General features: G+C 55.0%; 2 protein-coding genes and 1 long non-coding RNA gene across 3 annotated transcripts in view; 2 read left to right on the forward strand and 1 right to left on the reverse strand.

Annotated features, from left to right (window-relative positions):
• Positions 1 to 11473: 11473 nt before the first annotated feature.
• On the reverse strand, positions 11474 to 16903 carry LOC137762726 (uncharacterized). The gene is made up of 3 exons (XR_011073610.1): positions 16756 to 16903; positions 13061 to 13135; positions 11474 to 11579 (listed from the first exon to the last, which is right to left on the reverse strand). It is a non-coding gene; the product is annotated as an uncharacterized lncRNA (long non-coding RNA).
• LMNA (lamin A/C) lies at positions 15127 to 34280 on the forward strand. Its single transcript, XM_068541010.1, has 12 exons — positions 15127 to 15922; positions 27286 to 27442; positions 28775 to 28900; positions 29161 to 29331; positions 29534 to 29659; positions 30193 to 30413; positions 30507 to 30729; positions 31160 to 31267; positions 31376 to 31495; positions 31926 to 32015; positions 32808 to 33077; positions 33353 to 34280. The coding sequence occupies exons 1-12, from the start codon at positions 15567 to 15569 to the stop codon at positions 33377 to 33379; spliced, it is 1995 nt and encodes a 664-aa protein (XP_068397111.1). The 5' UTR covers positions 15127 to 15566; the 3' UTR covers positions 33380 to 34280.
• Positions 34281 to 47326: 13046 nt separating this feature from the next.
• SEMA4A (semaphorin 4A) overlaps positions 47327 to 53307 on the forward strand; it is a 17347-nt gene continuing 11366 nt past the window's right edge. Inside the window, exons 1-8 of the mRNA XM_068538248.1 lie at positions 47327 to 47468; positions 49095 to 49255; positions 50833 to 50895; positions 51156 to 51254; positions 51486 to 51591; positions 52412 to 52528; positions 52906 to 53030; positions 53194 to 53307. The exon at positions 53194 to 53307 is cut by the window's right edge and continues 59 nt beyond it. Of these exons, the coding sequence (XP_068394349.1) occupies positions 47327 to 47468; positions 49095 to 49255; positions 50833 to 50895; positions 51156 to 51254; positions 51486 to 51591; positions 52412 to 52528; positions 52906 to 53030; positions 53194 to 53307 (927 nt within the window). The remainder of the gene's footprint in view (positions 47469 to 49094; positions 49256 to 50832; positions 50896 to 51155; positions 51255 to 51485; positions 51592 to 52411; positions 52529 to 52905; positions 53031 to 53193) is intronic.

Raw genomic sequence — 53307 nt, forward strand, 5'->3', positions numbered from 1 at the left:
CCAGGCCTGTTGGTTGGCCCAAGCCCTGACATCAGACCTGTGCAGAGGGATTACCTACCCTGCTCTCCCGGTGTTTCTGGGTCCCACCTTCCCACACTGATGGGCTCCCTTAGAGCAGGGGCTGAGTCCAGTCTCAGTTTTTATCTTGCTGGACCTCTGACCTCTGACCCTGCTGGCCCCTCCTTCCTTCTCTATACCCTTTATTTCCTCCCCGGCTTTTCTCCTCCCTCCCTGGGTGCTCCTTTTTGGTCTCCTTTGCCCGTCTCTCCTCCTGTTTCCACAGGGCCAGTGATTTCCAGGCCTGTAGTTTCCTCCACCTGGAACACACTTTCTTCTCCCTTTCTGCCCAGCTATTCAAGCGGGAGCCCGTAGTGTCCTCCGCACCTGGGCTACAGGTGGGCAGGTGGCCTATTACCGGTGAGCTCTATGCAAATTACTTAATGTCTCTGAATTTGTTTTCCCCATCTATAAAATGAAGATAAGCAATTACTTCATGGGATTGTTATGTGATTAGTGGCAAGAGGCATGTAAAGTACTGACATAGCGTCTAGTACACAGAAAGTGCTTAATAAATGTTGGTGATTATTTTTCAGGACTTAGCTTGGTCACCCCTTACTCGGGGAACCGCAGCCTGGGTTAGGCGCCTGGTTCTCTGCCCCCGCCAACCCTCGCATCCCTAGCTGCGCCTTTTGAGGCACTCATGACAGTTTAATTGCTTGTTCTGCTAGGACAAGAGCTATTTGGGGCACACAGATGGTAAATATCTGTGAATGAATGAATGAACGAATGATGTGGATGACTGTCTCCCCTGGCAGGACACAGAGCCAGGGCCTTCTGCCACTCAGGACTAGCCTGGACACGCCCACCCTTAAGGAGGAGGTGGGGCTGGTACCCCCGGGCCAGCAGGTGGCGCCAGCGCCCGTCAGTCTCTGTCCGTGGCCACCTCCCTTGCCCTCGCTGCTTTTACAACCCCACGCTAACGGAGTTTGAAATGGGCAGGAAAGGTGAGGTCCTGAAGCCCGCGGGGGCAGCCGGGGCTGAAGTTCACTCATACCTCATGGGCAGACGTTTTTCCAGGAGGTGCCCAGACTAACTTGGCAGGGAAGGGAGTGGAGGCCGCTGGGGAAGAGGGCCCTGCTGAGGGACTGTGGGCACAGATCCTGAAGTGGGGACAAGGTTGATGGTATCCTGGGAACATGAAATGAGAAGCGGTTCAATCAGTGAATCAAAAGCTGAGATCTAGGAACCAGACACAGTGTGGGGGACAATGTGGTGAAATCAATCAGTGAGAGAGGAAGAGGAGGTCCGGTTTCTATGACAATGGTAGTGTTTGTGGCAAGCTGGGGACTCCTGGGACCCCAGGGCCTGTGAACAGTGATTCTCCGCAGGAACGGGAAAGCTGCAGAGGGACTGGATGCTGGGGACCGGATGCCCTGTGGTTCCTTCTTGGTGCTCAGCACACGTTCTCCCAACTACAGCTCCCGAACCTGTGGTCTTTCAGGTGCTGCGAGGAGAGCTGAGCCCTGACAAGAGGCAGGCCCTGTGCTCCTCACCGTACATGCACATTTCACTTATTGCTCACAACGGCCCTCTGGAATTAGTGTTACCCCATTTTACAGAAGAGGAAATTGTCAGGCTGGCCAAGGGTGACACAAGTAGGACATGAGTGGTAGAGCCAGGATTGGAACCCAGGCTAGTCTGACTCTAACCATCCTGTGAAGACCCAGAGAGCAGAAAAAGAAGAACAGGGGCATGGAAGTTAGAGTGTGGCCAAGACCCAGGAGGAGACAGGAAGGGGCCCCTCCATCTCCCCCAGCCTCCCTGCCTGCTCTGCCCTGTGTGAATCCAACCCTGACAGGGAGGGAGCTTGGCAAAATGTACAGCCTGAGGTGGGCCAGAAACTGTGCATCCAGCCTGCCTCTCACTGTCCTCCAAGCCCAAGGAAGCAGGCCATAATTCTGGCCATGCAATTTCCCCTACGAATTTTCCTGTATCCTGGTCCTTGGGGCAGTAGTGTATGTGTGTGTGTGTGTGTGTGTGAGAGAGAGAGAGATCATCATGTTTGACCCCCTACTCTCCACTCCCAGCCCCTGCTAGAGCCTGGGAATTCCCAGCATCCTCCAGTCATTGTCAGGACAGTTTCATTCTTGTTTAGCCGTGGGGCCCCCACAATTTCAGTATGAAAGGGGGTATCCCTGTCTCATCCCCTAATGACATGCAAGAAGGAACTGTAGCTCTTCACCATCTCTTCCTCTGCAGCAGAAGGGATGGAGGTTGGAAGTGCCTTGGAAATCTTCCAGTCCAGTCCACTTGTTTTGCAGATGAGGAAACCGAGACCCATAGAAAGGAAGCAATTTCTCCAAGGTCACAGAGCGAATTAATGGAAGAGAGAACTAGATCCTCTGTCTTCTAAGTTCTGTGATCCCAGAAATAACCTTCTTGAATTTGGCACTGGGTTCTTGGATCGGAGTCAGGCAGAGGAACAGAGGGAGGACAGCAGATTAAATGGGAAAACCTAACATAGTATATAGCCCGTGGAAAGAAGGTACACAACTCATGCCCCACCTGTCTACCATGTTATAACAGGAATGATAGTGGGGGGATCATCAGAAAGACATCACATATGTATGTCAGGGGGAAGAGGATCTTTGGTCAAAGTGGACTGCGTGATCTTTGGCAAATCACTTACCCTCTCTGAGCCCCAGTGATAATGTGGAGTACCCTACCTCCAGGGTTTTAGGGATGATGGATGGGATGGTGGGCAAGTTCTTATGAATTATGGGGTGACATGAATGTTCTTGGTTGTCAGGGAAGGCAAGTCATGTATAGTGGGACTGGAGACAGAGTTGCCCCGGAGTGCAGAGGTAGGTGATAAGCTGAGGTGCCTGACCCTTGATCCTTAGGAGAGCAAGGAAGCCACGTGAACTTTTCACATGCTAACTACAAGCAGCAATTCTCTTCCCTGGGGGCAGGGGGAGGTGGGCAGCAGGTTCCTGCAGACCCTGGGGGTGCCCAGAGGCTGTGGGAAGCTGAGGACTAATTAGCTCTCGCTCCCTAATTGGACTTAATTGCCTGCTTGTGATCAGCAATTAGGAGGCTCCATCAGTTAGCACAGGGAGGGTGATGGCTCAGCTGGGGCTGGTCAGGGCTCCCCTTCAGGAGGGGAGGGTGGCAGGCAGGTGGAAGTGTGGTCCCATGGGGAAGTTGCCTCACTGCCCAGGCCCTTACCACCCAGCCCCTTCTGCCCCTGTGAGGGAGGGGCCGGGAGCTTTCAGGCCTCCCACCTGGACTGTGGCTTCTCTGACCTTGGTTTACCCACTCTCACCGGCTTTCTGACTTGTGTCTAGAGGAGATAGCATCTGGCTGGGCCTGGCTCCGCCACTGGCTCCTTTGCAACTTTGGGGTTGAGAGTGTGCTCTTCCAAGCCAGGTCTCTGGGGTTTGAATCCCAGCTCCACCACTGATTGGTTGTGTGACCCTGGACCCACTGTGCTGTGTTTTCTCACCCGTAAAATGGAGCTGATAATAACAGTCCTTCCCATGCAGGGTCATGGTGAGGATCGGGTGAATAATGCACCTGCTCTATTTAGAACAGTGCCTGGCATCGTCAGCACTCAGTGTTAGCCGTTATTATAATCCCTACTCCAAACCTCAGCTTCTCCATCTGTTAAATGACAGACTGAAGTAGTGTTTACTGAAAAATGCCAGGGTCCCACCCTAGATGAAGTATTGAATCAAAATACCCAAACTTTGGGTGCTGGCAGTTTTGAAAGCCCCCTCCCCCAAGCGATTTTGATGCCCAGTGAGGGTTGAGACCACAGGGTTCCCCCCAGCCATGACCCCTGAAAACCCTCGAATAAATCCCACCCCACCCTCACCCCCGTTGTGGACAGCGGCTCCCTGTCCTGTGCCACACAGGACCCCCTGCATGGCCCTGGAGGTTCTGCCATTTGGTTGAGAGCCACCTCTGTGGCCAGAAGCTGGTCTCTCCCCACTCACTTGGACCAAGTCCCCTTCTATAAAATGAGAATAATGACCTTGCCCAGCTCAACTCCCAGGGCTGTCCAGAGGTAATGTTTCAAGAGTGATAGGACCTGCTGTAAATGTAGGCAATTATATTGTTCCTTCCCTCAGTAGACATTTATTGACGGCCTAGTATATAACCCATCTCCTTTACACACTGTGATGACAGAGTTATAAGCTCCTGGAGAGATTGGTCCTGAACCATCAGGCAAGTCAGGTTCTTGGGCCCGTCTCTTTTTTTAGCTCCTGCTGGGTATCAAATGAGCCAATGAATGGAAAGAACCTAGAACAGGCCCTGTCACATAGCAACCGCTCTGTAAACAGTAGCCGTTGTTACTACTGGTATTGGGACTATGCCCTGGGCTGGGTGTGGAGAGAGGCCTGGTTGCAGAGCGAGCACACGTAGAGCTCCGATACAGGGAGGCAGTGAGGGGCACGTGGGAGGAAGGCAGGGCTAGAATTATGTGCTGAAGAGCGGGGTGTGTGGACAAAGTAGAGGGAGGAGTTGAGCTTCGGGAGTGCTGGTTCAGGAGGGGGATCTGTTGAGACGCTCAGCTCACATGAACAGAGAAACTTCTCTGTCCCAGGCACTATGCTGGGTGCTGGGAATACAGGGGAGGCCCAGACCCACCCAGCCTCTACCCTCAAGGAGTTCCCCTAATGTGGGAAGACAGAGGCGAACACAGACAGTGTCAATTTCGTGTGACAGGAGATGTTGAGGGCTTAGCGGGGCACCTAACCCAGACTTAGTGGCACTTTTTAGCTGAGCCGGGAGGGTGAGGAGGAGTTGGTCAGAGGGCAAAGCATGTGCCAAGTCCAGGAAGGTTAGCTTAGAAGAAACGAGAGAGATCCGGATTGCTGGAATCTAGAGGGCAAGCAGTGAGGCTGGAGATAACAAGCAGAGCCTGGGCCACGGAGGGCTTTACAGGCCAGCTCAAGGAATTTGGACTTTATCCCAAATACAGTTTGGGAAGTGCTGTTAGTTTGAAGTCTTGTGGAAACATGCTGAGGTTTACATTTTGGAAAGATGGCTGCGGTTTAGGGAGGAGAAAGGATCAGAGCTGAGGCAAAGGTGGAAGCAGGAAGACTGGCCGGGAGGCTCCTGCAGTTACTCAGGCGAGGGCTGTTGGTAATCAGAAACACGGAGCTGGGGAGTTCCCTTGCGGTCCAGTGGTTAGGACTCCATGCTGTCACTGCCGAGGGCCTGGGTTCGATCCCCGGTCGGGGAGCTAAATCCCACAGGCTGTGTGTTGTGGCCAAAAAACAAAACAAAACAAAACAAAAAGAACCACGGAGCTGGAGGCAGAATGGAGAGAGATTCTGGGTCCACAGAATGTGGGGGGTCACTGGCCAGGGGAGACAGAGGGGGTGAGGCTGAGGAAGGAGGAACAGAGTGGGGCTGGGGTGGTGTTGGGGAGACATGAAGAACTCCATCTGGGACATCCAAGGAGGGGTGGCAAGTGTGGAAGCTCGGGAATCACCCCTGACCTGGGAATCCTTGGAGGCCTCTTCCAAGAACTCTCTGGACTGGAAGGGCCCCTCACCTATGGCCCAGTGCCAGGCTCCCCTTTCGCTGGCCTCTCCTGGACAGGCTGGGACTTCCTGGCCCAGAGACACCGTGTTGGGGCAGGCCTGCCTGGATCCTCTCCAGCCCAAAGGGAGAGAGGTGCCCACGTGCCAGCTCCAGGACACACGTTTTGGGGAAAGAGCAGTGGAGGCAGTGAGTTCAGGGAGCTCCACTTCCTATCCCACCTCCCTGGGCCTCTGGCCTCTGCTGTGGCCCTGGGAACAGATTCCGAGGAGGAGGCCAGAAGGCAAGCTCTCTGGGCTTGGGCTACACAGGGCAGCAGGGTGCAGCGGCCACACTGCAGTTTCGGCAGTGGTTGTGTGAATGAATTCTCCTTCCTCCATTCACTTGAGCATCTAAGTGTTTGGAAGCTGAATTCTCCCTGGCCCGAGGTGTTCCCAGTGGATGGATCACGGCGCCCAGGCCCCCGCTCATCTCCATTTCTAGACCCCCTCCTGCGGCGCCTCTCTGCCTTCTTCAGCATGCTCTTTGCCCTCCCTCATTAAGCGTGGTTTCTGTAGAATGTGATTTGAATTAACTCTTGGGAGAAAAATCACAGAAACCAGGAAAGGGGGGCCACGGGGAGGGGGCAGTGAGTCATGTTTCCGTGTGTATTTTTCAAACTTTCCAATGGGAGTTTGGAAAGCAACACTCTTTCGGTTGCCGGCTTGGACCTGGCTCTCCAAGGGTCCCTCGGTCTGTTTCTATAGGGCTGTGCCCTGGCCCACCCTTCAGGTCGGCTTTGTTTCCTGGGATCTCAACCCCTTCTCCCGCTGGGCCAGCTCATGCTGTGGACGGGCTCGGGGAAGTCCCTCCTGGTGTGGAGCTTCAGTCTCGCCTCCGTGGTCGTTTCACAGTGATGGCCCTCCATCTACGTCCATTTCAGGGTGGACCCATGGGGCCTGCAGCCACTCTGGCCAACCCTTCAGCCCTCAAGACCCTCCATCAGCACCAGGGAGCCTGGGCTCCAAGAACCTCTTCTCTGCTGTGGCAGCTTCCTCTTTGTGTCCTTCCCTCCCATTTCTGCACCCCGATTTCCAAAGGGCCTGTGGCCGAGGGTGAGAACCCACTGACCCCCAGGGAGAAGCCCTGCAGAGCAAAGACCTCACCCTGAGGAGGTGGGTAAAGAAGAGAACCCCTCTTGTGTGCTGGGCCCTGGGCACATCTTCTGCCTTGGGAAGAGGTGTCAGGATGTCCGTTTTGCATATGGAAACCGAGGCTCAGCCAGGGAAATGAATGGGAACCTTAAGGGTGGTGGGGAGGTCACCTCAATCCCTTCTTGCAGGCCCGGAGCCCTTTTACCCTCCCCCACAGCTCCCATCTGCTGCTTCAGGGGTCCTGGCCTAGCTGTCCCTCTCCCCTGCCCCTCCCAGCTTCTGACTAATACTTCCTGGCGGCAGTTGTATGTCCTGCCCCCACTGTGCCCATGCCAGCGACAGCCCACATCACATGGGCCACATCTGGCTCCATTTGAACACACCCTCCCCTCCTTTGTCCCTCCCCCTCCTCTGCCCAGGCGCCAGATCAGGAAGGACCCCTGAGAACCTCTCTTCTCTGGATCCAGCAGCCCTCCTTGCCTGCCCTTTCACAGCCTCTAAGGGAGTCACTCCTTCCCCTCCTTTCAGCCTCCTCATCCTCTCTTCCAGCCTCCACCCCCTGGACATCTTGACTCCATCCTTCAGCATCCCCTCCCTCACTGTATCCTGACTGCTTGGACCACCTCCCTCTCCAGCCCCCACTGAACAGCAGATTGGGAAGGGGAATTTTGCAAGGTTTGAGCCCCCAGAGCTGTCCTAGGGGAAGGGGAAGGCCGGGCAGCCCAGGGATTAAGTTGCCTCTAGCCCAGCCCTCTGTCCTGTTACCAGCGTGGGGCTGGGGCGGGGGGGACATTGGTAGAGGTGACTCCAAGATATGTGTGCATGGAGGGATGTAGCCGAGCCTGCGTGGAGTGGGTGGAGGGCTGAGGGGAACGGTATGGCTCACCCTCTCTAAGTTGTCTTTTGTGAGGAATGGGAGGAGCCTGGAAGGCCCTCTAGCTACTGGCTTCCCTCCTCCTTCCTCCCTGCTTAGCAACTGTTGCTGGGTAAATATTTGCCCCACCAGGATCTGGGGCTGGAGAGCTGGCGTCAGCCTGGGCAGCTGCCCCTCTCCTCAGTTCCTGGGCCTCCCCTCTGCCCAGCTCTCCACTCCTCCTGGGCCCCCTGACCTGGACTCCAGATGTGATCTCTCCCACACTTACCTCAAAGCTCAGTTATTCCTCCCTCACGGTAGACTTCTTCCCCAGCCTTCTTCCTCTGCCCACTCTTATCTCTCCCCCATCCCCACTTACCCTCTGTGCTCAGGTCTCTCTGGTCCATCCTCCACCGCTGGTCCACTAAAGTGAGGCCCCACCTCTGAGCCAGACAAGTCCCTTGCCTCTACCCCACCACACCCCACTTGCAGTCCAGCCTGGCTATCGCATCTGGTACATCGCTGGTGTTCACTGAGCCCCAGGACCTAACCTCCTCTGCTCTAACAAAAAATATGCCCCCACCCCTAAACCTTGTCTGAGCTCCCCAAAGCTCCAGGCAGAGGGAGGAGAGGGGATGTGGGATGTTTTGATGGACACCCCGTCCGTCCTCCATTCCCAGGCCAGGCAGCTCCGCTTCAGGAAGCCAGCACCATTTTCATCTCATCTGGGGGTGGCATGGAGGGAATCCTGGCCAAGAGGAAACAGATGCCCTCTTGGCCCCTCCCTGGGCAGCCTGAGAGCACACCAGCCTCAGCCCATGCATCCTGTCCCTCCCAGCCAGTCCCCTGCTGCCCACCCCTGCTCCCGTGGTTTCCCCTTCACCTATCACTGTGATGAAGAGCCCCTCAGGGGTCGATGGCCAAAGTGAAGTGGGCTCTCAGGGTGCTCTGTGAGCTTTGGATTTACTGAACAAAGAGGGCAAATGGGGTGCTACTCTGGGGCAGACCTGTGGGCGGCTTAGGGATAGTGGGATGGGGGAATCTGGGAAGTTGGACCAAGGCAGGTCTAGAAATGAGGGGGGTTGGTCTGCATGATGTCCTAACTCCTCCCAGCTCTGAAGTTCTGGCTTCTAGGCAATGAATGATGAAGCACTGGCCCAAGGCAGTCCCTCCCCATCCCATGGGCCTCCCTCCAGGAGCTCCTGATCTTGGCAGAGATGCCGCCCATCCACCTGCCCCACCTGGCAGTCCCAGCCACTTCTCCAGAAAGTGCTCTTTGCTCCATCCACCCATCAGGAAATCTCCTGCAGATTAACCACCATTCTCCTTTTGAGAGTTCACTTTCCCAGTTGACCCCACTGGCGTGAGTGCTGGGGGTGGGGTGGGTAGTCTTCAAAGCGGGCCCTGAGCAGCTTAGGAGAGGCAGGGGCTGGAGCCTCAGGGGGATTTATGGTGAAGGTAACAAAGGTGAAGCTCAGGGACCCTCAGTTGCACGGGCCTTTCCAGGACCCTCAGAGGAGTCTGCCCATGTTTGCACGTGGTCATATTTCTGTGTAAAATCTGTAAAAGATATTCTCATATTTTAGAAATAAAGCCTCCCCACAAAAATTGGATGAACACTTAGGGAGACCGATTGTCCGGTTTGCCAGGAATTGTCCCGGTTTGAGCACCGCAAGTCCCTTGTCCCTTGTCTTAGGAAACTCCTCAGTGCTCTGCAAACAGGACAGGTGGCCACTCCAGTTTCAGGCCCCACATTTGGTAACGTTTGGTCCTCACGTGGATGAGGGGAGGGGGACAGGGGATCCTCTTCTACCTCACTTTCTGCAAGTGTACGGGTGTGTAGGGCTTGGGGACCCTTTTCTCCAGCCCCAGTCCTGGAGTTGTGGAGCTTCTGTTTGTTTCCTTGGCAACAGGGAGAGGAAACCTCCATTTAGGAGAGCCGGGAGGCCCCAGCAACCCCAGCAACCACACACACACAGACACACAGACTCACAGGCAGCCGCCCACACGCAGGCGCCTGCGTCAGCACTAGCCGTCAGCACTGCCCGCCTACGGCCCGGGGCGGGGGCTGGAGGGAGGAACAACCTAGTCGGAGCCCGAGTCACACTACAGCCCCAACTGATCTGCCGCTCCACATGGCTCCACCCATGTCTCCGGTGCCCCGCCCCTTCCCACTCCTACCTCCCCTCCCCCGCCCTCACCAGGTGGGGAGGGGCCATAGCTGGGGGATGGAGAGGAGAGAGGAAGATGTCACTGCCGAATTCCTCTTTGCGCCCTAGTCTGGTGTGTACTGTGGCAGTATTGTGTATTGTGGTGTGTATTGTGACAGTTCTGGAAACCTGAGGCTCACAGGTGGGGCGGCTCTCGTGGTCCAGTAGGGAGGGGGATGGGGTTTGGAATGTTGGGCAGGACCTCCCCGGCAGACTCTCCGGATTTTGCTGTTGGATTGGTCTCCTCGGGGCCTGGGCTGAAGAGAGGTGGGATGTAGTCAACCTGGAGGCAGACACCTGGGGTTTGGGGGCTGCTTCTGACACTTGTCGGCTGTGTGGCCTTGAGCAAATCAGTTAACCTGCCCAAGCCTCAATCTCCTCATCTGTATGATGGGGGTAATGGTGTTTGCTTTTTGCATCTCTAAGAGGTTGGCAAGGGTTACGGTAGTAATCTTAATTGTGAAAGGATCACACCTGGGAGACGTGCCCAGCCAGGTATGAGGTGTAAAGTGTTAGTTCTCTGTCCATTATCCAGCAGCCCCTTCTGGCCAGGCTGGAGCCCTGAAGGAAAAGAACCGCGCTCTGGCTTAGCAGCCAGCACCCCTACGTCACAGTGACGTTAATGCCGGTCTCTTGAGGTGGATTAGCCCCTCAAATAGGTCCAGGGTGCTGTCCTGTCTCCTGTGGTAGCATGCGATGGGGTCAGAGTGCTATTTCGGGGGTTCTGAGTGACCTTGGGCAAATCTTTCCTCCTCTGGCCTTAGAAGCCACCTTTAAAGAGAAGGGCTTATTCCCCAGAGCCCTGGGGGCCTCTTGGGAGAGGCGCAAGGGATCACCAGGCAGGGGTCCCCAAATCTCCCTATTAGAGAGGCTCTGCCTCTGTCATTTAGTATCTTGGGCTTTTTGGGTGAGATTTCATTCGAATGAGGGGTTCTCTGTCTTTCCAAACGGCTGTCAAACACACGCTCCTTCTAAGGGCCTTCCTGGCTGAACTAAGCTAAGCTAATTGCCCTGAGCCTGCATCATCCATCTAGCTGAGTCTGGGTAGGAAGAAGGCAGTCTAGTCAGCTGGGCTACCTTAGGTCATAGTCAACCTCTCGGAGTTTTGGGGTTTTGGTATATATTGATAAAATGCAGATAATAATACCTCCCTCATAAGGCTAAGGTGAAGATTAAGTGGGATCACCCACACACAGCCCCTAGCCCAGTGCCTGGTACATGGCAGCCACTTAAAGAACAGGCAAGTCCCTCCACTCTCAAGGTTATAATAATCACCTGTGCACAAGTGACTCAGCAGTTCAACAGGTGTTTAGTACTAGACCCTGTGATCAAAGAATGAATAAGACAGGGACCCTCCCTCAAGAACTCACTATAAAGGGATCCTCAAACCATGGCCTTGACTCTCCAAATTAGCCCCCACTCCCTAGACCCTCCTCCAAAGAGTTACCTCTTCCCACCCCTATGGGGGAGTATAACTGTCTCCCCAGTGGCCTAGGACCCATTCGAATCCTCCTCTCTCTCACTCCTACCTGTCCAGGATTATAACCGGGTGGGTAAGTGCTTGGCTTTCAGAGTCAGGTCCACCTGTATTACAATCCCAGTTCTGCTACTTACCATATGAACTTAGATAAGTGGTTCTCAACTGGAGGTGATTTTCCCCCACAGGGGACATCGGCACTGTCTGAAGACTTTTTAAAAAAAAAATTTATTTATTTATTTGGCTGTGCTGGGTCTTAGTTGCGGCACGCGGGATCTTCGTTGCTGCGTGGAGGATCTTTAGTTGCGGCATGCAGGACCTAGTTCCTTGATTAGGGATCGAACCTGGGCCACCTGCATTGGAAGTGTGGAGTCTTAACCACTGTACCTCCAGGGAAGTCCCCTTCTCTCCTTCTTGACCCCAGGCTTATCAAGCAGCAAGAATCCTCTCTCGCAGGCCCCATCCCTGAACCAGGCGGCTGCCTCCCATCTCCCCCTTCTCTGGTCCTGGTCCTGCCTTTCCTCCCACACTTTCCTGCCTCACCTCTAGTGTCTCCCTGCTCAGCTCAGCTGTGCACCCTCCTCAGCTCTTCCCCGCTTCAGCACCTCTACACAGACTTCCTCCCTGCACCAGTCTACCCCTACTCCTCCCACACGTCCCGACAAAGTGCCATAAGATAGTGAAGTCCTGGACCTGGCTGCCTCGTCCAAGTTCTGAGCTCGGCCTGTTACTGTTTAGTTTTGGGAAAGTCAGCCTCAGCTGTGAAACAGGGAAATAATCTGCAGCCCATAAGTTGGTTTTGTGGAACGAAATTGAGAATGTATGTGAAAACATGCAACTATAAAGTGCGTCAAAGTGTAAGTTACCCAGTTTGTTGAGCATTATCCCACTTTATATTTTATTTTCATAGCACTTAACCACCTTATAACAAACTATAATTTTGTCTTTTATTTATGGACCATCTCCCTCCACTAGGATGTCAGCCTCATGAGGGTAGGGATTTTTGTCTGTTTTATTCACTGCTGTCTCCCAGTGTCTAGCTCACTGCCTGGCACACAGTAGGTGTTCAATAAATGTTTGTTGGATGAGTGAATTCACTATCTATGGATAAGGCACTTCTGTAAAGCCCGAAATCTACCTCCTCCAAGAAGCCTCCCTTTAAATGCATGTTACTTAATCATTGCAGCATCCCCATGCTGCAATGGGGAAACTGAGGCTGAAAGAAAAGAAATAACTTGCCCAAAGTCAGTCACCTGAAAAAGTGGCAGGACCAGATGCATTTGTTCATTTAAGAAACACTGAACACCTCCTGTATGCCAGGCTCTGGGCCAAATATTAGGGACACAGATGGCCAGGATTTGGTCCCTCCTGTCCCTCACAGCACTTTTGGGAGGCAGGGTCAGAGGAAGGCCCAGGATGCTATGGGAACAGAGGGGGTTCCCCCTCCAAGGTCATTGGTCTTCAAGACAAGTGCCCCTCCACTGCCCAAACCACCCCTTGGACTCAACTATATTCTGATATCACTTATTAATGTTCCAGCTCCCAGCTTCTGGGATCCATTTGGAATTCATTATCCAGTTAAGGGTTCTATGCTGCTCTTTAACCACTTGTGCTTGGTTTTTGCCTTGCCCTCTGTTTTCCCTACCAGTGGGCAACTCCCTTGAGAGCAAACATAGTAGCTCAGCCCCCATGTCTTTGATAGCCACACTACCCATATTACAGATGAGGGAACCGAGGCCCAGAGAATTCAGTAGCAGACCTGTCATCACATAGCAAGTGAGAGATAAGATTGGAACCTGGTCTCCACCCAGTCACAACTCCCCCCAATCCTCACCCCCAGCAGGCTCCGCTCCTCTGGACCTGGCCTTCCCTGCTTTCTCCTGCTTCTTCTGGGACTGGTGATCTACACCTGGCAGCAAGAGAGCAGATGATGACATTTGGGATTCAGAGTTAGGATTGAATATTCAAGATAAAGTCCCTTTGAAGTTCACGTTTAGGATTGAGGCCATTGTGGTGGTGGTAAGGTGGGGGGACCCTTTGGAAAGGTCCTAGAGTGAAATTTAGGGTGAGTTCCCCCCCTTCTTTCTCCTGCCTCTTTTCTCCAAAGATGGGGAGGTCTGGGCTAGGAAGGGTTAAGTGTGGTTTTGCTTCCCCAGCCAGGAGGGGAAGCCAGGCCAGGCAGGGACTGGGGGCGGGGGTGAGGGGGGGCGGGGGGACGCTCAGTGGAGTGGGGGCTAAGGCAGTGGGAACAGCCGGTGTCCCGCATGTTTCATTGGCACACCCACCGCGCCTCTGCTTTTGGTTTGGAGAGCACAAGAGGGAGAAACAGAACAAGGCTTTTTGTTTTGTCTGGGAAGCTGAAGGTGAGTGCCATGCCCTGGGGGAGACGGCTGCAAGGAGGGGAAGCCATATCCTGAGTCCCTCAACTGGGTGCATCCTGGATACTCACCACACTGCCAGTCACCCCCCTAGAGATGGGAACCTAAGCATCCCCTTCCCGGTTCCTCTCCTTGAATACTCAAGAGGCCCTGCCTTAATCCCACTCCAGCCCCTTGTCCCTCTGAAGCCAGCTCCAGAACCCAGAACAGAGGACCTGTCCAGCTCTGCTTCTCTTGCGTATCCTGATATCCTGGAGCTGTAGGAGTCAGCAACATAATTTAATTTCCCCAGTTGCTCATCAGAGAATAAGCTGTGGAGGCCACAGGGGCAGGGCAGGAAAGCACATGGGTTCTGGAGCCTCAGCCACTGCCACCTCTTAGGATGAGATGGTTGGTGGGGCCAGGGCCAGGATAAGGGGAGGGGAGTAGAAGGCTGATTAAAGGGGTCTTTGGTGAGTCCTGAGGATGGAAGCTCCAGAGCCTGGGGTGGGGAAGCCTGGGGACTTGGGTGATCCTGTTTTGTGAGAAGGCCTGGCCCCTCCCCAGAGCCAGTGGCAAAGCAGACCTGGCCAGAGAGGAATGTAGAGATAAGTGCAGTGCTGGCCCTGCAGCCAGCAAGGTTGTGGGAGTCTTTGCTGTCCCTACCTCCCACCACCCCTTCTCTGGCTGAAACCGGGATAGAGACCCAACATTGGCTGTCCAGCCCCCAGCCCTGCTCCCCCTTTCAGGCCCCTCTGGGAACCACAAAAATCTCGGACCTGGTGTCCTGGCAATGTGATGAATGCATGCACAGCTCTGGTATCTGTTTTAAATTATCCATTAAAATAAGTACAGTCCTGGAAAAAAAAATAAGTACAGTCCTGGAGTTGGTGGGGTGGGGTGAGGAGTAGAAAGGGACTGAAGGGGGAGGAACCCAAGGCAGGCTCTTTTTCCAATTGCTTGAATCCAAAGGAAAGGGGCAGGAGATGGGCAGTGCCTGGGTCCAATTCTTGGCCTTCTCTGGGGCCTGTGGCTTGTTCCTTGGGTCTAAGACCCAATGGTTGGTTTTGAAGGCAGATTAAATTGGGGCAGAAGATAGGAAAAGAGCGACTCCAAACTCCTGGTCCCCACCCCAAGTTTGAGGGTGTAAAAGGAACTCAGGATCCAGAACTTTGCTGCAGCCCTCCCTCCAACCACCCCAGGGAACCCAGGCATTCTTCCCCACCCCACCCTGGCATCCTGAGATGCAGCTTTGAATGGACTGCCCACATGTGGGGGGGGGGGCGCAGGGTAGGGGTGACTCACTATCACTATGGGGAGGAAAGGGGGAGCCAGTGGTGGAAGAAGAGTGAGTCACCCTGATGGTCACCAGCCTTAGCCCTCCCCCTACTTTCCTGGATCTGCCTGCCTGGCACCCTCCCTTGCTTTACACCCACTTTCCCTCTCTCCCCCGCCCTTTGCCCACCCACCCTCACCCCTTGGCTCTGCCCTCTACCCCCGAAGGCCTGAGGCAGTGGGGGCAAGCTTGCAGCTTGGAGCGCTGAGCAGATAGGGACCTAGACGCGAGCTTCCGCTAAGCCTCGGGCACGCGGGGGTGCGCGAGAGAGGGTGGAGCCCTACTCCGCCACCACCGCCGGGTGGTCCTCTCCCCTCCTCACCCCTCCCGCCCCCCCCAACCCCCCGTGGGTATGCGACGGCCCCTTTAAGAGCAGTGGCCCCTCCTCCCATTCCCTAGACCTATTAGAGCCTTTGCCCGGGCGCCGGTGACTCAGAGTGATCGCGGGAGCGCCGCATCCCTACCGGCCAACCCAGATCCCGAGGTCGGACAGCGCCCGGCCCAGATCCCCACGCCTGCCAGGAGCCAGACGAGAGCCAGCCAGCCGGCCGGCGCGCTCCCACCCCGAGCAGTCTCTGTCCTTCGGCCCGAGCCCCTTGCCCTTCCGGGACCTCTGCCCCGCGGGCAGCGTTGCCACCCTGCCGGCCATGGAGACCCCGTCCCAGCGGCGCGCCACCCGCAGTGGGGCGCAGGCCGGCTCCACCCCGCTGTCGCCCACCCGCATCACCCGGCTGCAGGAGAAAGAGGACCTGCAGGAGCTCAATGACCGCTTGGCGGTCTACATCGACCGTGTGCGCTCGCTGGAGACGGAGAACGCAGGTCTGCGCCTTCGCATCACCGAGTCTGAGGAGGTGGTCAGCCGCGAAGTGTCCGGCATCAAGGCCGCCTACGAGGCAGAGCTCGGGGATGCCCGCAAGACCCTCGACTCGGTGGCCAAGGAGCGCGCCCGCCTGCAGCTGGAGCTGAGCAAAGTGCGCGAGGAGTTCAAGGAGCTCAAGGCACGGTGAGTGCGCCCAGGTGGCGGCGTGGGGCCGGGAGAGGCGCAGAGAGGGCGGGCGGACTGTCGCCCTTGCCTAGCTCCAGGCGGCTGATAACTTTGCGTTATAGTCTCCTCCCTCACCGGAACCGCCCCCAGCGGGTGACTGGCAGTGCCAAGGGAAATTGTCAAGACAGGACAGAGAAGGGAGGGGTCTCTGGGAGAGGGTAGGATATATAAGGTAACGGCGCGGGCAGCAGGGCCAAGTAGGAGCTGGTGGCAGGTCCACATTCTGTCAGGGTGGGATTTGCCAGTCATTTGGGGCCTGGGGGAGAATCTTGGGCAAAGCGGAACTGGCCCTGCCAGGTCTAAGAAATCTGGACACCCAGGACACTTTGGAGTGGGTGAAAGGGTCCTGTTAGAACTTTCTTGGCAGGCTTGGCACTGTGCCAACTTTGCCCAACCTGGCTGTGAACACATGACACCCACTAAGACAGAGTTCCCAAGCTGGCAGATGTCCAGTGGTGCTGGAGAGAGGTCACCAAAGCAGGGTGACCCCCTTTTTCCCCTGCAGGGGCATGGCGATGGCCCCCTCGGCACGACCCTTACCTGGGTTCTCTCTAAGAGTTGGGAAGCTCTCCTTCACTCCCTACCTGTCTGGGACCTTCCCTGGACTCTGACAGGCCCACCAAAGAGCTCCAGGAGAGCGGCTTCCCCACAGCTCTCACAGCCCTTGGCCTGCTTGGCCCAGGAATGCAAGGGAGGGAGGGAGACAGAGGGCAGAGGCTCCCAGCTCAGGAAGTTGTGCTATGCCCAGGTCTGCCTCCCCCCTTCCCCACCTCCCCCCATCTCACCCTCACCCTCTGCCTGGAGTCTTCGAGGGTTGGGGGCTTGTTGCTCCCTGCCTCCCTCCTTGGGGTGAGCCGCTTTCATTTTCCCAGCCAAGCTGAACAGCCTTTGCTCTGGCCCGTCCTCTCAGCCGCTGACTTTTTGTTGTTGTTGTTGTTCTTTGCCTTGTTCAACTACCAGAATACAGTGACATTTTTGAAATCCAGCCGTTGGAAGCTTCAGGCCACTCCTACCTTACCCATCCCTGCCCCACTCTACCGCACCCTACTTGGCTCCTCCCTTTTTTCTAAAAAGGCCTTTGGAGCTGGGAAGTTTAGGCCCTCTTCAGCTCCCCAAGAATTTGTTTTCTATGAAGACCTCAGCCAAAGAGCACTAAAGGTGCTTGGAGATCCCTGGCTGGGGTGGGGGTATGGTTTGACTTTCCTTCTTTCCCTTGGCATCATCTTCTCCAGACTCATGCTCTTCTCAGGACCTCTGTGTATTCTGTGCTCTTTATACCCCTTCGTGAGCCCCTAGCCCCAGGCACGGTGGGTGTGGCAGATCCATCATCCCCTTGTGAAGATTAGATGGAAATTGAAATTGTGTGGAGAGGCAGGGTGACTTGCCTGCCGCCCCCCACTCTGGCTGTGCCTTGTGGGGAATCTCAGTTCCCTGGCCAGACCAGGGATCGAACCCGGGCCGTGGCAGTGAAAGCCCAGAATCCTAACCACTAGGCCACCAGGGAACTCAGGGTGACTTTATTTCTGTTGAAAGGGATCACTGCTGTCATTGTCCACTAGTGATATGCATAACTTAGCAGGACAGACAGGAGGCAAGCTAGGGGAGTCCCAGAGAATTAGTGTTCTAAACTAGTCCACTCAACTACCAAACTACTACCTTGCAGATCCCTGTGAAGGGCATTGTTAGCAGGTCTTTTTCTGGGGAAGGCGTTGATCAGGGAACAGAACAAGTGGAGTCTATGGTCGCTCGCTAACCCAGCCACGCCAGTCTGTCTCCTCTGCCTCCTGGTGCAGCTGTCCGGGCCTGGGACACCAGGCGGGTGTGCACGCACGTGGGGCAGGGCCGGGGGTGGTGTGTGTACTTGTTATATTTAGCCACCTGCCTCTCCTCTCCCCCACTCATCCTGGCTGGGGAGGCTGGGCTTCCGGAAAAGGAAAAGGGGGGGTTGGTTTGCACACCTGGATCCTAGGCTGATGAGAGGCAGGGTGGAGACAAAGAGGGCTCAGATTGGGGTTTCTGTCCTGTTCTATGTCCTCAGTGGGAGGAGCAAGGATTTGTTGCTCCCTTTTGCGTCTGCTGTGCTCAGGGTGAGGTGCAGAGTAGAATGAAGAATTTGGGAGAGGAAGAAAGGCATTGTCCTAACTCCTCCCACTAAAGCCTAGAGAGAAGGTGTTGCCTGGTTTAATGTTTAGTTAGAGCTCAGAGTTCAGGGCCAGGCTTTGGGTTGGGATGCAGAGCTGTCTGTAAGATCTTGTGGGGATCCCTGGCCCAGCCTGGGTACCTTGACCACACCTAGGGGTTTGGGGCACCCTCTCATCAGGCTGGGTTACAGGCTGCAAGCAGAAACACTACCCCCTCCCACAAACACATACACACATCCTCTCAATTCTGGAGCCCCAGGGATTTGGACACCTAAGTGCGGGAAGAATGAGGAGGTTAAAAGCAACAGGGAAGGCCTGCCTGGGGTCCAGGCTTGGAACTAGGCCCCACCCCAAGCAGGACAGCTGGGTGGATGACTCAGATGCTGCCCCTCTCTCTCCCACCCTGGTGGCTTTACAAGAGACAGCAAGAGACAGGGTGGAGACAGCAGATGTCTTAAAGGGAGGGATGGGGGCCTGAATGTCTGCATCTTCTGCTCCCCGCTCCCCACTGCATCCTGGGACCCTTTTCTACCTCCTTCCTAAGGTTGTTCTGGTGGTGGTCTGGAACCGGGACTCCTGACAGGCAATATGCACAAGTAGTTCTAGAGTTGAGTCTAGAGTTAAGGGCTTGGGCTGCGGGACAGTGCCAGGGTCTGTGTCTTCCCACGCGGAACTGGTGGAGGAAGGCTGAGTCAGAAGTGGGGAGATCCCAGCCCCACAAAGCAGAAGCGTCTCTTCCCCCGCAGACAAGGCCTGGGTGCTCGACGACTTCCTGAATTGCCCGCCTTTTGCGGCCCTGGTTGGGACAGGAAGGGACCTGCCAGGCCCAGGTTCATCCAAGCTCTCATCAGGATAAGAAAAGCAAAAGCCAGAGAGGTGCAGAGGCTTGTGCCATGTCACACAGCAAGGGAGTGACAGGTCAGGACTTGAGCACAGGCCTTCTGATTCTTAGTTATGTGCTCGTACCATTAAACCTTAATTCTCTAGCTTAGGGGACAGGCTGGAGGATCTGGAAGGCGGGTTGGGATGACTGAGGCGCACTCCTGCAGTCTGGAGATTCTGCTCTGGGACCAGTGTTGTCTTAATGTTCTGCTGTCCTGCAGGGCCCGTTAACACTTGATCAATAGCGTTTGCCACATCCCATGCCTGGAAAGACCCAGGACCCTGCCAGGCCATGGATCATGAGACAGAGCTCAGGGAGGCTGGTGATTCCTGTCTTGAGACTGTCTTGGGACTTGTCATGGGAATTATCTACCTGGATCTGCAGGAGGCTGTGCCCTTTGGCAGATACATAAGGATAACAGGGACGGAGGCTTCGAGGACACCTGGGCCCCAGTCCTCACCTGAGGGAGCTCCTGGTGTCATCTCTTCCCCCACCCCCACCCTGAAGTCCACATTCTTATTCAAATGGAAAGAAGAAGGTACAGCTAACCCTGGGGGCTGAGCAGTAAGTACTTACGGAGCCCAAGAGAAACAAGAAAGACAGTAATTCCTGCCAGGGCCCCTGATTGCCTTCCCACGGATTGATGCCCCCCGGCCGGCCGGCCGGCACATCCCCTGGCCTCCAGGAATCTGAGACTTACTCTTGCATGGGACGTGCCCATTGTCCCCACTCCCAGTCCCACCCCCAGTGATTCAGTAGCTCAGTGTCAGGGCTGAAGGCAGGGACAGCTGTGGGGACAACTGGTAGGAGATGCCTTTACCTACCAACTGTGCCCTGTGCTCCCCCTCCCTTGCTTCCCTCCTCCCCAGGCCCTGACCACCTCTAGCAGCTGCAGCAGGCAAGACCAGGTCTGGCTCAGAGGCCCAGTGCAGTTCATTCCATTCTCACCTCCCTGAGCCCCACCCTGTGTACTGAAGATGACACAGGCCAAGCTCTAATATTCTTGGAGATAGCGGGAAAGAGGTTCTTTGGGGAAGGTTGCAGCATCTCCTACCGCTTAACAAGAGGCAAGGTGGTCCACCAACAAAATGACAGGTAGTAGGAGGTAGCGGAAACAGCCCTGGCCCTTGGTGTCCTTAGTTCTAGGCTTGGCCCTGCCGCTAAATTGCTGTGTGACCTTGAGCAAATCACCCCCCATCTCTGGATTTCCCTAGCTATAAAAGAAAGGGGTTAGGGCCGAAGGTCTCCAGAGATCCCTCCGGTTCCAAAGTAGTACAATGACCCACAAAGTGAGAAAACAGTCCTCTAAAATACCACACTATAAGTATGAAAATCGAATATAATTAATAACCAATGCTATTTACAATAGAAATATTTCCCACAAGCTTGGAATTAAAAGTACTAACACCCTCTTCTCTTTCTCAGAGAAAGTTTGTGAGAAACAGTTAACTATTATGGCATTACATCCTTGGCTTATGCTTTGTTTTTACTGCTAGTAGGAAAAGACACTACGTTTTTAATGCGTCTCCCTCCAGGACATGTCACGTAGGCTGTATCATGCAGGAGAGGGAGAGTCCCATGGACCTGTGTTGGGGAAGAAGGGAGGCTCTGGGTCAGGCAGGACTGTTACCTTAGTGCTGGCCAGGATTAGACAGCATGAGCCCGGAATCAGAGGAAGGTGCAGGGGTGACCTTGAACTGCCCATCTTCTATCCTTCCTGCACCCGCAACCTGAGGCTGGGCTTTGAGGAAGTCTTGGCCCTTAACAATCTCTCAAGGAAGGGGACAGTTTGGGAAGGAGGCGGGTCAGGGTGCGGGAGGCAGGAGCTCCCCCTGCCCGTTTGTGGGAGAGGAAGCTTGAATCCTGCCTGTCGAAACCAGGAATAATTCTGGCTGGAATCCCAGGCCCAGCAGAGGAGCTGAGTCACGGTAGAGGGCAGAGTAGAGAGTGGACGGGAGACCCTGAACTTGTCCAGTCAGAGAAGAAAAGGCAGAGAGATGGCCTTTTATTGAAAACTATGATTGGTGTTCTTGTTAAGTGGCAGCAAGAGGGATGAGGGTCTGAATCAGATGAGGGACAGATGGAGGGGAGCAGATCACAGGAGTCCCTTTAGGGACTGGCTCAGGGGAGTTAGAGACCCTTAATTTCAAGGGTCCCAGACCTAGGCAGTTGAGAGGGGGCTGTTTGGGATTGCCAAGGCACCCCCTTCCTCCTCCCGAAGCTCCAACGCTGCCACCCTCTGCTGGCTGGGAGAGAGCATTGCATCTTCCCAGGCTGGAGCTGGAATGCAGTGGTACCAGAACTCCTCGGCCCTCCCCCACTTCCTCTCTCCATTTTGGGGTGCGGCTCCCACCCCCTTCCTGCTGTTGTCAGGGTTAATAACCATGAGCCACCAGGTGGAGGGTTAATACGTCCTAAGAAGGGACTGCTGAGTCGCCTTCTTGTAGGGATCCCCTAAATGTCCCACCTTTTGGCCAGTGGCCTCCCTCCCTCCCACCTCCAGGACATCCTACCTCTTCCCAGGCCTTCCATCTCCCCTCCATGCCCCTACTTCTTTTGGTCTGTCCCCAGGCCTCAGCCCTGCATTTTTATGACAACACACGAATAATTTCTGGAGAAACAGGCCAGGAAGAAGGAAAGTGGAGTTTGGCACGGGACCTGGAGGGAGCGGTTGGTCAAGAAGCCCGCTGCCTGTTGTCCAGGACCCCAGTGCCCTGGCCTCTGGCCGCAGGCCTCTCCTGCCTCTGCACAATGCCACGTTGATACACCCAGCAGCTGTGACTCAGGCCTGGCCCCCTGCCAGTCCCAGCGCCTCTGCTGGAGTTGCGTCTGAACGTGTCAACAGGCCTCCTGTCCCCCTTCTCAGCACCAGTTCCCCCATCCCAACCCTCCCTCTGCTTGGAATTAGGACCTGGCTTTGTCTGGGGCGAAGACAGCTGGGAGCCTGGTGGCTCTGGAAGGGGATCTGAGGACCCTCAGACACCGAGCATATGTAGCAGGTGTCACGCCCAAGGGAGGCGTGCGGAAGCAGAGCCGTGCCTGCTGTGGGTGCATGTGCCTGTGTGGGGAGGCCCATGCACCCACGTACTGGGGGTCGACCTCTACCATGTGCTTTCCAGGTGCAAGACATTCAGAACTTCACAGGGTGGTGTTTGGGGGAGGCTCAAGGGGCTTCTAAGTCCCTGGAACACCTGCCCCCCTCAGTTCCTCTCTTCAAGGTCTCCTTTCCAGAGAGGGCTGGTGCCTTGAATGACAGAGTGGGGAACCAGTTGTCCCAGCCTATCCACGTCCTGCCTATACCTGAAAGTGATGGCAGACCCACAGACCAGCCAAGAACCCAAGCAGTGGTTACTTTCAGGGGTGGGGGACCGTCGAACTTCATGGCTCCACACACAGCTGTGGGAGCAGCTGATGTTTGAGGGCTGCTTCACTAAGTGTCTGTATCATCACCCTCAGACTGGGGTGGATCCCAGCAATTAAGCAGAAGTCGAAGTGTCTTCCAGGCTCTATTCCTGGGTGTCTCTGTCTACTTTCTGCGCCCCCTGTGTGTGTCATGCCATTTTCTGTGTCTGTCTCCATCTGTTGTGAGTGTCCTCAGGTGACCGGGTGGGCAGGGTTTTAGGGTCTGAGCCTGCTCTTCTTCAGGCCTTGGTTTCCCCATCTGTAAAAGGGCAGGAGTTGGTCCAGGAGGAGGTCCCCCTAGAAGCCTTGAGCTCCTCCTAGTCTCAGGGCATTTGGGGACATACAGAAAAAGCCCCGAGACACACTTATTACTGGAAAGAGAATAAACCAGCAGATAAAACAACAGCTGAACGCACTTGGAAGAGGAGAGAAGGCTGGGACGGAACGGGGGGCGTGGATTTGGATAGGTGGAGGGAGGGAAGGATACATTTCAGTGGGGGGAGTTGCTGGAACAAAAGAAGGAACGTGCGGCCGGCTTGGGGTGGCCGTTGGAGACGCCCCATCACCTGGCAGGGAGTCAGCCTGGGCAGAGGTCTAGACCCCTGGGAGGAGAGGGGAGAACTCTCGCCAAGCCAGGAGGGCTGGGACTCACTGCTCTGCCCCCAGCCCTGCTCTGCCCTGCCCAGCCACAGGGGGCTCCCTTTCCTGTGAGGCAGGAGACTCTCGGGGGCTCAGGGCCCTTTGTGCGCCTGCCTCCCCTCCCCCTCCTCCTGTCTCCGACCCGCGGCGATGGGGAACTCGGAGGGCCGGTGAGGCTAGGGCGTGGCCAGTGAGGGGACAGGGGCGGGTCTGAGGGAGCCCCGGCTGGGCTGGTCCGGCTCCTCCACCACCCCCTTGGCCATCTGCCCCTCCCACTTCTTATTTTTAGCCCCAGCCCGTTATCGCTGCTCCTCTTGTCTCTTCCTCAGCCCAGCGGAGGAAATGGGGGCCTCTCCCTCAGGCCTAGCAAGTTGCTCCCGGCAAGCGGGCCCAAACAGGCCTGCGGCCGGCCCTGGCTTCCATATCTGGCATCCGAGCTGGGCTGAGGAGGGTGACTCAGCGGGCGGGTCAGCGCCTGGCCCAGTGCCCACCTCAAACCCTTTGCTGTGCTGCGTGCCTTTCTCCTCCCCCCTGCACCCCCCCCCCACAGGGCAGCCCCCAGAGTCCTGGCCTGCAGTGGCCCTGGAGCCTGGCTTCCCTATCCCACCAGCCAGCCTCAGCGTAACAGAGCCCCAGCCTGGGGCCACACACGCGCCAGCTCCCAGGTCTCATTTCTACCTTACTCTTTTCCTCTCTGCTCCCCTGCCCTCCCCCACCCGACTCGTCCCTCCTTCTGCGATCAGATTTGCCAGACGTGGGAAGAGTTAGAAACAGGATGCCCAGCCCTTCTTGCCTCCTGAGCCTGCTGGGATGGAGCCACTCCTGTGCGGGAGGAGCCTGGCGGATGGGAGGGAGAAGCCGGCAACCCACTGGCATGGCACGGGGCCTGGGGCAGGACGTGGGTAAAGCCAGGGCCTCCCCTGTGAGCACCAGAGGATTTCCCCGACCCCTGCCAGGGTATTGTGTGCTTGAGGATGAGTCACCTGTGGAGCCCCTGGTTCCCACCCTTCCAGCTCCCCTTGCCTGCCCCACCCTGTCCTCCCTGCCCTAGCTGTGGGGCAGCAGTCAGCATGTGCCCGGCTTTCCCACCGCCAACCCCCAGTGGACTCAGGCACGGGCAGCAGCACCACTCTGGGGCTGAACGCCTGGCCGGTGTCTGCTTGGGGTCCCTGCTAGGGCTGAAGACCCCAACTAGGGAAGAAATGGCATTTGGAGCTGGTGGTCAGGCAAGACTGGGGAGGAGGTTGGAGAGGCACTGGGTTCCGCACTGCCACCCCCAGCCATCTCTTGGGGAGTGCTTGTGGCTCCCTGGCCACAGAGCTCCTGAGGTCTGAGTCATGAGCCCATGGGTGATAGCAGCTGCTTCACCACAGAGGGGAGCTCCCCAAACACGGCTGAGAAAACCACAAAGGCTCTTCCTTGCTTCCCTCTCTTTGCTTGGGGTTTCCCTCATCTGCAGGGTGTCTTAGTCCTTTCATCGCATGTCTTTTAAGCGCTAATCAAAGCCTCCAAGAGGGGAAGGAAAATCGCCCCCTTAATTTCTCTGGAGGGCATTATAGCACGGGAGGTGGAGCAGTACAGCAGTGATTTCCAGCTCTGCTCCCGACTTGCTGCAGGACCCTGGAGGGACCCTGGACATAGCTCTCTGTGCCTGTTTCCTCAATCACGTAGTATTAGCACCTATCTCAGTAGGGAAGCTGTGGACATTAAGTGAGTTAATATTATAATATTTAGAGCAGTGTCTTGTACGCAATTAGGTGTGTTTGCTGTCATATGATTATAGTATTAGTCTGAGTATTAGTATTAATATTAGTATTACTACCACCCCACCTTTGGGAACAGTAGGAACTGAAGAGGTTATACTGAAGGACAAAATCCTGCAGTTGTCAGGCTGTGAGCCCCCAAGGGCAGGGACCATGCAGCGCCATTGTTTTCCTCTGTCAGTGCTGCGTTGCACTGCCACAGGAAAGGTATTTCCAAGGAGAACTTCTGAAGTTCCTCTTCTGGTGTCTGAGGAGGCCAGGGAGGCGGGACTAGGGAAGAGACACCCTTGAGATGCCTTCCGAAAGCATCACGGCGCTCCTTCCTGCTTCTCCCAGCTCAGGCTGGCTGGGTCTGGGAGCCCTCTTTCTCCTGCTGGCTTCTCTGCTCTCTCTAGACCTGTGGCTTAGGAGGAGGAGGAGGGGGAGGAGGGAGGGCAGGAGGAGGAGTCCTGATCAGCAGCCAGAATTGACTGTGACCGCCCCCCCCCCCACCAGTCCCCATAGCTGCTTGCTGTGCTTGACACTGGGTCACTCACCTTCCTCCTCTGTGCTTCAGTTTCCTCATCTGTACAAGGAGGGGGTTAAGCTGAACATATGCTCAGCTCCTTCTAGTTCTCTAAATTCTGAGAGCCTCCCAGGATGGCCAGCTGCAGCCGTTAGCCTGCAGGGTAGAGAGGCCTCTTGGCTGGGAAGTCCCTGCCAACCTTGGAGTCAGCCCAAGGGGCTCGGAATCTATGTCTGCTGCGTCGCTTCGCTTTACCAGCGGTTTTTCTTCTTTTTTCCTCCTCCCCCTGCAGCTGCCTCAGCTTCGGAAAAGTTCTGAAGTCATGGAAAGTTGGGGCTATGCTCCCAGCCAGGGGCTGGGCCGGATGGCAGCCAAAACCTGAGCTGGGTTTTGACTTTATTTTTAGCTTTTCTGGCTGAGACGGAGGAGGGGAGACATCCTCCAGATCTGGAAGGGCCTCTTTTCACAGGAGACAGACACTGTTGCATTAAACAGCTTGTTCTGAGATGGGGCCAGAGGCCTGGACAGAGCAAGCATGCAGGCCGGGGGTGCTCCCCCCAGGTCTTCGGGTCCTTCCCCTGCCTGTCTGGGCGTTGCTCTGTCCCCCTCCCAGTGGAGCCCAGTTGGAGGGGAGGTGACTCCTGTTTGAAATCTAAGCTGGTGGCAGGAGAACACCATCTCAGTCTTGGGCCCTCCCTCCAGAGCTGCCTCCAGTCTAGCCTTCTCCATCCTGCTTCACAGTGAATTGTTGGGTCTCCTGGAGCTGAGGGCTTTGGTGGCAGGAGAAAAATGTTGGCAGGGCCACTTTTCTCCTTTCCAGGATAGAATTTGTTCCCCCTGCCCACGTTTGGTTTTCCTTTTTTCCATCTGCCATGGTGGCTTCATGCTTGAAGTCTGATGAGTTACAGATGGCAACTGGGACCAGGCCCCTTGGCTCTTTCCTTCCACTCCCTGGGTCTAGTGGTTTCTCTCACCACACATTGCTGAAGGGATCATTACAACTGAAAAGTTTTTGGGTTCCCCAGAGGTCTTTAAGAAAATAGGATCCCTCTATTTCTCTAGGTCACTCTCCAGCAAAAATCATCAGCGGCCCAGAAAGGGAAGGGAGGTGGCAGAGGCAACCCCTGTTTGGTTGGTTCTAGCTAAAGCTTTACCCAGTTTGAGGAGTGGGGAGGTTCAAGGCTGGAACCCAGATGGACCTGGAGGCCTGGGGGTCACATCTGGAGCCAGATGCTGAGGCCTGTGGTCGATGCGTCAGGCTCAGCATTCTCAGGCTCTGATGAGGCCCAGAGGGAGGGAGGCTGGAACCCCTGTGCTCTGCCCAGATCAGGGGACCCACACTGGGTCTGAGAAAGGGAAGGGTCAATACCATGCCTGGGTGTCCTCATCCCAGGTCTCCCTGAGCTTTAACCAGACTTTCTCTCCCAGCAGTCTCCGGTGTGTAAAAGGGACTAGGGGAGGTGACAGACACCTTTAGGTCTCAAACTGATAAGTGTTAGGGACACACAGACCCAAGGCCTAGGAGCCTGGCTGTCTGGCTACCCACAGGGAAGGAGGCTTGGCTGAATGGAAGGTGGGTGGAGTCGGGGGAGAAGGTTAAGGCCCTCTGTGGGAAGGGGCAGGAGACAAAGGTGGCTCTGTCTCTTTGGGAAGGAATGGGAGGGGAGAGAGGGAAAAGCATTCATCTCACAGGATCGAGCTTTGCCCTTGGCCCCAGGCACGTTCCTGAGCACTGAGTCATGGGAAGGGTGGAGAAGCAGGAAGGGGGTTTTGGGGACCTTGGGAGAAGTGGGAGTCCAGCCCCAGAAGCAGGCAGATGCAAACAAACCAAAGCCAAGGATGCCCTCCCCTGGCAGTTTGAGGGATAGCAGAGCCAGGCCCCACAGCTGACCTCCCGGAACCTGACTTCTCTCTCTCCCTGGGGGACCTGGCTCTCTCTAGGAATACAGACTCCTCCTCTTAAACCCACTCTTCCCTGGCTTCTTTAGCAATACCAAGAAGGAGGGAGACTTGATGGCTGCCCAGGCTCGGCTCAAGGACCTGGAGGCTCTGCTCAACTCCAAGGAGGCCGCACTGAGCACTGCTCTCAGTGAGAAACGCACGCTGGAGGGCGAGCTGCATGACCTGCGGGGGCAAGTGGCCAAGGTGAGGCCTGCCCGTGATGCCACCTGACACCTCTCCCCCCTCCCCTGCCAAATGCACACTCACTCTTCCACCCCAGGCCCCCTCAGGAGGTGCCCGGTCTGACCTGTCACATGGCATCAGAGCCATTCCCACGTCCTACCATCGTTGCACCCATCCAGACCATATTGCATCCTCCTTTGCTGCCCATGGTGTCTAGCACGGTGAATTTAAAAGAATCCACAAGCCATTTCCATTTAACTTTGCAATGAATTGTGCCTGGCCCTGGATCCCTCCCGGTTTGGCCCTGCTATAGAGAGCCATGACCTCTCTGGGAGGCAGGAGAGGATGTAGACTGTCCTCAGAGCCCTGATCGGGAGCTGATGGTCAATCACATATGGATGCATGTTCTCAGTGCTCAGCATGTAGACGATGGTCTTTACTTTCAAAACACTTTGCTATCTATTCTAGCCTCTAATCTCTCATGTTACAAGCTAAGGAACAGAATCAAAGAAGCTGGCTTGTTCCCAATCTCACAGCCACATCTGCTCAGAGCAGGGCCAGGACTAGAGACAGTCACCAAGCTTCTGTCCTGGGCTCTCTTCCCTCCCAGGCCCTGCCGCCACGGTACACCGTGGAGAGACCAGGAGAAGCCAGCAGGTTGACAAGAAAACCAAGGCTGGGCCATTCTCCTCCCAGGTCCTGCCCCCAGCCCTTCCCAGCTGCACTGCCCAGCTTGTGCTTTCTAAGATGAAGATCTAAGACAGGTGCCCCCCTGCTCGAGATTCAGAGGATTGTTTCGTGGCAGATAACGGCGCATCTCTCCATGATCAAGCCCCTGCCTTCCAGTCTGGCCACCTCTGCTGTCACTCTACCCCCTGAGCCCTGTCCTTCAGGCTTCAGCAGTGCTGAGCCTTCTGGAGATCCTGAAGTGCACATGTGTGCCTTCATCCCTCTGTGCCTTTGCACTTGGCTCCTGTCTGCCCCACTCACCTGTCCTTCAGATCTCAGCCTCTTGGAGGCCTTCCCGGAAGCCCCCTCTACCACCCCAGGCACACTTTGGTTCCTTCCCTCATATTCCTCTGTACTCTGGATATACTTCCTTTATAGCAATTGCTATGTTGTGCCAGAGAAAGGAGGCACTGTCTTTTTTTTTCTTAGCACAGTACCTACCCAGAGTCATTACTGTGAGGGAATAAATATATTATTACCTCTGTGAGTATCCAAGGCTCTCACTCCCCTAGACCTGTTTCTGCACATATAAAGGGATATGCTGGACACAGCCCACTTCTCAGCTTCCTTCCAGCTCTGATGTCCTATGATCCCTCTCCCTGACCTCTGCCCCCTTCCTCTCAGCTCGAGGCAGCCCTGGGTGAGGCCAAGAAGCAACTTCAGGATGAGATGCTGCGGCGGGTAGATGCTGAGAACAGGCTGCAGACCCTGAAGGAGGAGCTGGACTTCCAGAAGAACATCTACAGCGAGGTGGGAACTGTGCCCTGCAGACCAGAGGACCAGGGCTGGGTGGTGACAGACGTCAGAGCTGGGGCTGGGGGATCAGCTGTGTGCAGAGCTCCCTGCCTGACTCCCTTGTACTAGTGGATGGGGAGTTGGGGGGTGGCCAGCCCCCAGGTTAAAGTGGGGCTTTACAGTGACTCCGTTCAGGGTTAGGATTGGGCCGGGAACTTGGGTTTCATCCTTGAAGGACTAGTTCTGATTTTGGTCTCTGGGTCCAACCCTTCCAGGAGCTTCGTGAGACCAAGCGCCGCCATGAGACGCGCCTGGTGGAGATTGATAATGGGAAGCAGCGTGAGTTTGAGAGCCGGCTGGCGGATGCCCTGCAGGAGCTGCGGGCCCAGCACGAGGACCAGGTGGAACAGTACAAGAAGGAACTGGAGAAGACCTATTCTGCCAAGGTGCTCATTCTCCCGTGGCTCCCTTGCTGCCTCTGCCCCCAGCAGCCCTCCACCCACCCACCCTGAGATGTCCTGTGGGAGATCAGGAGGACGGTGGCAGGATCTCAGGGTACCCGGGACCTGAGGCTGCAGCAGTGATGCCCTTCTCAGGTCCCTCCTGCCTTTGGTCGCTGCAGCCCTAACCCTGTGTCCTCCTCTCCAGCTGGATAATGCCAGGCAGTCAGCCGAGAGGAACAGCAACCTGGTGGGGGCCGCCCACGAGGAGCTGCAGCAGTCCCGCGTCCGCATCGACAGCCTCTCCGCCCAGCTCAGCCAGCTCCAGAAGCAGGTGATGCCCCCACCCTGCCCCTCCCCCATCAGCCAGTAGTCTGGGCAGGATGTCGGGTGGAAGTCCTGAGGAGGGGAGGGTAGTGGACAGAACATGCCCCCAGGACCGCAGGCTGAGTAAGAAGCCTAGGATTTGGAGTCAGATGACCTGTTTGCTGTTCCAGGACTACCTCTTATCTTGCTTCTCAGAGCCTTGGTTTTCCCATTTGAATATGGAGATCATTCTTATCCTCCCTAACTCATAGATCTGCCACGAGACCCAGTGTGAGGTGTTAAAAGCATCAATATTCTTCTAGCTGGCTGTGCCACTTGTGGCAGAGGAAATAGGTTCTAGCCTCAGATTAAGAGATTTCAGGTGGATATTGAGAAGGACTCCCCAGTCATTGCCAGCCAGCCGAGGCCACATGAGAGCCATAAAAGGCTCTGATGGGAGCCTGGAGATCCTGGGGAGGATAGCTGGGTGTCCCCTGCCCCTTACGTCTCCATACTTGGGGCCCTTGGGAGCTCATCAGACCCCTGCCCCCTGTCACCCAGCTGGCGGCCAAGGAAGCAAAGCTGCGGGACCTGGAGGACTCGCTGGCCCGTGAGCGGGACACCAGCCGGCGGCTGCTGGCGGACAAGGAGCGGGAGATGGCGGAAATGCGGGCAAGGATGCAACAGCAGCTGGACGAGTACCAGGAGCTGCTTGACATCAAGCTGGCCCTGGACATGGAGATCCACGCCTACCGCAAGCTCCTGGAGGGCGAGGAGGAGAGGTGGGCTGTGCGGGAGTCAGGGAGGTGCTAGCGGCCGCCTCCGGCCTGCCACCGGCCTTGACTAGGCCCCCCACCCTGTCTCCCCTTCCGCAGGCTACGCCTGTCCCCCAGCCCCACCTCGCAGCGCAGCCGCGGCCGGGCCTCCTCCCACTCATCCCAGACACAGAGTGGGGGCAGCATTGCCAAAAAGCGCAAGCTGGAGTCCACGGAGAGCCGCAGCAGCTTCTCCCAGCACGCTCGCACCAGCGGGCGCGTGGCCGTGGAGGAGGTGGATGAGGAGGGCAAGTTCGTACGCCTGCGCAACAAGTCCAATGAGGTAGTCCCCCAGGTTGGGTCTAAGAGAATGCGTCCGGGTTAGGGAGAAAACCTGGAAAGTGAAGGGATGGAGTTTGCGGGGAGGGCCGTGCCTCGAATCAGAGGCAGACCAGGGCAGTGTGGGTATCTCCTCCGCACTCTCGTTCCAGTCCTGGCTCCGGGACTCATCGGTGGCAGTGAGGCCTTCGGCAATTGATTTAACCTCTCAGAGCATCGGTTTCCTCATCTGCAAAATGGGCATAATAATAGTCCCTAACCCTTTGAATTCTTGGGAAGATGAAAGTACTGAGTGTGTTTGGCACAGCATAAGAGCCCATAGATGTAGCTATTATTTATCCTTGAGGGGGAAGGCAGTGAGGGGCGGAATAGAATGAGATAAACCCAAGAGCCTGAACGAGCCTCCCCCAACCTTCCCCTTCTCTCCCTGGCAGGACCAGTCCATGGGCAACTGGCAGATCAAGCGCCAGAATGGAGATGATCCCCTGCTGACCTACCGCTTCCCGCCAAAGTTCACTCTGAAGGCTGGTCAGGTGGTGACGGTGAGTGGCAGGGTGTTTGGGACTCTGGGGTGGCCTCGGGTGGGGATGGGTTGGCCTGAGGATGGGAGTGCTGGAGTGAGCACCCTTCTCTAATTCTCCCTCCCCCAGATCTGGGCTGCAGGAGCTGGGGCCACCCATAGCCCCCCTACCGACTTGGTGTGGAAGGCACAGAACACCTGGGGCTGCGGAAACAGCCTGCGCACGGCTCTCATCAACTCCACTGGGGAAGTGAGTATGCTGCAGGCTGGCCTCTTACTGGACAAAGCTCCCCTGATGGCCAAAGTAGGAGCCAGCTGCCCCCAACCCAAAGGGGCCAAGTCAGGGCCGCTTTCTTCCAGCTCTCCTGTGCAGTCCCAGGCCCCAAACTCTCCACCCAGTGTGCAGACCCAAAGCTGCCTCCCCCAGCAGCAGGAGGGGTGGAGGTTAGACAGTGAGGATTGTTAAGGCAGACCATGCTCCTACCCAGAGAGTTTGACAGTGTCACCCTGGGGTAGAAACAAGTTCCTTAGCTCTGGTACCCCAGAGGGCAGAGTAAGCAGCAGGCTGGACAAAGGGCAGACCACTCGAAGGTTCTTAGGTGGTCACTGGGTTGGGTATGCTGCACACTCCTCCCCTGGCCCTGAGCCCCTAACCCCTGGGGCTCTCGTATCCCCGGCAGGAGGTGGCCATGCGCAAGCTGGTGCGCTCAGTGACTATGGTTGACGATGACGAGGATGAGGATGGAGATGACCTGCTCCATCATCACCATGTGAGTGGCAGCCGCCGCTGAGGCCAAGCCCACGCTGGGGCACCCAGCCAGGCCTGGGGACAGCCTCTCCCTGGCCACCCCGTGCCCAAAAAAATCTTTTCATTAAAGAATGTTTTGGAACTTCACTTGCTGCCCTGGCTTTTCTTCTCTCTCCTCCCTATACCTTGAACAGGGAACCCAGGTGTCTGGGTTCCCTACTCTGGTAAGGAAGGGAGTGGAACTTTCTGATGCCATGGAGTCTTCCCATGGGAGCAGTGGACAAGGGTCTGGATTTGTCTCCTGGGACAGGGATGGGAGGACAGATGTGGGGCACCCAGCCCTGCCTCTCTCCCCCAGTTTCTGTTGCATGCATCTCCTTTCTTGTCTCCTCCCCATTCCTGTCACCTGCATGGCCTCTCATCTCCCCCATTTTTCCTGGGAGAACGGTCTCTCTCACCCACCCCACTTCCCAATTAATTTTGCATGCCTGCTGCTCTACAAGCTTGCTCACTCTCTCTCCTTTCCCTCTTAAGCTCAGAGTAGCTAGGACAGAGTCAGAGCCACAACTCCCATTCCCTGTCTTCTGTCCCCAAGTCTTCCTGACCCTGCCCCCTTTCGTGTCTTCCCTTCCCAGCCCCGGCCCCCTAAGCCCTATCGCCCACCCGCCGTTAGGTTAGGTTAAGTTACTTGAGCGCAGAACCCCACCTTCCCGCCTGGCAACTGGGAGCCTGCAGCAGCGCGGAGCCTGGGTGTTGGGCCTGAGCAGTCAGTCTCAGACTCGCCGTCAGGCCTGAGCCTTGTCTCCCTCCTCAGGGCTCCCACGGCAGCAGCTCGGGGGACCCCGCCGAGTACAACCTGCGCTCGCGCACCGTGCTGTGCGGGACGTGCGGGCAGCCTGCAGACAAGGCGTCTGCCAGCAGCTCGGGAGCCCAGGTGGGCGGATCCATCTCCTCTGGCTCCTCCGCCTCCAGTGTCACAGTCACTCGCAGCTACCGCAGTGTGGGGGGCAGTGGGGGTGGCAGCTTCGGGGACAGCCTGGTCACCCGCTCCTACCTCCTGGGCAACTCCAGACCCCGAACCCAGGTGAGTTGTCCCTCTGCCTCCACACCCCCACAGGCAGGGGGCCCTGGTCCCTGAGGATTAGGGTGGCCCTGTGGGGGGAGAGCCTTCTCTTCCGCAGCCCGGGGGAGTGGGAGCCTCCTCCCCGAAGCCCAAGATCCTAGACGGTCGCTCCCGCGTCCTGCCCCTCCTGTCTGAGCCCCAGATTGGAGGGCAGGGGCGGGGCGGGGGGTAAGGGGAGGGAGGGTACCGGCCAGGTGCTGCCGCTCACACCTCTCCCCTTCTCTCTTCTCTCTTAGAACCCCCAGAACTGCAGCATCATGTAATCTGGGACCTGCCAGGCAGGGATGGGGGCGGAGGCCTCCTGCTTCCTCCTCACCTCATGCCCACCCCTGCCCTGCCCCTCCTGGGAAGGGGCTTGAAGCCAAAGAAAAATACCCCTTTGTTTTTTCTTCTATGTTTTTGTTTTTTTCTAAGAGAAGTTATTTTCTACAGTGGTTTTATACTGAAGGAAAAACATAAGCCCCCCCCCAAAAGCGCATCTATCTCAATCCCCCCCTTTTTTTCCCTGCTTCTGGGAAGCTCCATATCTGCCTTAAAACCAAAGAGGGAGCCAAGGGAAAGGGATGCTTTTTACAGAGCCTAGTTTCTGCTTTTCTGCCCTGCCTGCTGCCCCCATCCCGGGGACCCTGTGACATGGTGCCTGAGAGGCAGGTGTGGAGTCTTCTCCGCCAGCCTCCGAGGGAGTAGGGCTGAGCCAGGCCCCTGGGCCATCCCCCATCGTTCCACTACACCTGGCTGAGGCTCCTCCGCCTGCCCCGCCCCCAGTTCCCCCCTGCCCCCAGCCCCGGGATGACTTGATTCTCCCAGGTACCAGCTGCGCTTGCTTTTTCTGTATGTTATTTAGACAAGAGATGGGAATGAGGTGGGAGGTAGAAGGAGGGTGAAGAAAGATTAGAATGAGCCTGCCGTCACCCAGCTTCAGAGCCAGGGGCGGGCTCTGCCCAGTCACTGGAGGTCGAGGTCAAGTGGGTGTAGGGGAGGAGGGAGAGGGAGGCTGACTAGAAACGGGGAGAGCCTGCTGGGGCTCCCCCGCAGAGGAGGAAGGTGAGGAAGGGTGGAGGGTGTGTGGCAGTGGATTTTGGCAAACACTAAGGAGCCCCTTGCCTCCCATTTCCCATCTGCACCCCTTCTCTCCTCCCCAAATCAATACACTAGTTGTTTCTACCCCTGGCTGCTGTGGTGTCTGTCTTTGTTGGTGGGCGTCACTGTGTGTTCTGAGGGGCAGACAGACACACACAGACACACACAGACACACACACAAATGTCGCTCAGTCACCGCATCCTCATGCCACCCAGCCTTGCCCCTGCTCTAGGGGAGATGCGACAAGGCCCTCAGAGCTTCAGATGCACATCTGGGCACCCAGCGGTGGCTGATGGGGAGAGGCTCTGACCTGAGCATTGCCCACCCAGTGCAGGGCTCTCTCTCCGTAAGTCCCTCAGAGAAGCAGAGCCCGAAGGAGAGCATTTCCTTCCAAGCTTTCTTCAACCAGCCAGCACTTAGTGAGCACCTTCTTCGTGCTGTACCCTGAACTCAGCGTGAATACTGAGACATATGATGATATGGACCCAGTTTGAGGGTGGTGACATCTCAGGACCTGGGGCAAGGACAGATGGAGAGGAGGGAATAGAAGCCAGTGAGAGCAGCAGGAAAGGGGCAGGACTGACTTTGCAAACAAGCAGTTAATGTCCCTCTGCGCCACACTACGTGCTCAGCTCAGGGACAGGGAAATGGACAAGACAGTGTGTTCAGTGTCCTCAGAGACCTTACAGTCCACTGGGAGCCAGAAAACGTGGACTGCTGTGGACAAAGGGACGTGTCAGGCGGAGTAGGAGCCTCAGAGAGGGAGGCCTATCATCTGGGGGAATGAGGAGCCCAGACTGAGGGAAAGGGCCCCAAACAGGGAAAATGAGCTATAGGAACCAAACTTTCTCTGGCCCTTTATAAATTCCAAAGCATCTCTGCGCTATTTCATTTGACCCTCATACTGTCTTGACAGGTGGTTGTTGTCCTCTTTGCCCCTGGAAATGGGGACTCAGAGTTAACTCGACAAGACCACACAGCTAGTAGATGGCAGAGAACCCAGGGTCCTGGCTGCAGACCCCTACTTCTGTGACACTATTCTCCCCCTCTGAAAAGAAGATAGTGATGATAAAATATAAGTTTATATTCCCTGGGACAGAGGCGTTGAGCCTGCAGTCAAAAGTCAGTGAGAAGGGGCTTCCCTGGTGGCACAGTGGTTAAGAATCTGCCTGCCAATGCAGGAGACACGGGTTCGAGCCCTGGTCCGGGAAGATCCCACATGCCGCGGAGCAATGAAGCCCACGTGCCACAACTACTGAAGCCCACGCGCCTAGAGCCCGTGCTCCACAGCAAGAGAAGCCACCACAATGAGAAGCCCACACACCGCGAGGAAGAGTAGCCCCTGCCCGCTCGATGCAACTAAAGAAAGCCTACGCGCAGCAACGAAGACCCAACGCAGCCAAAAAAAATAGTCAGTGAGAAAAAGAGCTTGTCTGGGTTTGTGGGAAAACGAATTGGAGAAAGCAAAATGAATGAGAGGAGAAAAGCCTCTTTAAGTCCTGCTGGAAAGTTCTGGTTCCCCGTGGGCTGAAACCAGGTGTCCCTGGGAAAGGGATGCTGAGAGGATGGGGCGTGGGCTTGAGGAAGCGGTGCCTTTCTGAGGTGGGCAGCTTCGAAGAAGGAAACCCTTTCTCAGTCCCAGGCGAAGGCCTCAGGGGTCCCAAGTGGGTATGGGGTCTTGGGCATCATTGGAGTCCGGTGTCTCTTCTAAATGAGGGCGTCCACATGGACTTCCCAGGCTGGACACCTGGGGGCGCCAGAGGCCCACCCACGGCGTGGGCTCCCCCCGCCCAGCCCAGCCGGGCCCCGATGGATGGCGCGGGCTCTGAACATAGAAGGCTACGTGGGCACTGTGGGCTGGGAAGCACCAGGACCAGCCGGCAAGGTCCCGGCTCTTGAGGAGGGCAGAGCGATAAGGCAGGTCCGCAAAAGCTGTGGCAAGCCGACCATGCAGTCGAATTGGTAGCTACGACTTAGCCCAGCGGGTGCGTCGCACACGTGGTTACTTCACATGACACTCAGCAGACCACAAATGACTATTAAGAATTTTCTTGCTGTTAATAACATGTAACACATACTCTGTAGTAAAACGCAAAACACAGGTAATTACAAAGAAGAAAAAGATGTCATCCCTTTCAATCACCCAGAGGCAACCCTGGGTGGATTTCCTTGAAGATTTTTTTTTTCCTGAACATATACTTATTGATAGTTTACATAGTTAAGGTCTCACCGTGGTTTAAACTTTGATTCTGCTTTTCTCAGTTAACATGCATAAGCACTTTCCAATGTTATTTCAAAATAACATTGACTTGGGACTTCCCTGGTGGCGCAATGGTTAAGAATCCGCCTGCCAATGCAGGGCATATGGGTTCAAGCCCTGGTCGGGGAAGATCCCACATGCCGCGGAGCAACTGAACCCATGCCCCACAACTACTGAGCCTGCGCTCTAGACCCCAAGAGCCACAACTACTGAGCCCTCGTGCCACAACTACTGAAGCCCGCGCACCTAGAGCCCATGCTCCGCAACAAGAGAAGCCACTGCGAGAAGCCACTGCAAGGAGCCACTGCAAGGAGAAGCCTGCGCACTGCAACGAAGAGTAGCCCCTGCTCACCATAGCTAGAGAAAGACTGCATGCAGCAACGAAGACCCAACACAGCCAAAAATAAATAAATAAAATAAGTAAATTTATTAAAAACAATAATAATAACATTGACTCCTTTCCTATCATGTAAGTAATACTTGGCCATTACAGAGAGGGTAGAACAAGAGAAAGAAAAAAATTATAATCATCTGTGCTGCCACTACTCAGGGGTAAACACTATGGACACTATGGGGGAAGGCCTTCAAGCATTTTTTTTCAATTTTCAAATATATGTATATATTTACAATTTTCTCCTGGCTCTTGTAAATAATGTGTCCTGGAACAGACATCTTTGCACACATCTCTGGGCATTTCCAAGAAATAAATTCCAAGAAGGGGACTAGCTGAGACAAAGGTATACATATTATAAAGGCCGTTGATAATATTGTCAAGTGTCATCCAGAGAAACTGGGTCATTACCATTCTCATCTGCAGCAGAGCCCACATTTTCCCAAACTCTTCCCAACACCAGGATTTTTGTCAGTTTTAATCTTTGCCATCTTGTTAGGAAAACAATTATAGTTCATTAGAGTTTCAAATTGCATTTCTTTGAAGAGAAGTTGAAACCCTTTTTCCATCCACATATATTGGTTTTTTGCATTTCTTCTGGTGTGAATAACATGTTTCTATCCCTTTTGCTCATCTTTCTATTGGCAAGATTATCTTTTTCATATTGGTTCTTAAGATAAGGGAGAAAGTTTTTCCTCTCAATTTTATCTATAGCTATTAAGTCATATGTTTTGCAAATGTATTGTGTTTTTAATGGCTGAATGAATATACAACACTTCATTTAACTACCCCCTCTGGACATTTAGATTAATTCTCAATTTTATGATTGTAAATAATGCTGCAGTGAATGTCTTGTCTTTAAATATTTCAGGTAGTTTCTTCGGATGGAATTCTGATGATTCCCCTGCTGACTGGTCTTTAAATTCATGAGCACGCACCCCTGGGACTCCCTCCCCTGCTATTCCTGTCCCTAGCGCAGTCATCCCTTTTCTCCAGATGACTATTTCATACCTGTCCTCTTTCTTCAGACTTCCCCTCCTCACTCTCAGCTGCTGATCTGCTTCCTCCTTCATTTGAAAAAGACTGCTTTTGCAAGGTCCCCATGACCTGCACGTTGCTAACCCAGCTGCCACTTCTCAGTCTTCATCTCCCTTGACCTTGTTTGTCACTGCTCAGCTGACATTGCTGAATCTTCCTCTTCTCCCTGACCTCTGATGGATGGAGTGACCCAGGGCTCAATTCTTCTCTCCTCTGTCTACACTTAGGCCCTGAGAGACTTCCTCCAGGTGCATGGCTTTAAATACCATCCATATATTGGTGACTCTCAAGTTTATACCTTTAGCTCATTCCTTTGCCCTGAACACCCACTTGACGGTCCAATGGTTCTCAAAGTTAACATGTCCAGAACCGATATGCTGATTTCTACACCTCCACTCCACTCTTATCTGCTTTGCCTATAATCTTCTCCACCTCAGCCAAGGACCACTCTTCTTTCCGGTTGCTCAGGCCAAAAACCCTGGAGTTCGTCTTTAACTCCTCTTGTCCTCTCATACCCCATGTTCAATCCATTAGTAAATCCTGCCAACTCCATCTTTCAGATATATCTGGAATCCAGTTCATTCTCACCACCACCACCATCTCTTGTCTGGGTTATGGCATTAGTTTCCTGCCCTTGCTCCATACACTTTATTCTCCACACAGCAGCGGAGTTGTCCTTTAATAGTTGGGTCACTCCTCTGCTCAGAACCCTCCAGAGCCTTCCCAAAGCACTCAGTGTAAAAGCCAAAGTCCTCTAAATGGCATGCAAAGCCAGGCATGACGACCCCTCCAGCTCGTCTCTCACGGCTCTCCCTCGTGCTTACTCCACTTAAGCTGCAGTGACTGCCCACGTAATTCCTAGAACACACCAAGCACAAAGCACATGACTGCCTCAGGACATTTGCTCTAGTGGTTCCCTCTGCCTGGACCACTTTTCCCATCAAATATCTGCTTGCTTGTTCCCTCACTTTCTTCAGGTCTCTATTCAAATGTCACCACCTAATAAAGCCTTCCCTGACCAAATGTAATAAAATAGCATCCTCCTCCTCATTCTGAGCCACCTTCCCTGGTTTGTTTTTCTCCAGGGCACTTATCATCACTGGACATATTTCGTTTGTATATTTGTTCATTTTCTGTCTTCCGTACTGGAATACATACACCTGAGAATAGGTGTTTTTGTCTGTTTGAATCCCCAGTACCTAGTGCAGTGTCTGACAATATAGTAGGTGATTTGTAAGTATTTGTAAATGCATAGACTCAGAAATAGACACAGTGTGAGCACTTTTGCAGAACCTGAGACCTTCAGCCAAATTACTTCCAAAACGATAGGGGGCAGACTATTAGTGTTCCCGTTTTAAGTGAGGCAGCTGAGACCCAGAGAGAAGAGAGGTTTACCTGAAGTCACCCAGCTCACTGCTGGTGGAACCCAGGACTCCTGATTCTCAGAAAATGCTGTGGCAACTCAGAATACTGTGGGAGAACCCAGGAGGGCTTTACAGAGGAAGGGGTCCTTTCGTGGGGAAGGCATGGAAGATTTCTATCAGGTAGAAATGAGGAGAAATACCATCCCAGGTAGGCCATAGAGTCTAAACTGAAACTTGAGGAAAGCAGGGTCCAAGAGGACTGGGCGGAGCCTTCCCAGGCTGAAGGGATGAGAGGAGGTCTAGAGCACCAGTCAGGGAGTTTGAAATTAATTCCACGGGCACTGGGGAGCCAGGGGGGATTTTTGAGCAGAGCAGTGATATGAGAACTGAGGTTTTCTGCTGGCTTACTGCTGTCTTTCAGTTTCCACTTCTCTTTCCCTCTACTTACACGTATCTCTCAGCTGCCCCCTGCCCCTCCAGGGACAGAAGTAACCAGTTAAGTCACTTTCCTTTTCTATGTCACCACCCTGACAGCTGATCAGGGAGTAGGAGAGGGAGGGGCTGAGCCAGGACCCTTTGTCTCTTAGCCTCCCCAGCACCTCAGTGACCCCTACCCAGGGAGGGGCGGAGGAAACAAGATTTAGAAGGTAGTTGAGAGGGGAAGGTGCCTCCTGCCCTCCCCCACCCTAAATTGACTCTGAGGTGCTGGCCTCCCCTCCCCCTCTGGGGCCAGGCCTCAGGCCCTTACAATCCTTGGGCTGATTCTCCGTGCTTAGTACCAGTCAGTGCCAGCTGGCAGCTCTCACCGGAGACTGAGGTGGCACGAATATGGGGAAGGGGGGAGGAAGTGGGCAAGGGCCCAAGGGGAATAGGGGCCAGGATTCGAAGAGGTGGTAGTCATAAGCTGGGTGGCCAAAATGGGGGTCATATGGGAGGAAGAAAGGGCTAGACTGAGGAGTCTGGGGGGTTCCAGGGGAATAGAGGATGTGTCAGGCCCCCTACTCTGGCCCTCCTGTCCCTGGCAAACCTAATCCTCTCCCCACCACCTACTTTCCTCTACACCTACCCCCTTAAGCTGTCCCTAGCTAATTCTCCTTGGTCCCTTTAAGAGCTGCCTGGGAACTGGGGCACTGGAGGGGGCTGGCAGGGCCCCCACCCCTCCCCCTGCCCTGCCCGCCTCTGCTCCGCCCCCTGCCCCGTACAGACTCTGCTGGAAGTCTTGGACGCCTGGGTTAGGGTCTCCACTGCTGGGCTGGGGGTAAGGCTTGAAAGTGGTGGGGAAGGGGGACCGTGGTCCCTGGGGTGGGATGGGGGGGTGCGGGATGTCAGTTTCCTAGCCCTATGGACATGGAATATCTGTGTGCCAACCTCAGTGGATAACGTAGGGGGCCCTCTGAGTGGTCCTCCGGCCTCAGACTGGGGGAAGGGTAGCCCCAGGGATCTTGAGGGACAGAGCCTAGGGGGCAGGATGCCTGGGTTTCCTCACCCTTCACTCCCCCCATCTTATTTTCCTGGGACCCTCATTTGCTAACCTCCATCCAGCCACTTCCTGCCCTTCCTGCAATGAAAGACATAGGGCCCTGATGCCGTCTTCCCACAGATGGGGAAACTGAAGCTAAGCAAACCAGAGTAAATGGAATTGTGTGTGCCCCAGCAGAAGAAATGGAGATTAGGCTGTAGAAAGGTTCTCCTTCCTTCTCTACCCCAGTGAACTAGACACAGGGGACTTGGGAGTCCAGCTTACCCCAGCAAAGTTCTAACTACAGCCACAGTCGCCACCGGAGACTAAGCCCCTGCTCCCTCGTCAAGACAACTTAGCTCCTGCCTGGAAGTTTTGATTTCCATAGGTCAAAGCCAGGAGAGGTTCCCTGAAACCCAGCTGGGTAACCTGGAATGAAGTGGAGCTGGGGGTAGGGGGCGGGGTCTGTAGACTCCCCCTACTTTACTCCCTTTTCAGAAATGGAGATGTAGTCCCTTCCAGTTCTGCCACAGAGACTGTGACCAATTCCCCTAAAAAGGAAAGAGATGGGGGCCAAGGACACTCCCGGGTGTAAAGTCTTTCTGCAGTCCAACCTGCCTGTTACAGCCCTAGCCCAGTTTCCTCTAATCGCTGCCACCTTGATTCCAAATCATTTCTTCCCCTCCTGCCGTGTGTCCCAGTCCTGGGGAAGAAGAGCCTGTAGGCACCCTCTGAGTTCCCAAGGGCCTCGGGCTGAGGGCACAGAGGATGGCATGTCAGGAAGTGGGGGGAAGTGGTAGCAGCTCTGCTCGGTCCACTTCTGCTTTCACCACAGGCCCTTCTTGCCCTGCCCTGGACAGAAATGCTCACCCATCACCCCAACCCAGACCTAACCTAAAGGGGAACCAGGTTTGGCCTGTGAAACTCTCTGTCCTGGGCCGGCACCAGCACACTCACTTCCTTCTTCCTAAAAATATTAAGTCTCGAGAGAAGCCAAGCTGCTCCCAGGTAAGCTGGAAAGCCATCGTTTTACCTATGTGAATCAGAGAGGGCAAGTGCCCTGCCTATGATCACACAGCAAGTTATAGGTATCCAGGCCTGGGATCCAGGGCTCTTGCTCCCCAGTCCCATGGTACCTTTTCTCACAATCTTCCCACAGGCGGAGAGAGGCCAACCTGGAAGGGGCTTTTTGTTTTCCATTTCTTTTTTCCTTTTTGTTTTTTTTGGCCACACGGCATGTGGGATCTTAGTTCCCCGGCCAGGGATCGAATCCACACCCCCTGCAGTGGAAGCATGGAGTCTTAACCACTGGACTGCCAGGGAAGTCCCCTGGAAGGGGCTTTTTCAACTCCTCATTTTACCAGTGAAGAAGTTGAGGCCCAGTGGGGACAGGAGGGAACTCTGGTAAACAGTGGCTCAGGATCAGGGCTGGAAGAGGACACCAGGCCCAGCTCCCAAAGCTTCCACCCAGACCCCTGCTTGCCTCACAGATGGGAAAGAATCCAGCTCAGGCTTATCTCTTTTTATCCCTATCTCATCTGGACCTCTGGAAAGTCCTTTCTGAAGTCTTCCCTCCATCCCTCCTCTTATAGCACAAACCTTCTCCTAATAGGTCTCAGGGGGTTAGCCAAAGAAGGCTTCTGGCATCTTCTTGGTAAAGTGGCTTAGGAAGAAATGGCAGAACCTGAACCTGGCAATGGAGCCCTTGCCATGCAAGCCAGGATAATATTAATAGAAGAGGGCTTCTTAGGCTTCTTGACAGAGACCCTGTCTCTTGGCTTCTCTGCATAGATATTTGTGAGTTCATTTGCATCCTCATTGGCAAACTCAAAAATTTGCCTGGGGTCAGGCGGACCAGCATCCAGGTGTGACCCCCTTACTTATACACAGTTCCTGAGAGAATGGGGAAAACACAGAGAAACTGACCATAAAGGAGAATTGGCCCCAACTGACCCCTGAACCCAGCTGGGGAACATCTGCACTGTGGTGCCTGCCTGACGGTGGGCAAGGGAGCTGAGCAAGGACCCCCAGGGGCTAGTGTGCCCCCTCCTGCCTCCCCCCACATCCGGAGCTCTGCCTCCTCCACACATGTGGATCCAGGAGCCGCAGAAGGTGGGGCGCAGGGGGACACTGGGTAGGAGGAGGAAGAATATGGGGAGATTCTAGTCCCTCCCACTTAGAGATGCGGTTGCCATGGTGACTGAGGACAAGTGAGGCGGGATGGGGTTGGGGATGGGGGGCGGGGGTGTGGCAGGGACGAAGGCACTGGGAGACAGGAAGCCTGGCATTCCAGGGGGAGGGAAACACGGAGGCATCTCCAAGCTCCAGGTAAGGGAGCGGGAGAGCTGACAGTTCAGAAAGGAGGGTGCGGGGCCATTGTCTGGCGCTGGCTCTGCCCTGAGGAGGGGACAGAGAGAGGGGGTCGGGCCATTGTGTTCAGTACTCAGCTCAGTCTTCCAGCACTAGTCAGACGGAAGGAGGAAACCTAGGAGGCACTGGGTAAGGGGTTAGGGGGGACTGGGCTGGGTGGGCGGCAAGAAGGCTGGGAGACAGTGGGGATGGGAAGAGGTGGGGGGGATGCTGGGGGAGTAGAGGTTTGGCGATATCGCTAGTGCCTTAGACACAGTAGGCACTTAATAATTATAAGTTGATTTGACTTGCTTGTGATTATAAAAAGAGGGTAACGAAGGGCAGGGCAGGTGGGGCTAAGAAGGAGAGCCAGGAAGCTGATGTCCCCCAGGACTGTGCTCTTCTGGGGCTGTCCCTGAAGCCAGAAGGGAGAGGTGGTGGGGGAAACTGGACCAGCTGGGTCACTGGCAAAGGCAGGAGTGGCTTCTCTCCTGGCTTCAGGAGCCCCTCCCTCAGTGAGGTAGCCACGCTCGCTCAGGGTGCAGAAGAGACAGAGTCCCCGGGGTGAGCATGGGGTAAGTGTGGGAGTGACATCCGCATCTCCCTTCCCACCTCCATCCCCACATCTACATCTCTATCCTGGGCTGAAAGCTGGCCAGAAAGGGGCTACTATTTGCTGTGGTCTAGGGGCCGTGGGGGAGGAGTCCCCACTGGGGGGTCAGGGTTGAACTCAACATTGTTGTCATGGGGGTCCCCAGGCTGGGCCCCAGGGCTGGGAGAGAAAGGAGTTGGGGAGCTCCCACATTGGAGCTATGAAATGGCACGGCCCTTACAGCCTGGTCCTGAACCTCTGACCCCTTCCTACCACCACCCCACCTGAACTGCTGCCTGACTCCAACCTCAGCCAAGACACTTAGCCGCCCTGGCCTTGGTTTCCTGGTTTGTACGGTGAGGGGGTGGGACCCTGTCAGCTCTGCGCATTCTTGATGTTTTGGGCAGGACCTGCTACATCATTTGCAGGGCCCAGTGCGAAATGAAAGTGTGGAGCTCCTGGAACAAGATCAAGACTTTCAAGACGGCAGCAGCTGGGCATTAGACCGAGCGTGGGGACCTGTGTGACTGCGCAGGTCACATGCCCAGGAAGCCAGCCCCGGCTGTGGGCTCTGCAGGCTGCAGCAAGGGAGATGGCAGTGTAACTTGGGATCTGACTCCTGAGGCTCTGGTGCAAGACAAGCAGTGGTGGGGGCAGGGTGCCCTTCCTCCCCACCAGGCTCCTCCAGGGAACTAGACCTGAAGGCCCTTGTGGAGACAGGGGGTGGGACCTGTACCTGATGGCCTTTCTTCAGAGAGGTTTCTGTTTCCTCTTGAGTCAGGAATCACCCCAGAGGTACTGTTTCTTAGCCCATCGGAGCTAGAACTTGCCACCCCCCACCCTACACACTTGCCTTCTCCATCCAAGTGGCTCAGGGTTGAGTTTCCCAGACTAGGGCAGGAGTAGGACTCCTGAGAGACAGTGTAGCTAAGGGAGTCACTCTGGTATGAGGCAGATATGAGTTTAACTTGGCTTCTGGCTGTGTAACCTCCTTTGCCTCACTTTGCCTCATCTTTAAAATGAGATTATGGTGGTACCTAGCAGCTAAAATTGTTGGGTAGACCAAAGCCTGATAATGCAGACTTCATATTCACTGGAGAGGCTGGGGAAAAGGAGACTTGTTGCCAGAAGGAGAATTCCTGGGTCTCTGGAGAAGGAGGAACTCGGCTCAGGGCATTGAATCTAACACTTCCAGAGAGGCGGGGATAGGGCAAGGACTGGGAGGGTGGGGCTGGAACCTCCTCCCCCAAGCCCCACCCACCCTATCAGAGCTCCTCCCAGAGACCCAGAAAAGCCAATCTGTTAAAGCAGAGAGGCCCCAGAGCAGGGTAGGCTCCCACTCTGAGCTTGAGGTGGGGTCTGGGTGGGAGTTTCCCTTGATTCTGAGAGTCTACAAAATGTTCTCTGGGTGGCTTAGACCATGGCTTCTCCCAAGGATCTGGCAACAAGACTCCATGAGAGTCTGGGGAAGTCTTAGGTAAGTCTTGATAGAAACAGTTGTCAGGAGGGGTTTGGCTGAGGCCAGCCCTCAAGGAAATTGAGGGAAATTGAGGGAAATTGCGGGAAAATGGGAGCAGAGGGAAAGGAAAGACGGCTGAGCAGACTGATAAGAAATTCTTCTAAGGAGGAGCCTAGGCTGTCCCATCACACTGTAGGCTTTGCTGTGGCAAGAGGGACGGAAGTTACACTACAGGAAGGACTTCCTGACCATGAGGAATGTGCATTTAAGAAGGAGGTGGGTTATTTATTGGAGTCGGATTAGCCCTGGCGTGTCTGTGCTCTTTAACCAGCAGTCAGCTGGGCTCAGGCTGAGTGGGCAGGAAACTACCCACTTTATAGGTCATGAAGCCCTTGGTGCTAGATGCCTTATTAACCCTGCATTATGAGGTTCCCCCTGGAGCCTTCAGGGAGGGGGTGAGCAGCCATCATCAGGCGTTTGGGTGCCCCAGAAGTATGTTCAAGCTCAGATGGGAAATTGTCTGGGTTTCCCACTGGCCTGATGCTGCCGTAAGAGTGTTGGAGATAAGACTACAGAAGGAATTTCCACAGCAAAGCCATGGATAAGAGCCTAATGCAATTGTTTTATTTACTTATTAGATTTTTTAAAGCCATTTTTAAAAATTGAAGTATAGTTAATTTACAGTGTTGTATTAGTCTCAAGTGTACAGCAAAGTGATAGTTATACATACATATATATATATATTCTTTTTCAGATTCTTTTCCATTATAGGTTATTACAAGATAATGAATATAGTTCCCTGTGCTATACAGTAGGTCCTTGTTGTTTGCAATTGTTTTATTTTTTAAAGACTATGGCCCAGTTGGAAGTGGGAGGTTTGAAAGTTTAGACCACTGCAGGGACTTCCCAGTAGGTAGGAGTAGAGAGACCCCACCTTGTGGGTAAGTGGAAAGAGGAATATGAAAGACGGTGTCATGTCTCCTAGCTGGGAAGTCTTGAGCAAGAGGAGAAACCACTGCTAGTCTGGTTAGACTGGATGTGATGAGATAGAGGGACAGGGGAATGGCTGAAATGACCTAGAAACTTTCTGGCCTTTTAAACTTTCTGGATAGATGAGGTGAAAGAGAGAGGTGTGCCTCCTTTTAGTCCCCTCCCAATCCACCAACTTCCGCCCAAGCCAGGGATCTGTCACAACTCGAGAGGTGGAAATTCTGGTTTCCCTTGCCCAGAGCTCCCAGCGCTGGCTTTGCCGCTATGGGTACCTGGAGCGCCGCATGCCTGGCCCAGCCAGGCTGAGCCTCCCGTCCCCTGCCTCTGGGGCCTGGGAACCCCCCTTCTTCATTCTCTTGGATGGCACCCACGCCCAAGAGTCTGGACACCTAGGTTCTGCACTGTGTCTGGCTCAAGGGTGAGATGAGATGGGTGGCTGGGGGGTGGCAGTCCCAGGGGAGGATTATGCAGAGGCCCAGGGAGACAGACAGCAGCAGCACAAGGACCAGGGAGAGAGGGGGCAGCTGCAGAGGCTGGGAGACAGCCAGCCACTCCCTGACCTGGGCCACTTTCCGCAAGAGGCTGATAGCCAGCCCTCCAGGCTGGACTCCCATCTCCTCCCTGCAAGAAGAGGCCTGTAGGCCTGAGAGTCAACGACCTAAGCCCAGCTGCGGAGAGATCAGAGCAGGCTGATTCAGACCTGGTCTGCTTGTTTGGGTCATCAGAGGGTAGGGCTGTGTACGAGTATCAACAGATCTGAAAGTGCTAGGAGAGTCAGGGCTGAAGAATCTATATTGTGAGTGCAGGAATCTGCTCCCCAGAAAGTTCCCTGCCCAGGACCAGGCATTGGTTTGGCCTCTGGGCTATGGGAGGAGGGAAGGCAAAGAGTAAACAGCAAGAAAGACTTCCCTGAGAGTAAGGTGAGAAAAGGCAAAGTGGGGCTATTTGGTGCAGAGATCAGAAGGGCGGGATGAAGAACAGCTGGACTCCTACCCAGAGGGGAGAGTGAGGTGGGATGAGGCCTGTGGGATGATGGAAGTGAGACTCTCTAGGGGCACTCTGGAGAGGAAACTGGCCCGTCTCTCTAACATCCCCCCCACAATACACACTTCTGCTGCCTGGGGCTATCTGATTGGTTCCCAGGGAGGATGTGGTAAAGACTGCTCACCCAGAGAGTGGCGGGTGCCTGTTTCCCCAGAGCCGTCTGGTGACAGCCTCTGGCTGAGCATGGCCCTTCCAGCCCTGGGCCTGGACTCCTGGAGCCTCCTGGGCCTTTTCCTCTTCCAGCTGCTCCTGCTGCTTCTGCCACCACCGACGACCGCACGGGGTGACGGGCAGGGGCCCACACCCAGGGTCAAATACTACGCAGGTAAGTGTCTGATGATCAGGAAGTGTGGGGATGGCAACACCGGGCTGACTGAGAAAGGAGTGAATGATGAAACTCACCTGGGGCAGAGACTGAGGAAAGGGAAGTGAGGGGACCAGGGGGCCAGGGGCGTTGTGCCTTCTGGTTCTCCAGAGTTGGTGATTTTTCTTTCCCTCCTTAAATGTCACTGTTATCAAACTGGTCACCTCAAACCCGTAACTGCTTTCATGCCCTCAAGTGCCCCAAAGCCAAGGCCCCTACCAGAAGAGCATCTGTGGGCCTGGTGACCCAGGACACACCAGGACACACAACTGCACAGATGATGCTGGACCACGTCATGCCCAGTACTGTGGACACCAAGAATACAAGAACTCAGTGTGGCCTGGCTGGGATACGGACCCTGGGACCCTTTAGGCACAGCTTGGCTGGTTTCTTACTGAGGGTGTGGTGACTGCTGGTCTTCCACCTCCAGGTAAAAGATTCAGGAAGGGACATGGGCCCTGTAGGAGTTGTAGGGGCAGTCTCCTGGGCACAGCTGTGTCTTTAGCGTCTTTCTGGGGCAACGTGGTAAAGGAAATGCATGTTGCCCGTTGATGGAGGGGCCTCCTCTGTGTTGGGTGCTGAGATTACAACATAAACAGGACTCAGCCCCTGCCATCAACGTGCTGATGGTCCCAAGGGGAGGCAGATGAACAGACAACCACACTTTGGGGTGGTCAGTTCAGTTACAGAGGGGTGTATACAGTTCTGGGGAGGCCAGCCTCTCCAGCACCTTGCCACACGTTTCCCCAACTCCTCCTCTTGGTTGGTCCTAAGAGTCTCTGAGCCTCCAAAGGTAACAATTAGCTAGTCAGTTCTCTAACTAATGCAAAAGTACGAATGTGCTCTTGAGAGAGGATTTCAGAAGCTCCTCCCCCCTTGCTGATATGCCAGGGGACCAGGCACACACGCCCCACCTCTGCCACAGCACGGTGATGGGGAGACCTCAGGGAACCTCCCACAACCAGCTGGAATCCCATGCCCAGGTGACATCTAGGCGCTTGCAGGAAACTTTGGAGAAAAATATTTCTTTTCTGTTCAGCCTATGGCAGTGATTCTTGTGGTGGAAATTTCCTGCAGTAGAGGCGGGGAGGGAAGTGGGGCTGGTGAGTGGGACCCCTACAACCCACAGCTACTCTGACACATAGTCCTATATACATCTAGCTTTCCTGTCTGTGGCCGCCAACACCTTCCTGTCGTCTCTCTGCCTTCTGCTCTCCCCACGGGTGAGGACCAACGTGTCCTCCCCCCACCACAGCCCCCAGGCCTGGAAGAGCATCCACTGTGCCTCACTTTATTTCCTGTCCCTTTGTCTGTCTCTTGGGTACGGGCCACCCTCCCCCAGCCACAGTCTGTCATTACCCTGTCTCTGGCTGCCTTTCCTCTCTACTGTGAGCTCAACACACAAAGCTCCTATGGCTGCCAGCAGGGTGGGACGAAGCGGGGAGCTGCTGATGAAGAGTGGGTCCAGTTGCCAAGGTCTGGGGAGCACACTCTGCCAGCCCTTTTCTTCCCCTGATTTTATCTCAGAACTCAGCTGCTTGACCACTGACTTCTCATCACTGTCTCCTTCTCTCTACCTCTCAACAGGGGATGGACGCAGAGCTCTTAGCTTCTTCCATCAGAAGGGCCTCCAGGATTTTGACACTCTGCTCCTGAGTGGTGATGGAGACACTCTCTATGTGGGGGCTCGAGAGGCCATTCTGGCTTTGAATATCCAGGATCCAGGGGTACCAAGGCTGAAGAACATGGTGAGAGGCCAGGGGAAGGGCGTGGGCTGGGAGTGAGGAGGGGGCCGACAGCTGCCCTGCGCTTGGGCTGCTTACGCATGAATAACCACCCAATTTGCTGTTACCTATAATCAGCAACAATCAGCAATTTTTTTAAAAAATATTTATTTATTTTATTTTTTGGCTGCGTTGGGTCTTCGTTACAGCGTGCGGGCTTCTCTCTAGTTGTGGCCCGTGGGCTCCAGAGCACGTGGGCTCTGTAGTTGCGGCACGCGGGCTCTCTGGTTGTGGCTCGCGTGCTTAGTAGTTGTGGTGTGCAGGCTTAGTTGCCCTGCGGCCTGTGGGATCTTAGTTCCCTGACCAGGGATTGAACCTGCGTCCCTGCATTGGAAGGCGGATTCTTAACCACTGGACCACCAGGGAAGTCCCCAACAATCAGCAATTCTTCGTAGAGACATATATATATGATCGGTATAACAGACAAGAAACACTATAGTGGCCTCACTGTTCATTGGTACCATGAATACTGGTTGAATAATATTAATTACTAAAATGGCTGATATGGAAATCATTGACACATGAGAGAAACATTGACTCAAATTATATCAATAATATGATATCCACCCACTGGTAGAAATCACTGAAGCTTCTGTGTTAAATTACAGTCACCCTACTCATGGGAACAACGTGAGGGAGAAAGGGAGAGGGAAGGAAAAAAGGGAGGGAGGGAGCTAGCAATTACTGAGCATCTCCACGGTTTGTTTTTCTCAATGTGTGGTCTGTGGGCCACCTGCACACATGGGATGCCAATTAAAAATACAGATTCTGGGCTTCCCTGGTGGCACAGTGGTTAAGAATCTGCCTGCCAATGCAGGAGACACGGGTTTGAGCCCTGGTCCGGGAAGATCCCACATGCCATGGAGCAACTAAGCCCATGCGCCACAACTACTGAGCCTGCGCTCTAGAGCCTGAGAGCCACAACTACTGAAGCCCGTGTGCCTACAGCCTGTGCTCTGCAACAAGAGAAGCCACCGCAATGAGAAGCCTGTGCACTGCAAGGAAGAGTAGCCCCCGCTCCTCCCAACTAGAGAAAGCCCACATGCAGCAACGAAGACCCGACACAGCCAAAAATAATAAATAAATAAATAAATATAATTTTTTAAAAATACAGATTCTCTGAGGTGTGAGGAACTGACATTTTTAACAATTTCCCCAGGAAATGTGGTGTTTTTTTTGCCAACTGCTGCTTTTATACCATGCATGGCATTAGGTGCTTTACATATGCTACCTAGTTGTGTCCTCCAGAAGCCTGTGCAATTGACCAAGATCACTCAACCAGTAAGTGGCTGAGTCTAGATTCAAACTCAGGTCTGATTCCACAGGCCATGTTCTACCATGGAGCTGTGTCCTAATGAATAACAGTATCATCAGAGTAATAGCCAGGGTCACAAAGTGAGGTTATTATAGCCCACCAGCATGTAACTAACCACTATGCCTGCTGGTGATTTCACATCAGAGCCAAGGTGGGGATGGTAGGTCAGAGCTGGAGCTGAAGACCTCATTCCCTTTATCTCCCCTTTCCCAATGCCCCACTTCAGATACCCTGGCCAGCCAGTGACCGAAAAAAGAGTGAATGTGCCTTTAAGAAGAAGAGCAATGAGGTAAGTAGAGGTGGAGATACTGGGGCTCTGGTAGAGAACCCTAGTGTCCCTAGACCATCACTGGATGATCTCAAGTTGGGCAGGCAGCAGAGGATGCTTGTTTGCATGATAATTGCCTGCATCATGTTCTATAAAGACAGACAGGGACTGCCTCAGCATTGCCCAGTCCTTCTCCCTACTAGGGAGTGAGGGAGCAGCCTCTGGGGGCCCAGGAGTTTGGGGCAAGTGCCCTGGAGGCCTGAATTCTCTATCTCCCCCAGACACAGTGTTTCAACTTTATTCGTGTCCTGGTCTCCTTCAATGCCACCCATCTCTACGCCTGTGGCACCTTCGCCTTCAGCCCTGCTTGTACCTTCATTGTGAGTTATCTGGCACCAGCTCTCAGGCCCCAAGCATCCCTCCTCACGTCTACTCCCAGCTCATCCTCTGCAGCTCTGGAAAACTCCGGTTTTCCAGACGCAGGACCCTTGTGAGCTTCCTGGCCCCAGACCAATTTTCCTCTACATCCCCTCCCCGTCCTCCCTCACACCCCTCCTTTCCCAGACATGAGACTCTGGCGTTCTGGCCCCCCAGCCACTCCCCCTCTCTAGGAACGCCAAGATTCCAACCTGTTGCCCATCTCGGAGGACAAGGTTGTAGAGGGGAAAGGCCAAAGCCCCTTCGACCCCGCCCATAAGCACACGGCTGTCCTGGCAGGTGAGTATGAGGTTCCCTGGTCCATCCCAGCAACTGCTTTCCCTGGTCACTCTGTGACATATGGAATCTGACAATTTCCTGAAAAGCAGGGGACAGAGGGAGGAGAAGCCAGGAGCCTCGGAGCACAAAATCAGAGGGAGAATCAGATACCCCAAACACCAGCTCCTGCTGAAACTGCCACAAAGGAGGTGGAGCGAAATGGATATGGAGAGATGCACAGAGGCGGGAGGGTCCAGGAAGGGTCTCAGGCAGGGAAGAGGCCTGAGATTCAGTCATTTGTTCAACAAGTATGCTCTGTATGAATGCCCCCTCTGGTGGGCCAGGCATTGTGCTAGGGACTGTAGGGATTACAAAGAAGAAATCATGGTGCTGTGCCCTCCTGGACACAAACCATTACAGACTCCCCACCCTGGCTTCCTGAAGGCGGTGGACTTTGACTGAGTGGGACCTTGAAAGATAGGTAGATGGGCAGGGAAGGTGTTCCATGAAGAAAAGGGTAGGACTTAAGGTACGGAAACAAAACAAAGCCGTCTTCGGGCAACAATGAGTGATTCTAACTGGCAAGTGGTTTAGCTGGGCATAGGAGGGAGGAGCCAGAGAAAAGTGCCAAAACACTGAAGGCCATAAGGTTGGCCATTCCCTGTGGGCAGAAGGACCTAAGAACGGTGCTCAGTGGGGGGCTGTGAGCTGGGCTTTTGGATTCCATAGGAAGGTGTAGAACACATGAAGGAGGCCAGAGGCTGATGTGAATGCTGACAGGTCTGAGGAGGGCAGGGGCACCCTCCAACTGATGAGGTCTCCCCTCCTCTCCCCACACTAGATGGGATGCTCTATTCCGGCACCATGAACAACTTCCTGGGCAGTGAGCCCATCCTGATGCGCACACTGGGATCCCAGCCTGTCCTCAAGACAGACAATTTCCTCCGCTGGCTGCAACGTAAGGACCTGAGCCCTACCCAGCACAGGTCTGGCCCCCTTCCCCAAGTCCCGGAGACCTGGCACTGTGAACTGCTGTTAATTCACTCAACTCTCGTTTGTTGAGGCATAGAGCGTGCAAGGCAGTACTGTTCGGCATTGGCGGTACTGCAGGGAAGAAGACATAGCTCCCGTCCTCTTGAAGCTTTCATCTTACATAAATAATTAAAGACGTACCAGTCGCTCCCCGCCCCCACCCCCCACCCATGGCTATGTCTCGACCAGCTGTGGGACCCGAGAAGTTGTGTCTCCTGTCCTCCAGAGCCAAGGGTTTTCACAAAGGGGAAGCCAGGGCATCCAGGTGCTCCACCTCTTAGCCCATCTGCCCCGCCCCTGCAGCGGACGCCTCCTTCGTGGCAGCCATCCCTTCGACCCACGTCGTCTACTTCTTCTTCGAGGAGACAGCCAGCGAGTTTGAGTTCTTCGAGAAGCTCCACACATCCCGTGTGGCCAGAGTCTGCAAGGTCCGCAGCCTGGGCGGGAGGCGGGGCTGGCTGTGGAGAAGCCAATGGGGAGATGGCAGAGGCGGGGCTGAGCGCTTAGGGACCAATGGGAGTGAGGGGCGGGGAAGAGGGTGAGGTCACGTGGGGGCAGGGGGGCGTCCCCTGACTCCTCCGGTGCTCCTAGAACGACGTGGGCGGCGAAAAGCTGCTGCAGAAGAAGTGGACCACCTTCTTGAAGGCCCAACTACTCTGCGCCCAGCCGGGGCAGCTGCCTTTCAACGTCATCCGTCACGCTGTC

The sequence above is a fragment of the Eschrichtius robustus genome, chromosome 3, assembly GCF_028021215.1.
Source record: "Eschrichtius robustus isolate mEscRob2 chromosome 3, mEscRob2.pri, whole genome shotgun sequence".
Lineage (NCBI taxonomy): Eukaryota > Metazoa > Chordata > Mammalia > Artiodactyla > Eschrichtiidae > Eschrichtius > Eschrichtius robustus.

Excerpts from the sequence above, each read along its gene's own strand:
- LMNA (XM_068541010.1), top strand. The coding sequence starts at position 15,567 with ATGGAGACCCCGTCCCAGCGGCGCGCCACCCGCAGTGGGGCGCAGGCC. Across the intron at positions 30,414-30,506 it reads CTGGAGGGCGAGGAGGAGAG|GCTACGCCTGTCCCCCAGCC; the intron begins GTGGGCTGTGCG and ends CCCCTTCCGCAG. Across the intron at positions 33,078-33,352 it reads ACTCCAGACCCCGAACCCAG|AACCCCCAGAACTGCAGCAT; the intron begins GTGAGTTGTCCC and ends CTTCTCTCTTAG.